At 49.9% G+C, this 72,089-nt stretch overlaps 1 protein-coding gene across 1 annotated transcript; it reads right to left on the bottom strand.

The window, feature by feature from the left end:
* Positions 1-16,624: 16,624 nt before the first annotated feature.
* On the bottom strand, positions 16,625-26,751 carry LOC132832734 (torsin-4A-like). Its single transcript, XM_060850855.1, has 2 exons — positions 26,345-26,751; positions 16,625-18,121 (listed from the first exon to the last, which is right to left on the bottom strand). The coding sequence occupies exon 2, from the start codon at positions 17,972-17,974 to the stop codon at positions 16,709-16,711; it is 1,266 nt and encodes a 421-aa protein (XP_060706838.1). The 5' UTR covers positions 17,975-18,121; positions 26,345-26,751; the 3' UTR covers positions 16,625-16,708.
* Between the last annotated feature and the right edge of the window lie 45,338 nt (positions 26,752-72,089).

The raw sequence follows: 72,089 nt of genomic DNA, 5'->3' as shown, positions 1-72,089 counted from the left end.
ACTGTAGAAGGGAATGGTTCTTGTGGAAGGCAGAGAGGGGGGGGGAGGTGGTGGGGTGTTGTTCTGGATGGTGGGGTATAGTTGGAGTTGGCAGATGTGTTTAAGGATGTGAAGATGGTGGGGTGGTCAGTCTCTGCACAAGAAGGAGCCTGTCATTATTGCGTTTATGGTGGGGGTGGGGGGGTGGGGGGGTTGAGCAGTGGAATGGGGAATGGAGGAGGTATGGTGAAGGGGTGTCTGGATGATAGAGGGGGAAAAGCACATTGCTCAAAATTGGTGGACATCTGGGATGCTTGAAAGTGGAATGTCTCCGCGTCCGATCAGATGCGGCAGAGGCGGAGGAATTGGGAGAATGGGATGGAGTTCTGGCAGGATACTGGGTGGGAGGAGGTGTAGTCCAGGTAGTTACAGGAGTCTGCGGGTTTGCAGTAAACATCCTTCTGGAGACTGTTACCAGAGACGGAAAGGGCGAGGTCAAGAAAGGGGAGGGAGGTGTCCGGAATGGACCAAGATAGATTGGCCATGCCTGAGTTGTCCCATAGTGCCCAGGGATGTACAAGCTAGGTGGGTTAGCCATGGGGAATGCAGGGCTATGGGGATAGGGTGGGATACTCCTCAGAGAGTTAGTGCAGACTGGATGGGGCCAAATGGCATCTGCTTGCACTGTGGGGATTGTATAGAAACAGTTCAGGACCATTTAACCAGCAAGCCTGCTCTACAATTCAATGAGATCATGGTTCATGTTTAATCAAAAGACTATTTATGGGATTTTACCCAATATCCTTAAATACCTGTGATCAACAAAAATTGCCACGTATCACAGTGGCTCAGTGGTTCACTCTGCTGCCTCACGGCACCAGGGACCCGGGTTTGAATCCCCCCCTCACCTTGGGCAACTGTCTGTGTGCAGTTTGCACATTCTCCCTGTGTCTGCATGGGTTTCCTCCCACAGTTGAAAGATGTGCAGGTCAGGGTGGATTGGCCACGGGAAATTGCCCATCGCGTCCTGGGATGTGCAGGCTAGATGGGTTAGCTGTGGGAAAGGCAGGGTTATAGGGATAGGTGGGTTGATGTAGCACAGTGGTTAGCACTGCTGCCTCACAGTGCCAGAGACCCGGGTTCAATTCCTGCCTCAGGCAACTGACTGTGTGGAGTTGCATGTTCTCCCTGTGTCTGCGTGCTCTGGTTTCCTCCCACAGTCACATAGATGTGTGGGTCAGGTGAACTGCCCGTAGTGTTAGGTAAGGGGTAAATGTAGTGGTATGGGTGGGTTGCGCTTTGGCAGGTCGGTGTGGACTTGTTGGGCCGAAGGGCCTGTTTCCACACAGTAAGTAATCTAATCTTCTAATAAATGTTGGGCTGGCTGGCCCATTTCCACATTATAGGGTTTCTATGAAATCTATTAACTTAACCACAGACTGTACAATTTGTTCATGTCATTTAACCATTGGGGTTGGGGGTGGGGGGGGGTGTTGAGGGACCACCCTGTAGTGGTCTTTAAGATAATGAAACTGGTTAGACATGGTTTCCATTTGCAGGTTGGTTCAGAATTTGGGGCCACAATTATAAGATAAACATTAATAGAAGGAGTGGGGACTGTGAAATGGAGGAGAGTTTCAAATCTCTCACCCATTATTGCATGAAGGAATCTTCCCCCACCCACCATTTTCACACTGAAAAGTCTGACCCTGGTCATTTGACCTTCACCCTCGACTCTCTCTGACAAGCAAGAACCATGTATCTTTTTCCCTTTCCACCCAATCTGCCCTCCTTTATTCATCTGAAAACTTTGATGACCTTAACCTTCCAGGGAGTTTGTGCAATCTCTCCTCCTTCATGATGCAAAGTTTCATTCGGGTGAACACGCACTGCACTCCCACTGGATGGAAATATTCCGAAGGTGCGGTGCATCTGGAATGGCTCTCAGTTCCCCAGGTTCGGCCCACGCAGGGCTGCCGTCTCTAAGGGAAGTCTTTAAAGGTATGCTGAGAGTAGGCTTTTGACTTTAACCCCTGCGGCACTTAGTGGGGGAAAGGGGTGGGGGGGAGTAGAGTGTGTGGAAACAACACCACCTCCAAATTCCCTACCGATTTGGAATTACGGTGCACCGACCACTCTCTCACTGTCACTGGGTCACAGTCCTGAACTCGCCCGTTTCCAGCCCCACACTGTGAGCGGGAGCACAGGAAGAATATCCAGTTTCTCATGGTGCAACTAAGGATGAGCAACAAACATTTCACCAAGTCATAGAGTCATACAGCACAGAGACAGACCCTTCGGTCCAAGTCGTCTGTGCTGACCAGATATCCCAACCTAATCTAGTCCCATTTGCCAGCACTTGGTCCATATCCCTCTAAACCCTTCCTATTCATATACACATCCAGATATCTGGTTGGCATGGATGGGTTGGACCATGCTGTACAACTCTATATCTCGAAATGCTGTAATTGTACCAGCCTCCACCACTTCCTCTGGCAGATCATTCCATACATGTACCACCCTCTGTGTGAAAAAGTTGCCCCTTTGGATCCTTTTATATCTTTCCCCTCTCACCCTAAACCTATGCTGTCTAGTTCTAGCCTGCACACCCCAGGACACTATGGGCAATTTAGCATGGCCAATCCACCCCAGGGATAAGACCTTGTCTATTTATCCTATCCATGCCCCTCATGATTTTATAAACCTCTATAAGGTCACCCCTCAGCCTCTGACACTCCAGGGAAAACAATCTCTCCCTTTGGCCTGCCCAATCTCAAGGATGAACCAAAGAAAAGTTAGAACTAAAACGCGGAACATGGTCAAATGCGCAAGGCCAAGGAGATACATTCCTGCTAATGAGGAAATGTAACAAGGGGCTATTTTACATAGGATACCGTTACAATATTGTAAAAAAAAATGCCGATTTTGGAAAGTCACTACAGTTCCCCTTCAGAGAGTTATAACTGGCAGCAATTGTAACTAAACAGGATCCTCAAAGCAACCGGACCCAGCGTGGGAACTGAACTCATGCTTTACAGTAACTCTCTTGATTGTCAACTGGTCACCCAGCCAACAGAGCTAACCAGCAAGTAGAGGAAAGGTGTAAGATTAACAAAGACAGCTGTAGAATGGAGAACTTACACCAAGCAGGAGACAGAGCTGTGTATTTTTGAACAATACCATTGAGTTGACACCGTGTAATGATCACCAGGCAGGAGTGTTCTTTCCCAGTCGGGGAACACTTCAGCGGTCCAGGACATTCGGCCTCGGATCTTCAGGTGACCATCCTCCAAGACAGACTTCGGGACTAGCAACAACGCCAAGTGGCCGAGTAGAGGCTGATAACCAAGTTCGGTACCCATGGGGACGGCCTCAACTGGGACCTTGGGTTTATGTCACACCACAGGTGACCCCACTACACTATACAGACACACACACAGACGCACACACATACACACACACACACACAGACACACACACACACACACACACACACACAGGCACAGACACACACACACACACACAAACACACACACACACACAGACACACACACACACACAGACACACACATACACACCCACACACAGACAGACACAGACACAGACACCCAAAGAGACACACATTCACACACAGATACTGATAGACAGACACGGACACACACACACAGACACTCACTGACAGACACACACACACACTCACATACACACACACACACACACACACACACACAGATAACACACACACACACAGACACACATACACATATACACCCCCACACACAGACACACAGACAGACACACACACACCCACACAGACACGCAGACACTGACAGACACAGACACACACTGACAGACAGACACACACACACACCCATGCAGACCCTCCCTCATACACTAGCTCTCTGTTATGCACACACATACACCCCGTACTCACACCGACTCACACAACCCTCTCACACACACTTAACCAAGCTTACACACCCACATATACATACACAGACTCTATCGCACACACACAGACACACATCCATGCAGACCCTCCCTCATACACAAGCTCTCTCTCATATGCACACATATACACCCCCCCATACTCACATCGACACACACACCCTCTCACATATACCCCATCACACTCTCGCACACACACTTAACAAGCTTACACACACACACACACACACACACACACACACACACACACACACACACACACTCTATCTGTCGTTCCCACACGCGCACACATAAGTTTCTGGAATGAATTTGTTTTTGTAGAATTACATTTTATTTTTGCTCAAAAGTGGCCTGAATCCATGTCAGCCTCTGTAAAACTACACATTGGGTTTGTCAGTCTGACATAACATTGGGACAGACTTCCCATTTACTGTTTAAAAAGCTGAGCTGTCTTGAGAATGTAATTTAAAGTAAGTTGTGGGATTTACATATCAAAGAACAGAAACCAGCAAATCCCATTCTAAAAGGTGAAGTTTTAATCTAGGATTGTTCACTGTGTCACATCTCCATGACACCTTTGGTTATAAGTTCCGTGATCTTGATCTTAACCCTCCACAACCACCTGATGAAGGGGCAGTGCTCTGAAAGCTAGTGCTTCCACATAAACCTGTTGGGACTGTAACCTGACGTTGTGTGATTTTTAACACTGAGTTTGAAGACCTGTATTGGCTTGGACTTGCAGCTTGCTTTTACTGTGGCCCATCTTTGTAAACTGAAATGAGAGGGTTTAACAATGGCCCAATAGAGCCAGGGAGACCTGGAGATGATTGCAGGTTGGTCCAGGTTTAAAGTGACACAAATTTAAGAAAGAACCAAATAAATCCAGCAGGGAATTCAGGAGAAACTGCGTCACGCAGAGAGTGGTGAGCAATGTGGAACTCATCACCACTAGGAGTGGAACCAGATAATCACAGAATCCCCACAATATAGATGCAGGCCATTCAGCCCACACTGACCCTCCTAAAAGCACCCCCACACCCCCACCTGGTTACATTGCATTGCCCCACAGCTAACCCACCTAGCCTGCATGCTACGTGCAATTGCCCGATCCACCCTAACCTGCATGTCCTTGGACTGTGAGAGGAGACCAGAGCAAACCCTCAAAAACACAGGGAGAATGTGCAAACTCCACACAAGGCAGGAATCGAACTTGGGTCGCTGGCGCTGTGAGGCAGCAGTGCTAACCAATGAGCCACCATGAGGAAGTGGACGTGTAGCAGAAACAGCCAGTAGGGCTGAATGGCCTGTTTTTGCTTTGCAAATACTTTGCGGGAACATATAATTAACTCTGAAGGCAGTGTCCTGTGACCTTGTGGGTGGCACGGTGGCCCAGTGGTTAGCACTGCTGCCTCACAGCGCCACAGACCCAGGTTCAATTCCCGCCTCAGGCGACTGTCTTTGTGGAGTTTGCATATTCTCCCTGTGGCTGCGTGGGTTTCCTCCCACAGTCCGAAGATGTGCGGGTCAGGGTGAATTGGTTATGCTAAAGTGTTAGGTGAAGGGCTAAATATAGGGGTATGGGTGGACTCGTTGGGCCGAAGGGCCTGTTTCCACACTATAAGTAACCTAGTCCCAGTGATTTCACTGGTCGGAACAAATATTGCCTCGGTTTTGTGACTTTCCTGTGTCAGCAGATTGGGTTAAACCTTGAACAAACAGTTGGCATGTTTGCGTGAGAGGCTGGTCAACATTCTTGGCTGCTTTTGTTTTGCCCCTGGGGCACTGCTGCTGAAAGTTTTTGCAGGGAGCTCCGATTATCCAGAGATAAACGCCGAAGGAGGCTCGGCAAATTCCAGCAGAAACCGGGAGAGCAGGAATGACAAGCAGCAGGTTTACCTGCATGCATCCACCTGCCCACTCACTGTCCCCTTCACCGATCCCGGAAAATGGCATCTGTTTTGGAGGGATAGGCTGCAGAAGTCGGGAATATTCTGCTCGGAGATAAGGCCATTCCAGCTTTTACAAAAACACGACGGAGCAGGGCAGTGTAGCTAAGGAGAGGCAGGACCTGAGAGGAACAAGATTCAGAGAATTCCTACAGTGTGGAAACAGGCCCTTCAGCCCAACAAGTCCACACTGACCCTCTGAAGAGTAACCCACCCAGGCGTATTCCCCTTACCATATTACTCTACATTACCCCCTGACTAATGGACTAGTGTGGAAGCAGGCCATTCAGCCCAACAGCAATACTCCTATCCCTCTATCCTCTCCCTGCAACCCTGCATTTCCCAAAGCTAACCCATCCACAAACTCCATGGGACAATTTAGCAGTCAATCCGCCCTAACCTGCACATCTTTGGACTGTGGGAGGAAACCGGAGCACCCGGAGGAAACCCACGCAGACACAGGGAGAATGTGCAAACTCCACACAGGCAGTCCCCCGAGGCTGGAATTGAACCTGGGTCCCTGGTGCTGTGAGGCAGCAGTGCTAACCACTGAGCCACCGTGCCACCCCTTGGGAGAGGGAGAGGGAGAGGGAGAGGGCTGAAATTTAAAACGAAGCAAGGGTAACGTATGAAAAGTCTCACACAGCAAGTAGTGCGGGTCTGGACTGTATTGCCTGGAAATATGGGGGAGGCAGGTTCAACTGAGGCATTCAAGAGGGGGAGGGTGGGGAGGGAGACGTCAGGTAAAGGACGGGTCACCGGACCCGAAACGTTAACTCCAATCTCTCTTCACAGATGCTGCCAGACTTGCTGAGCTTTTCCAGCATTCGCTGCTTTTGTTCCAGCATCCACAGCCCTCTCAGCTTGCACTGAATAATGACTCAGATAGAATTGGAGGGGCAGGGATATGCAGAAGACTGGCACTGGGGGACAGAACCATGATAGGCCGAGTGGCCTCCTTCTTCTCTCATGGCGTAATGCAGGGACATGACACCCTGGCTGGACTTCCCCACCAGTTAAGGGCTTGCCTTCTGTTTAACCAGTGCGCTGCTCTCAGTCAAGAGGAAAGGGGCTGAGGCTATGGACCAGTATGTCCCAATAACCCACACACCCCATCCCCATCATTCAATGTTCAAGGTGTGAGTGGCTCCATGGGAGTGGGACCGGCTCATGAGTGTGAGCGAGCAGGGCCTAGCGCATGATAGGCTGCATACTCAGCTTGTGCCTTATGCTATGACCTGCCATTGGACGAATCCACCATAAGACCCCTTGAGATGATATGAAGTTAGGTAGACAGGCAGGTAGTTCTGAGGTGGTGGGGAGGCTCAAGAAGTGGCTGATGAAACTCAACGTGAGCAAATGCGAGATCTTGCACTTTGGAAAAAAGGAATACAGGCATGGACTACTTTCTAAACGGTGAGAAAATTCAAAAAGCGAAAGTACAAAGGGTTCTGGGAGTGCTAGTCCAGGATCCTCTAAAGGTTAACTTGTAGTTTGAGTCCGTAGTTAAGAAAGTAAATTTAATGTTGTCATTTATCTCAAGAGTTTTGGAATGAATACTGTGTCCAATTTTGGGCCCCACACCTCAGGAAGGACATCCTGGCACTGGAGCGTGTCTAGCGGAGATTCACACAGATGATCCCTGGAATGGTAGGCCTAACATACGATGAACAGCTGAGCAGCCTGGGGTTGTATTTATTAGAGTTTACAAGGTTGAGGGGAGATCTAATAGAAACTTACAAGGGTGGACGCTGGGAATTTGTTTCCGTTGGGTGGGGAGGCTAGGAGCCGTGGACACAGCCTTAGAATTAGAGGGGGTCAATTTAGAACAGAAATGAGGAGACATTTATTCAACCAGAGAGTGGTGGGGCTGTGGGATTCATTGCCGCGGAGTGCAGTGGAGGCCAGGACGCTAAATGTCATCAAGGCAGAGATTGATAAATTCTTGATCTCGCAAGGAATTAAGGGATACAGGGGAGAGTGTGGGTAAATGACGTTGAAATGCCCTTCGGCCATGATTGACTGGCGGAGTGGACTCGATGGGCCGAATGGCCTTACTTCCACTCCAATGCCTTACGGTCTTACGGAGTGCTAAACAGCAGAAGCAGAATGGAAGAGACTCAGTGCAGCAGCCTCGCAAAACCACAGGTCAGACCGAGCTACTCCAGTGGATATAGACGGTGGACAACTCAATGAATAAGCACCAGCAGCCTGTTAAACCAGCTTCTTTAATGGGGGAGCTCAGTGCTGGGAGCAATTGAAGAGTTTGAAATTTTAAAACGCTTTTCAATTCAAATGTCTGCATTTATACTAGTGTGTTCTCCATTGAGCTGTGGCCTAATTGGGACGGGGGATGTTACAGATGCCCATACATCTGAGGCCCGTCAAAAATCTACTGTGACTTCCACCAGTCCCACTTTCCCACACTAGGCCCAGAGCTTTGAATGTTTGACATCTCAGGTGGTCATCCCAGTACTTCTCAACGGTTGTGAGGTTTCCCTCCCAGGCAGTGCGTTCCAGAGCCCGCCTAACCCCCCCACCGCACGTCCAACCAGCCTCTGGGTGAAACGATTTCTCCTCAAGTACCTGCAAAAACGTCCTGCCTTGAATTTTAAAATGATGACCCCACCTTGCTATTGATCCAGCTGCTTCCTTACCCAGCCCCCGACAATGGGCGGCATGGTGGCCCAGTGGTTAGCACTGCTGCCTCACAGCGCCAGAGACCCGGGTTCAATTCCCGCCTCAGGCAACTGTCTGTGTGGAGTTTGCACATTCTCCCCGTGTCTGTGTGGGTTTCCTCCGGGTGCTCCGATTTCCTCCCACAGTCCAAAGATGTGCGGGTCAGGTGAATTGGTCATGCAAAATTGCCCGTAGTGTTAGGTGAAGGGGTAAACGTAGGGGAATGGGTCTGGGTGGGTTGCGCTTTGGCCGGTCAGAGTGGACTTGTTGGGCCGAAGGGCCTGTTTCCACACTGTAAGTAATCTAATTTAATGCTCCTCTACCAGGCACCCCCCCACCCCCAACCCCCTCTGCTCCAAAGAAACAACCCTAATGTACCCTGCCTCCCGTCATCACTGAAATGCTCCAAACCAGGCAACGTCCTGGTGAATCCCCCCTGCACCCCCTCCAGTACAATCACCTCCTTCCTATCGGGTGGCGATCAGAACTGCACACAGCCCTCTAGCTGTGACCTGACCACAGTCCTGTACAGCTCCAACATAACCTCCCTGCTCCTCTAACCTGCACTACCACTAGTAAAGGCAAGACCAGTAAATACCTTCTTAACTCCCCTCTGAACCTGTCCTGTTGCCTTCAGGGATCTGTGGACAAGACCCCTCCCTCCCCCCCACCACGATCCCTCTGTTCCTCTGAGCTTCCTCGTGCCTGCCACTCGCCGAGTGCTCCCTTGTCTTGTTCCTTCTCCCAAAGTGCATCACCTCGCGTTTATCAGGGTTAAGTTCCAAGTGACACTGCTGTTCCCATCTGCCCAATCCTGGGGACCTGGATTCCAATCCCATCACACCGCATGGTGGAATTGGAATATTCAAGAAAAATCCGGAATTAAGTAAATCCATTGTCAATTGCTCAGGAAAACCCTATCAGGTTCATTGATATCCCTTCGGGAAGGAAGCTGCCATCGTTACCTGGTGTGGCCTAGAGCTGATTCCAGAGCCAAATAATTGTGGTTGACCCTTAACTGCCTGAAGGTCACTTCAGAATGGACAATGAATGTTGCCCCACGCAGTGACGCTGTCATCCCGTGAATGAACTAAGAAGGAAAATCCTCATGTAACCCCAACCCTTTCCCCCCCTCACTGTAAACCACCTGATTACCAAATCTTTGGGGGAGGTGGCACGGTGGCTCAGTGGTTAGCACTGCTGCCTCACAGCACCAGGGTCCTGAGTTCCAGTCCTGCCTCGGGCAACTGCCTGTCTGGAGTTTGCACGTTCTCCCCGTGTCTGCGTGCGTTTCCTCCCACAATCGAAAAGATGTGCAGGCCGGGTGAATTGGCCGTGCTACATTGTCCGTAGTGTTAGGTGCATTTGTAGGGGAATGGATCTGGGTGGGTTACTCCCCAGAGGGTCGGTGTGGACTTGTTGGGCTGAAGGGCCTGTTTCCACACTGTAGGGAATCTAATCTAATCTTCATGTCACCTGCAAGCTAACTTGTCACCCTACCCATATTCCCACCTGGGTCACTGAGAAACATCACCGACAATAAGGGGTCCAGCACTGTGACCCACCGGGCTCCAGTCACACTAACAATATTCATAGGTCAAGTAGAATTGACCAAGTGAAACGTTCAATTATATTTGACAGCTCACCACTCTCCCCGGGATGCTTAGGGAGGGTAATAAGTGCAGGCCTAGTCACATTCCAGCAATGAACAAAACTAATTGCCATGTAGGGTGAGACAAGGGACATTTGAGGCGACGTTACATTGTGAGCTAATGCACTGCCTTATATATACACTGGGACACAGACAACATTCCATCTCCCCTAACGAGTATTACCAGTAACTACAAATGCTTCAAGTAAAGCGATCGAATTCCGTCCTTTAGAAGTAAGGCATCCTTTTGTTATTGAAGTGGTTAGAAAAATGCATCAGCAAATCTAATTCAGAGACGGAAATATCGAGATAAAGAATGAACTGTTGACCAAACTTGTCTGTCCCTTCCATGCTGCTTGGAGAGGCTGTGAACTGTGTAGGGTGCAGTCATGACAAGCGTGGCTGTTTTGTGTCAGATAAACTAACGCCATTGATTATCAGATAAACTGGTCTCTCACAGGGACGGATGCTGTGACTATTCCTGCGCTGCCCAATCTCTCCGCCAGCAGACAAGAAAAATCGAACTGGATCGTTTGAAAAGACGGCTAAGGTAAAGCCCAAAGTTCAAACCGATGTAGAAGCCCACAAAGTGGTTCTATGATAAAAATCTTGATGTACATCCGTATCGTCATGGATACGTCCAGCCAGGAGTACCCAGTGGACAATTCACCTTGGCCTTCTCCTGGGCTCCCCAGCATTACAGAGGCTAGTCTCCAACCTAGTTGATCCACCCCACGTGAGATCAAGGAACACCATTGAGAGTGGCTCAGTGGTTAGCACTACTACCTCACAGCGCCAGGGATCCGGATTCGATCCCAGCCTCGGGCGACTGTCTGTGTGGAGTTTGCACATTCTCCCCCTGTCTGTATGGGTTTCCTCCCACAGTGCAGGTTAGGGTGGATTGACCCATGCGACATTGCCCGGTCGTGTTCAGGGGTGTATAGGTTAGGTGCCTGAATTAGGTGAAACCTAGAGTAATTGGTGTAGGAGAATGGGTCTGGATGGGATGCTCTTCAGCGGTAGAGACTTGTTGGGCCTAATGGCCTGTTTCCATATCGTCGGGATTCTAATCCTAACATCTTCAGCACAGCACTTATGACAGTATCCCAGCTGTCGAACTGAAGAAGTACATTGCAGAACTAGCCAAACTGTCCCAGTACATTTACATCTTTATGTGGAAAATTGACCAGAGATGTCTCTGTCCACAGAAAAACAGATCAAACCCAATCAGCTCCCATTGGCCTACAGTGTGGGACTAGCTGCAGGGAGCTGGCATGGACATAAGGCAGGATGTCCCTCATCTCTGGTAGCGTTCTTCCATAATTTGCCATCCAGGGTATTCCTGCAGGGTAGTGTTCCAGGCCCAAACATCTCCAATGTAAGGTGGGAAGAGGACACGTGGTGTTCAGGGCCATTCGCGACTCGTCGGATACTGAGGCCGTCCTGGTCAACATTCAGGAGTGGCACATCATGTACAAGAGTCAGGCGATGACCACCTCGAATGACGGAGAAACTGAGCTTTGACACTCAATGGCATGACCATGGCTGAATCCCCTACTACCAACACCCGAAACTGAATTAGTGGTGGCTGCAAAATCAGGTCAGAGGCTAGAAAGGTGTACCTCCTGACTCCGTAAACCCTCCAGTGTGATGGAATAATCCCCACCTGCCCGGCTGAGTGGGAGGAGATGAGGGAGAGAGTGGAGAAGAAACGTTTCCACCCACAGGAGTCCGGAACTCACTGCCTGAGAAGGTGATTGAGTCACAACCTTTCCGATATTTAGGCAGTGTCGGGATACTCAATTGCATTGCCACAGCCTCCCGGTCGAGAGCTGGTAAACGGGATTAGCATCGTCAGCCCTTTGTCGAGCAGTGGACACAATGGCCTCCCTCTGTACGTTAAATGTCTATGAATAAATTAACCAGCTTGGGTTTTAGAACATAGAACATAGAACATAGAAAAATACAGCGCAGTACACGCCCTTTGGCCCTCGATGTTGCGCCGATCCAAGCCCACCTAACCTATACTAGCCCACTATCCTCCATATGTCTATCCAATGCCCGTTTAAATGCCCATAAAGAGGGAGAGTCCACCACTGTTACTGGCAGGGCATTCCATGAACTCACGACTCGCTGAGTAAATAATCTACCCCTAACATCTGTCCTATACTTACCTCCCCTTAATTTAAAGCTATGCCCCCTCATAATAGCTGACTCCATACGTGGAAAAAGGTTCTCACTGTCAACCCTATCTAAACCCCTAATCATCTTGTACACCTCTATCAAATCTCCCCCAAACCTTCTTTTCTCCAATGAAAACAGCCCCAAGTGCCTCAGCCTTTCCTCATACGATCTTCCTACCATACCAGGCAACATCCTGGTAAACCTCCTCTGTACCCGTTCCAGTGCCTCCACATCCTTCCTATAGTACGGTGACCAAAACTGCACACAATACTCCAGATGCGGCCACACCAGCATCTTATACAACTGCAACATGACCTCAGGACTCCGGAACTCAATTCCTCTACCAATAAAAGCCAGTACGCCATATGCCTTCTTCACAGCACTATTTACCTGGGTGGCAACTTTCAGAGATCTGTGTACATGGACACCAAGATCCCTCTGCTCATCCACACTACCAAGTATCCGACCATTAGCCCTGTTCCCCATCTTCTTGTTACTCTTACCAAAGTGAATCACTTCACACTTAACTACATTGAACTCCATCTGCTACCTTTCTGCCCAGCTCTGCAGCTTATCTATATCCCGCTGTAACCTGCCACATCCTTCCTCACTGTCAACAACCCCACCGACTTTTGTATCATCCGCAAACTTGCTCACCCAATCTTCTAGCCCCTCCTTCAGGTCATTTATAAAAATGACAAACAGCAATGGTCCCAAAACGGATCCTTGCGGAACACCGCTAGTAACTGCACTCCAAGATGAACCTTTACCATCAACTACTACCCTCTGTCTTCTTCCAGCCAGCCAATTCCTAATCCAAACCTCCAACTCCCCCTCAATGCCATACCTCCGTATTTTTTGCAGTAGCCTACCCTGGGGAACCTTATCAAATGCCTTACTAAAATCCATATACACCACATCTATCGCTTTACCCTCGTTCACCTTCTCAAAGAATTCAATAAGGTTTGTGAGGCACGACCTGCCCTTCACAAAACCATGCTGACTATCCTTGATCACATTATTCCTATCCAGATGTTCATAATTCCTATCCCTTGCAATTCTCTCTAAGACTTTGCCCACAACAGAAGTGAGACTCACCGGCCTATAGTTACTAGGGTTATCCCTACTCCCCTTCTTGAACAAGGGAATCACATTTGCTATCCTCCAGTCTTCAGGCACTATTCCTGTAGACAACGAGGACATAAAAGTCAAGACCAATGGCTCTGTAATCTCCTCCCTTGCTTCCCAGAGAATCCTAGGATAAATGCCATCAGGCCCAGAGGACTTATCTATTCTCACCCTTTCCAGAATTTCCAACACCTCTTCCCAACATACCTCAAAGCCATCCATTCTAATTAATTGTGACTCAATAGTCACATCAGCAACAATGTCCTGTTCCTGAGTGAATACTGATGAAAAGTATTCATTCAGTCTCTCCCCAATCTCTTCAGCCTCCACGCGCAACTTCCCACTACTATCCTTGACTGGACCTATTTCTACCCTAGTCATTCTTTTATTCCTGACATACCTATAGAAAGCCTTTGGGGTTTCCCTAATCCTACCAACCAAGGTAGAAGGTTTTTAGAGGGTTCCTGAATGAGCCTTTGGTGGGGGGAGACCCGATGGCTCGGAACTGTTGCGCCCAGATTTGGAAAAGTCCTGGTTGATGGCACACATGTGAGATAGTTTCTCCAGAGGTAGGAGGTAGTTTAGAATTGGTAAGAAATCGGCTGCCTCACCATACTTTGTAAGTTCCAGATCAGAAGTGTATGGACAACCCTGAGCAGATTTTTGTTTCGAAACCGAGAAAGTCTAACCTGAAGTCTCAGGAAAAGGCTATCAGATTGTCAAGTGAAGCATCAGTTAAACTCTATAGATATGGCAGAGGAGGGAAGTCTATCTGGCTTTTCTGTCATGTATAAAGGTACTGTTAAGCTTAAGGGGAATGTGCTTTATCATGTAACCTTTAAACTTGTGTTATTTGTAAATAGTTTGGCTAATTGTATTTTTGTTTGAAATCTTCTATTGTTAAAACCAGACCTGTAGAATTTTGTGTTTCAGGGAAAGTTTACCTCATTAAAACAAGGGAAAGAAAACATGATCTATCAAGCCAGGCCTCAGACTGGGATTTGACTCGTCCAACAATAATATCCGCTGCAGTCACAACTGTTCTTAGCTTTAAGCTGTGTCCTCTGGTTTTAATCTTAAACCTCCACTCGGTATCCAGCCAAGCCAGTCCCCTCAAGATCTTGAATGTTTCAGGCAGATCATGGCTCAATCTTCTAAACCCCAGGGAGGGAGGCCCAACGTGTTCAGACTCTCTTCATGGTGTAAGTCCATTATTCAATTCAACTTTTATTGGTCATTTGGAAATTCAATGCGGACACATTTCCAGTTCAGTAAAAATCAAACATCACGAGAAAGAAAATTTATATCGTCACTCGTTTCACAATTATCTTCATATCAGTTACAGATATCACTATCTCACAGAAGAAATGTTAAAAGTGACTGAAACATTTAAAGGGAATTGAATTGAAACAATGAATAATGTAACATGGTGTGTCGCAAGGGCAAAGGGTTAGTTAATAGCTGCTGGTCTTGGCAGTGTCACTTCTCTGAAAGACAACAAAGTCCTAGAAATAGGGCAGTGGATCAAACAGTACATTTTCCTATCCACCCTCGGACAGGGTGGGGCAGTGGGTCAGACACTGTCCTTTCCCCCCTCCCTCTGGGGCTGGGTGGGACAGGGGGTCAGACACTGTCCTTTCCTCACCCCCTCCCTCTGGGACTGGGTGGGACAGGGGGGTCAAACACTGTCCTTTCCCCCCCTCACTCTTGGACTGGGTGGGACAGTGGGTCAGACACTGTCCTTTCCCCCCTCCCTCTGGGACTGGGTGGGACAGTGAGTCAGACACTGCCCTTTACCCCCCTCCCTCTGGGACTGGGTGGGACAGTGAGTCAGACACTGCCCTTTACCCCCCTCCCTCTGGGACTGGGTGGGACAGTGAGTCAGACACTGCCCTTTACCCCCCTCCCTCTGGGACTGGGTGGGACAGTGGGTCAGACCCTGTTCTTTCCCCCCTCCCCCAGGACTGGGTGGGAGAGTGGGTCAGACACTATCGTATGGGAGACAGTGAGTGTTTGTGAGCGCATTCACATGGGCGAAGACGTGTCTGTGTGTGCATGTATACATGTGTGCGCACACAGGTCTTTGATTCCATTTGAGGAAGTATGTGTATGAATGAGTGTGCGCATGTTCGTGTGTGCGCGTTCATGTGTGCAAGAGAGTGTGTGCAGAAGCGAGTGTGCGAGGGACTGTGTGCACGAGAGAGAGTGCATGCGAATGCAAGAGTGTGCGGGTGTGTGTGTGCGCGTGTTCCTATACGTGGGAGTGTGTGTTTGAGAGTGCGTGTATGTGAGAGTGTGCGCGCGCGAGTGCATGTGTGTGACAGTGCGTGTGAGTGTGAGAGTATGTGTGTGTGAGAGTGTGAGAGTGTGAGAGTACGTGAGTGTGAGAATGCATGAGAGTGTGAGACTGCATGTGTAAGAGTGTGTGTGCGTGCGGGTGCATGTGTGTAACAGTGCGTGTGAGTGTGAGAGCGTAAGTGTGAGGGCGCATGAGTGTGAAAGTGCGTGAGTGTGAGAGTTTATAAATGTGAGAGCATGAGAGTGTGTGCGTGCATGACAGCATGTGCATGTGTGTATGTGAGTGTGAGTGCGTGTGTGCGTGCTTGTATGGTGGGTGAGGGTACAGTTACAAGTTTTAGAAGAGATTTGGATAAGTACACGAAACAAAATGTTTGGAGGGAGATGGGCCAGGATCAGGCAGTTGGGACAAGTTTAGTTTGGGATTATGGTCAGCATGGACTGGTTGGACCGAAAGGTCTGTTTCTGTGAGCATCTGTGAGCGAGTGTGCGTGTCTTTGTGAGAGAGTGTGAGTGTGAGTTTGTCCGTGCATGAGAGTGTGTGTGTTCATACGTGAGAGAGTGTGTGTTAGTGTATGTGTGAGTGAATGCGCATGTGTGTACATGAGAGTGTGAGTGTGAATGTGTGTGAATGCGTGTGCGCGTGATTGTGCATACGTGTGTGTGTGAGTGTGTGAGAGAGTGAGTATGTGAGTGTGTGTGAGTGTGAGTGCGCGTGCACGCGGGTGTGTATGTGACAGTAGGGGGGAGGGGGGAGAGAGAGAGAGAGAGAGAGAGAGAGGGAAGGGAGAGCTGTGTTGGGTTGGAGAGATCTATTGATTGTCGGAAGCGCTGACCAGCTGGTGGGAGGAGTGAGGAGATGGGCAGAACAGCAGCGTGAATATCAGCCGTATCCTCAAGTGGCGGGGGCAGGATGGCTGGTGGGCACTGAGGAACGGTTGAGGGTGGGGAGTGGATCCGCCCCTTCGTGTGGTTGGTGCCAGGGGATGACTGCCTTCCCGAGACGCTCCGGCCTCCTCTCCTGGGCCAGCTGCCTGACCATGGCCAGGGACTGGCTGCAGCCCCGCAGGGCGTAGAGCCGCCGGCCAGCCCGATAGTAGGCCAGGCCGTCGGCCAGGGCCTTGGCCCGGTGTGGCTGCGGGTAGAGCCCCTCCCGGTCCATCAGCCGCTCGAAGCAGCTCGCCACGTGGGCCCGGTCCAGGGGCGCCAGGGGGATGACGTGGGGCGCCAGCCTCCACAACGGGTGCAGCCGGCCCATCAGCCCCTCCAGCTCCTTGCTGACCCTCTGCAGGCACCGGTGCCCGCCCCCTCCGGCCCGGGCCCGGAAGGACCGCACGATGCGCTCTTGCCCCAGGCGGCTGACGGCGATGTAGACGGCTCCGGCCGTGCGGTTGGAGGTCAGCAGGCCGCCCAGCAAGGTCAACAGGCCCGAGGGGGCCAACTCCAGCTCGTCGAAGAGCAGCACCGGGACCCGGTGGGCGACCCGCGCCCGGGACAGGATGTCCGAGACGTGGGCAGCTAGGCCGGAGTGCCCCCCGGGCGACTGCAGCTGCTGCTGGTACCTGACTGAATGCAGCAGCACTAGGCCGGGGCCTAGCTGGAAGCTGAAGTGCTTGGCCACCAGCCTGACCAGGTGGCTCTTGCCCACACCAGCCGGGCCATGGACGGAGAGGAAGAGGGGGCCCCGGTGGATGTATGTGGCCAGGTAGGCCCGCAGCAGCCCTGTCAGCCTGTTGACGGCCAGCGTCTGGCCCAGCAGCTCCCGGTGCAGCGTCTTCTCCAGCTCCTCCACGTCGTAGGCCAGGAGCTGGTCGTCCAGGTTCTCGTAGGCGTTGTAGGCCTGCAGCGCCACTGTCAGGCACAGCAGGTACAGCAGGTGGATCGCCCGGCTCTCGGCGTCCAGGCACGTCCACCACCGCCACAACCACCACCAGCCAGAGCAACGCCGGGCAGGCCTCCGGCCCTGGGCCTTACGCCCCGCCGCCCTCTTCCTGCCAGTGGGCTGGCGCTGCCCGCCGTCCGCCCGCACCCAGCCCAGCGTGCGGGAGGACGGCGCCCTCCGCAGGCCCTTGCCGCGCATCATCCGGTGGGCCAGCTGCACCTTGGCCGTCAGGTGCAAGAGCCGGCCCTCGGGGGCTTTCTCTGGCTGCCCGCTTTCCATCGCCTCCGCCCGGCCGACCTCCCCCGCACCGCGGGACGTGCCTTCGAGGAAGGGGAAGGGTCTGTACGGACCGCTGGCAGGCTGGAACTTTGCACCGCGAGTGGGCACGACGATAAATCAAGTGGAATCAGATGTCGGGTTACAGTCCTGAAGGCAAAACAAAAAAAAACGTTGGAGATCACAGTGGGTCAGACACCATCCGTGCAGAGAGAGCAAGCGAACATTGACTCTCGATGACTCTAAGCTACACTGGAGACTACAGTGGGTCAGACACCATCCGTGCAGAGAGAGCAAGCGAACATTGACTCTCAATGACTCTAAGTTACACTGGAGATTACAGTGGGTCAGACACCATCTGTGCAGAGAGAGCAAGCGAACACTGACTCTCAATGACTCTAAGCTACACTGGAGACTACAGTGGGTCAGACACCATCCGTGCAGAGAGAGCAAGCGAACATTGACTCTCAATGACTCTAAGTTACACTGGAGATTACAGTGGGTCAGACACCATCCATGCAGAGGGAGCAAGCGCACATTGACTCTCGATGAATCTAAGCCACATTGGAGACTACAGTGGGTCAGACACCATCCGTGCAGAGAGAGCAAGCGAACATTTCGAATCTTAACCGTCACCTAGACTGGAAACGTTAGCTTGCTCTCTCTATCTCTCCACAGACACTGCCTGACCAGCTGTGATCTCCACCATTTGTTGTTTTCAGTACAGGTTCCAGCACCTGCCGGATTTTGCAAGTTAGAGTCCGACAGGTTTGTTAAAAACTCGCACGCTCTCACCACGCCTTCACCTGACGAAGGAGTAGCGCTCCGAAAGCTTGCGATTTCAAATAAACCTGCCCGCCTATAACCCTGCGTTCTGACCTTGTCTGCCCCAGTCCAACACCGGCACCTCCATGTCACAGAATCAGACCCTTCGGCCCAACCAGTCCATGCTGACTACAATCCCAAACTAAACTGGCTCCACCTGCCTGCTCCAGAGATAGAAATGGGGATGGTTAAGGATCAAAGGCATGAAGAAAGATAATGAGGGGAACAAAAAAAGTAGACCGCGGGTACCGGAGATCTGAAACAAAGGGAGCAAAGGCTGGGGAAACACAGCAGGTCTGGTACCATCTGTTGGAGAGAGAAATCAAAGTATTGATTTGATTTATTATCGTCACGTGAGCATAATTACAGTGACAAGTTTTGTTTTTCATGAAGTAACATGCCGTAGAAAGATCGTTGGGCGATAGAACAGAGCAAGGAATACAAAGATCATGCACAAAAAGCAAGATTTGAAATTTGACAGTTCCATTCTGAAGTTTAACAACAGCGGGGAGGAAGCTGTTCTTGAATCTGTTGGTGCGTGTGTTTAAGCTTATTTTTTTCAAGCAGTGCCCTCCTTCTCCTGGTTATTTTTGTTTGAAGTGAAAAACAAGTGTGTACATCACCAGGAAGAAAGGAAACCCCCGAGTGGCCAGTGACGAGCAGTGCCCTTCACATCAAAAGGCAATGCTGTGTGATCAAACAGTGAAAGGGGAGGGCAGGGGTTAAATCAAAATAGAGTTGGAGGGGGAAGTAATATACTCCACTCCCTGCGGCGCCCACCTCTCCCTGAATCACTCCAGGGTGTCGGTGGACACCGCATGCTCCTTCTCCAGAGACACCCAGGCCCTAATGTAACCGCGGAAGAGGGGCAGGCAGTCGGCCCTAAGCTTCTGTATCTTCTTCCCAATGGAAGAGGTTGGGAGAGATTATAACCGGGGTGGGAGGGGTCTTTGATTATATTTGCTGCCTTTCTGCCAGTAATAGCATTTCAGATCCGGCAATAACATCTGCAGAAGAGTTTGTTCTGGAGAAGTCAAATCAGGCTCAAAAATGTTAAATCTATTTCTCTCTCTCTCTCTCTGCACAGTTGCAGCCAGACCTGCTGAGTTTCTCTAGTGTTCTCCGCGTATGTTGTAAGAGTTAACAACAAAGACTTCTCCAAGAGGACATTTCAGATAAGTTACAAGGGGCTTTCCATCGGCCCCAGATTCAGGTTCCTCCTACTCCAGAGGTGATTAGATTAGATTCCTTACAGTGTGGAAACAGGCCCTTTGGCCCAACAAGTCCTCACTAACCCGTCGAAATGCAACCCACCCAGACCCATTCCCTTACATTTACCCCTTCACCTAACACCACAGGCAATTTAGCGTGGGCCAATTCACCTAACCTGTACATTTTTGGATTGTGGGAGGAAACTGGAGCACATGGAGGAAACCCACGCAGACACGGGGAGAACGTGCAAACTCCACACAGAGAGTCACCTGAGGCGGGATTTGAACCCAGGTCTCTGGCACTGTGGGGCAGCAGTGCTAACCACTGGGCCACCGTGTAATAGCATCGCTGAACAAGTTGATCGGAAAATGCCTTTGACACATCAACATAAGTAGAAGCAAGAGAAGGACGTTCGGTCTCCTCACCTCAACCCCAATTGGCCGGCCTCCTATCCTGAGTTTATAACCCCTTGATCTTAATTCTCCAGGCGAGAGGGACTCCACTGTCCCAGCCCTTCTGAGAACTTCGACCATTTCAAAAACGGGTAGCTCAGTGGTTAGCGCTGCTCCCTCACAGCACCAGGGACCCACTTTCGATTCCCCACCTCGGGCAACTATTTGTGTGGAGTTCGCAATCTCTCCCCAGGTCTGCATGGGTTTTCTCTGAGTGCCTGGTTTCCTCCCACGGTCCAGGTTCGGGTGGAGTGCCCACACTGTCCTGGGATGTGTGGGCTATGTGGATTAGACATAGGAAATAGGGGGGAGAGGTCTGGGTGGGATGCTCTTTGGTAGGGCGGTGTAGACCCAATGGCCTGCTCCCACACTCGAGGGATTCTATGAGATCACCTCTCATTCTTATCAGCTCGAGAAAGCTTATTCCAAACAATTTATCTTTCCAGCAAAGCAGTTACTTCCTGGGATACGTTTGAAAGATCTTTTCTTGCACAGTGTCTAAGGTGAATGCATCCTCACTTAGGAGAGAAGATCAAACTGGGAGGTAATATTACGCAAAATCCTTCTTCAGCACGTTTGCCTTCCAAACTGCTCTGTTTTCTGGGTGAGAAGTTCCTCTCTGTCCCCCCGGGAGGGGCTGGGACATCAGGCATGGTCACTCCAACATTATTCTTCCCTCCCCGCCCCCTCCCCCCAACAAATCCTGCAAACGGGGCATTTGCATGAAGGATTCAGGCGCCCACTCCACCACATGGCAATCCTTGGGCATGGCTCCGAGTTGCAGAGGGCAAGAGGGAATTCTGCCAAAGAAATGCCCTGGTTCCTTCATTCCGACTAGAAACGGCAGGAATTCAGAAGCGACCTCTGTCAGGTCTTCATAAGCACACACAAACGGGTTAGCCAGGAGAAAGTGAGGAGTGCAGACGTTGGAGAGTCAGAGTCGCGAGTGTGGTGCTGGAAAAGCACAGCCGGTCAGGCAGCATTCGAGGAGCGGGAGAGTCCACGTTTCGGGCATAAGCCCTTTATCAGGAACCATTCCTGACGAAGGGCTTATGTCTGGAATACCGATTCTCCTGTGCTTTTCCAGCACCCACACTCTCGACCCACGAACGGGGTTAGCCACCTGTTTTGTGACTCCTGGCGCTAGGTGAAACCGGTGGGATTTGGGGCCGGCAACGTTGGTGAAGGATGCTCTCTGGTCTGCCCGACACTGGCAGGTCTTCTCGAATGAGGTGATGACCTCAGTCAAGTGTTGCAGACGGGCCTGTCCCATGGTCCAGGACTATGTGCTCAGGGATACCGTCAAGCTTGGGCCAGCCAAGCGCAGTAGAGAAAGCCCACTGTCTCAGGTCTGTCTGAAGTTAAACCGGAACTCTGTCCAGTTATCAGACTCTCCTGGCACCTTGACTACGTGTAAATATAACCTTGTACAAGAGGAGCCTTTGGATTGTCCATAGGATAGAGTCAGACAGATATGAGTCAAATCCTGGCACGGTAGCTCAGTGGTTAGCACTACTGGCTCACGGTGCCAGGGACCCGGGTTCGATTCCACCCTCGGTCGACTCTCTGTGGGAGTTTGCACATTCTCCCCATGCCGGTGTGGGTGTGCTCTGGTTTCCTCCCACAGTCCAAAGATGCCCAGGTTAGGGTGAATTGGCCATGCTAAACTGCCCAGTGCTCAGGGCTGTGTAGGGTTAGGGGCATTAGGCAGGGGTAAATGTAGAGGAATGGGGAACGGGTTTGGGTGGGATACTCGTCGGAAGGTTGGCGTGGACTTGTTGGGCCCAATGGCCTGTTTCCACACTGTAAGGATCCTAAGTTCTAAATGGGACTAGATTGGGTTGGGATATCTGGTCGGCACGGATGGGTTGGACTGAAGGGTCTGTTTCCGTGCTGCACATCTCTATGAATCAAACTCCAATGTTTGTTTGTTTCCTTGATATGCTATCGTACAGAACCGAACTGCGTTTCCGACAATGATATTTTTTATGAATAATGTATATTTTTGCAACAAAAGAAATTGTTGCACTTCTCCCTCTCTAACTTTGGAGCATTAGGAACGAAGAGGAGGATGCATTGCCTTCTGGGAAAACGTCACAGACAAGTCTCAGTTTGGATCCACTAGCATTTATGAGAGTAGGAGGTGACTTGATTAAAAGATTCGAGATCCCAAGAGGTCTTGGCAGGACAGATGGGGAAAGATGTTTACCTTGAGGGAGGACTTTGAACTGGGAGCCGCTGTTTCGAAATAAGGAGTGCCTCATTTAAAACAGAGGTAACTTTTTTTTCCCCTCCTCACAGAGGGTGGTGAGTCTTTGGACTGTGCTAGTTGAAAAGGCAGGGGGAAGCGGAGTCCTTGAGTGTTTCGAAGGCAGCGGTAGGTAGATTCTTGATCAGCAAAGAGGGCAAAAACTTATCAGGAATGGTCAGGTACGAGGGATAGTCAGATAAGCCATGGTCTGACTGATGTATAGAGCAGGCTGGAGGGAAATAATGATCGTTTCCTGCTCATAATCAGCCCATTCCTGACTTACACCATCAGCCGTCGATCAACCACCAATAGGTGGGAAAGCGGACTGTGATGAGGAGATAATAAAGAGTTTACGGATGGATGTTGATAAGTTAGGAGAATGTTCCGGAACCCGCCAGGTGGAAATGGTTTGGATGTGAACATAGGAGGTATAGTTCGTAAGTTTGCAGATGACACCAAAATTGGAGGTGTAGTGGACAGAGAAGAGGGTTACCTCAGATTACAACAGGATCTTGACCAGACGGGCCAATGGGCTGAGAAGTGGCAGATGGAGTTTAATTTAGATACATGTGAGGTGCTGCATTTTTGGAAAGCAAATCTTAGCAGGACTTATACACTTAATGGTAAGGTTCTAGGGAGTGTTGCTGAACAAAGAGGCCTTGGTGTGCAGGTTCATAGCTCTTGAAAGTAGAGTTGCAGGTAGGTAGGATAGTGAAGAAGGTGTTTGGTATGCTTTCCTTTATTGGTCAGAGTATTGACTACAGGAGTTGGGAGGTCATGTTGCAGCTGTACAGGACATTGGTTAGGCCACTTTTGGAATATTGCGTGCAATTCTGGTCTCCCTGCTATCGGGAGGATGTTGTGAAACTTGAAAGGGTTCAGAAACAATTCAAAAGGATGTTGTCAGGGTTGGAGGGTTTGTGCTACAGGGAGAGGCCAAACAGGCTGGGGTTGTTTTCCCTGGAGCGTCGGAGGCTGAGGGGTGACCTTATGAGGGTTATAACATCATGAGGGGCATGGATAGGATAAATAGGCAAAGTCTGTTCCCTGGGATTGGGGAGTCCAGAATTAGGGGGCAGAGGTTTAGGGTGAGAGGGGAAAGAATGAAAAGGGGCATAAGGGGCAACTTTTTCACACAGAGGGTGGTACGTGTATGGAATGAGCTGCCAGAGGAAGTGGTGGAGGCTGGTACAATTACAACATTTAAAAAGCATCGGGATGGGTGTATGAATAGGAAGGGTTTGGAGGGATATGGGCCATGTGCTGGCAAGTGGGACTAGATTGGGTTGGGATATCTGGTCGGCATGGACGGGTTTGACCAAAGGGTCTGTTTTTGTGCTGAAAATCTCTGTGTCTCTAAGTGCGAGATTATACACTGTGGCTGGCAAAATAAAAGGACAATTTATTGATGAAATGGGAAGCCTATTCAAAATATGTCAACGTAGAGGGTGTTCTCGTGCATGAATCTCAGAAAGTAGGTATGCAGGTGCATATAATCAGAAAGGCAAATAGAATGATCAGATTCCCTACAGTATGGAAACAGGCTCCTTGGCCAAGCAAGTCCACACCAACCCTGCGAACAGCAACCCACCCAGCCCCATGCCCCTAACCCACATTACCCCTGCCTAATGCACTTGACACAATTCGCCTGACCTGCACACCTTTGGACTATGGGAGGAAACCAGAGCACCCAGAGGAAACCCACGCAGACACAGAGAGAGAATGTGCAAACTCTACACAGGCAGTCGCCCAAGGCTGGGACTGAACCTGGGATCCTGGTGCTGTAAGGCAGCAGTGCTAACCACTGTGCCGCCCATAGAAAACTCTGTTCATGTCAACATACTAGACTACCATTGGGAACAAGGCTACTTCTGCTGAATCTTGGCTTGCATTGTACTCACATACTCAGAAGAATGAGGGGAGGTCTCACTGAGGTACAGAGTCTAAAATGCGAAAGGGGATCGATAAGGTTGAACTGATGTTCCTCCTTGTGGGACAGTCTTGAACAAGAGGACATAGATATAGGAAGAGAGAGGCAGTAAGATTCAAAACTGACTCTTACAGGGCTGGGAATCTGTGGAATGCACTGCCCCACACTGTGGTAGAGGCAGAATCATTCAAATAGATTCAAAAATGAAATAGGTATGTCTCTGATGAAAAGTGGGATACTGGCCCATGGGGAACAGGCTGAAAGTGCACTTGAGGTCAGAATAAAATCAGTCATGATCAGGCTAAAAAGCAGAACAGACTCAAAGGGCTGAATTTCTTACTCCCGTTCCCAATTCCTAAAAGGCCTAACTTTCTTGACTGCTCCCAACCCCACTGGGGGGAAGCAGGTTTCTCTGAAACTGGCCAATCAATTCCTTCCTTTCGGCCATCTGAATCAGAGCAGCCCCCAACCTGCCAGCCCGTCTTCAAACCACCAGTGAGTCCACGGACCCCTCAAGTGGAACACACTTCAGCCCAACAAGTCCACACTGACCCAATCCCCTACCCTACTTTTACCCCTAACTAATGCACCGAGCCTACACATCCCTAGATACTAGGGGCATTATAGCATAGCCAATCCACACATCTTTGGATTGATGGGAGGAAACTAGAGCAAACTCCACACAGACAGTCAACCAAGGCTAGGATTGAACCTAGGTCCCTGGCGCTGCAAGACAGCAGTGCTAACCGCTGAGCCACCACGACACTGGAGCACCAGGGTACATCTATTCCCCCACAAGCCCTTTCAATGTGCTCACGTCATCAAACTGAGAGGTTTAGGATCAAAGAATGGTGCGTGTATGGAATGAGCTGCCAGATGATGTGGTGGAGGCTGGTACAATTGCAATATTTAAGAGTCATTTGGATGGGTATATGAATAGGAAGGGTTTGGAGGGATATGGGCCGGGTGCTGCCAGGTGGGACTAGATTGGGTTGGGATATCTGGTCGGCATGGACAGGTTGGACCGAAGGGTCTGTTTCCGTGCTGTACATCTGTATGAGTGTAATCAGTTGGCCTTATTGCAACAGACAGGAGGTTGAGCAACAATATAACTGTAGTTGGGTTGGTGTCTCTCACGTTGTGGTCGAAGGTTCGGATCCCATATCCGCGTTTTTGGACTGAATTAAATATGGAACATCGAGCACACACATAAATAAATGTTGCACAGGATCCCTCACACTCCCAATGGTGGACTGGAGGGGGGGCGTACTATCTCGTCTGAGGTGCCATCTTTTGCCTGAGATATTCTGGACAGAGTCAAACTCCAAGGTTTTGTCTGTTTTCTTGAGACGGAACTGTGCAGAACCGAACTGCGTCCTGACTATGCATGCACACCAAAAGTTTTTGTTTTCAAATGAATAAAGTGTATTTTTGAAATATGGTTTATTTTAAAAATTAAACTCCCAAAACGTAGGAAGTAAGTAATTCCCACCCCCACCTGTGCGATGGCCTGGTCCAGCAATTGGACATTCCCCGGAAACCCCCGTGGGATCTTGCTGTGCGCCGTGTGAGCTGCAAGATCAACCCAAAACACACAAAAAAAGCACCCCCTCAGCTGGTTGCAAGCAACTCTTTTGCGAGTTCCTGAGACAGTGCAAGGCAAAGTATTGGCGAGAGTTTTCCCCTTTTTTTGCAAATCTCACCTGGTCCTTGGGTGGTCTCGAACTCTGCATCGCTCCCCACCTCTGTCTCTCCCCCTCACCCGCAGGGTGCCCCGGACTGCAGCCCCGCCTGCCCGCTGCAGCTGCTGAGATCCCGGTTGCAGACTCCTTGCTGCAACCCACCAATCGCCTCCAGCGTCTGGGAAGTATCAAAGACTTGTCTGAAGGCAGTCCCTCGATCTCCTCCTAGGGGCTGCTGGCGTGTGGTGCAGCCGCAGCTGGAGCTGACGTGACCCGGTCCTCTTGGCTACCCGAGAGTCAGAGAAACAGACCCTTCGGTCCAAGTCGACCACACACCCCAACCCAATGCGGTTCCACTTGGCCATAGCCAACTAAACCCTTCCTGTTCATGGACCCATCCTTCTAAATGTTGCAATTGTACCAGCCTCCACCACTTCCTCTTCCCACTGGAAAAAGTTGGTGCACCTCTCACAAATAGCTCCGAAATTTTCTGAGGCAGTGTGCTTTCCGGTAGATGGTTTAACGCCGCAGTGGCTGCAGCCTCTATTTTTTTTTGGGAAGTGGTTTTATCTTCCTCTGAACAACTTGTGCAATTTCCTCCTTTCCCTTCTCTCTCTCTCTCTGCACAGGCAGACTGGGATGCAGTCAGCTCTGAGTCTCCCTCTTGCTCTTCCCAGTGCCGGGGGGAGGGGGGGTCCTTGGTTGGAACCACCCCACTGCATGGCAGAGGGGTAGCTGAATGGGAGAGGGGGGAGTGTGAGGCATCAACAGAAGCTGCCAGAAGCCAGTATTCATGAGGGCCAAGTCAGCTGCGAGGTCAAAGGCCTGTTGCCAAGCGAGATGGACGGAGGGAATGTCAGAGTTTGGGGACCCACGTGGATAGAGGCAACAATGGCAGAGCTTGTCAAATCTGAACTAGCTCACGAACAGTTCAGGCAGTGCAGGGGTGACATCCCTTCCCTCTCTGACTCTGTTCCTGCTATTGAAACCCTTTGGTTTTAGCAGAGCCAATCTGTTCTTGCTCGCTCTCCAACCTGTTATCCCAGGAGGGATCGTTAGCCACCAATTCCCGCCACCATCGCGAGATGCCCACTGCCAGACACACTTCCCCCTCCCTCGCCACCTTCCCCAGGGACGGTTCCCTCGGGGACGCTCTTGCTTCACTCATAACACACGCCCCCTCCTCCTGGAACCCCAAGGCATCTTCCCCTGTCACCGCTGAAAGTGTGAAGCCCTGCCCATTTCCTTCCTCCCACCTCAAGGGCCCAAACGTACCTGGGAGAGTGTGAGGGGTGGAGATCGTGAGTGTGTCGAGAGCATGCACTGCAGGTCAGGCAGCATCCGAGGAGCAGGAGAATCCACGTTTCAGGTGTAAGCCCTTCATCAGGCGCTTCCTGCTCCTCGGATGCTGCCTGACCTGCTGTGCTTTTCCAGCGCCACACTCTCGGCCCGAGCATTCCTTTCGGGTGAAGCAGTGACTTACCTGCACTGCTCACTACCTAGTCTACCGCATTCACTGCCCACGCTGTGGTCTCCTCACCGGGGAAGTGAACTGGGCGACTGCTTCTCAGAACAACGACATCCTGCCCACAAAAAAAGGCCCTGAGCTTTCCTGTCCCTGTCAACACCCCACCCTGTTCCCTGGCCAGTATCTCTGCCTTGGGCTTGCTGCAGGCTCCTGGACTCAATATCGAGTTCAATAACTTGGGCTCTCCCATGTCCTTAGTCACACCCAAACACCCCCACCACCAACCCCCCAACCCCACACGCACACCAGACCTTGTTCTGAGAAAGGGTCACCGCACCTGAAACCTTAACACTGGTTTCTCTTCAGTGATGCTGCCAAACTGTGTAATTTCCAGCAATTTCTGCTTTTGTTTCTTCATACCACAGGCTAGCATTACGCACGACCAATTGTTAGCCACATGTGGTCTCTGTTAATGGGGTGGCACGCTGGCTCAGTGGTTAGCACTGCTGCCTCACAGCACCCAGGACCTGGGTTTGATTCCCACCATGGGTGACCATCTGTGTGGAGTTTGTGCATTCTCTCTGTGTCTGCGCGGGTTTCCTCCCACAATTCCCAAGGTGTCCCGGCCAGGTGAATTGGTCATGCTAAGTTGCTCATGGTGTTAGGAGTAAATATAGGATAGGGGAGTGGGTTTGGGTGGGTTACTTTTCAGGAGGGGTTGGTGTGGACTTGTTGGGCCAAAGGGCCTCTCTCAATACTGTAAGGGGTCTAATCTTAACAGCTATTTACCGTCCCAGCCAGATTGTTGTCAATTCCTTTGTCTGTCCAACTGTTTTTCTCTGTCTTTAGGCTCTATCCCCACTTATAGTTGATTCCTTACACCCCTGCTCCCCAACCTAGCATCTGCCTAGAAACCGACATACTCCTCGGTTCTGAGGAAGGGTCACTCGGCCTGAAACATTAACTCTGATTTCTCTCCACAAGACGCAGCCAGACCTGCTGTACTTTTCCAGCATTTTCTGTTTTTTAATCGCAGTACATAGAGATGTGCAGCACGGAAACAGTCCCTTCAGTCCAACCCGTCCATGCCGACCAGATATCCCAACCCAATCTAGTTCCATTTGCCAGCACTTGACCCATATCCCTCTAAACCCTTCCTATTCACGTACCCATCAGATGCCTTTTAAATGCCGTAATTGTACCAGCCTGCACCACTTCCTCTGACAGCTCATTCCATACACGCACCACCCTCCGTGTGAAAAAGTTGTCCCTTAGGTCTCTTTTATATCTTTCCCCCCTCACCCTAAATCTATGCCCCCTAATTCTGGACTCCCCCACCCCAGGGAAAAGACCTTGTCTATTTATCCTATCCACGCCCCTCATGATTTTATAAACCTCTATAAGGTCACCCCTCAGCCTCCGACACTCCAGGGAAAACAGTCCCAGCCTATTCAGCCTCTCCCTGTAGTTCAAACCCTCCAACCCTGGCCACATCCTTGTAAATCTTTTATTCAGCACATTGTCTCTTACTCTCAGCTTCCATTCATTCAACTTCTCTTCTGTCTTGAACTGACATTCATAATCCTCTTGTTTACTTACCTACATTTTCATCTTTCTCTCTCTCTCTCTCTTTCTCTCTCTCTGGGCCCCGACTCCTCTAATCCGCTCCCCTCTTCCTCCACCACAACATCCTGTTAAACAGAAATACTTGTTTATTTTTCTCTGGCTGCTATCAGTTCTGATAAAGGTGTATGGCCTGACCCATATGTTTTTTCAATGTTCCCTGAACACCCGGTGACTCATAAAAAGTGTGGGCAAAAATAATGTTCAACCAGGCAGGGAAGGTTAAAGTGGGAGTTCACGTGATGAAACCTCCAGGAATCTAACCACACGTAACTTGAACATGTTCAATACTCGAAATTTAAGAGAATCTGAAATAGCGGATATGAGAAAATGCAGGGTGACAGAGACAGGGACGAGGGATGGGTCTGGATGGGATACTCTTCAGAGGGTCGGTGTGGACTCGATGGACCGAATGGCCTGCTTCCACACTGTAGAAATGCTGTGATTCTATTGAAATGTTAACTTCAATAGGATTGATAGGGTTGTTAAGAAGGCATGCGGTAAGTTATGCAGTACCCTTCATTGTTCAGTATTTCCCCGGAGCTGAAAAACTACGCCATGTTCTTCGTGACCTGCAACACATTATCAATGAGGATGAGCACCTCACCAAGGCTATCCCACAGCTCCACTGCTCGCCTTTAAACAACCGCCAAATCTCATTGTTCGTAGCAAACTGCCCGGCTCTCAGGACAACTCCATACAACCCTGTCACGGTAGGCGCTGCAAGACGGGTCAGAGTGTGGACATAGATACCACCATTATGCATGGGGACACCTCCCACCTTATACATGACAGGTACTCATGTGACTCAGCCAACGGTGTCTATCTTATACGTTGCAGGCAAGGATGCCCGGAGGCATGGTACATTGGGGAACCTGAGTAAAGGCTACGACAACGGATGAATGGGCACCGCACAATAATCAACAGACAGGAGGGTTCCCTCCCAGTTGGGGAACACTTCAGTGGTCCAGGACATTCAACCTCGGACCTTCGGGTGACCATCCTCCAAGGTGGACTTCGGGACAGGCAGCAGAGAAAGGTGGCCAAGCAGAGGCTGATAGCTAAGTTCGGTACCCATAGGGAGGGCCTCAACCGGGACCTTGGGTTCATATCACATTACAGGTGACCACCATTGCACTATACACACACATAGACACTCCTACACACACACACACACACACATACAGGCTCTCTTATACACACATACACATGGACACACATATACACAGACGTGCACACAGACACCCACACACACCCTTACAGACACACACACTACTACACTCACACATGCACCCCCTCACAGACCTAAGACACTCTACACACACTACACACACACATACACTTTCTCAGACTCACAACCCCCAACCCAGACAGACAGACACACACACACACACACACAGACAAAAACCCACATGCACACATATATTCTGTGGGGTGAATTTATACTTGCAGGGTTACATTGTATTTTGCTCAAAAACTGCATGAATTCATGTAAAACTCTGTTATCTCACTTCTTAGATTAGAATCAATCTAAACATCATGGCATAGACAGAGAACACAGGGGGCTAACACCTTCAACATATTGTCTAGCTATCACCCATTGTTAACAGCTAACCCGAGAATGTAACTTTTTAAAAAAAGGTTTTGTGATTTACACGAGAAAAATGAAATTATCATGGTATTCAAACAGATGAAAGGATTAACAGACAATCAGTTTTTCAATGTACAATTTCAGTTACGTCACACTATAAATCTTTGCTATAAATTCTGTGTGTTAGGATTGAGCCCTCCACTATCAGCTGATGAAGGAGCGTCGCTCCGAAAGCTGTTGGACGATAACCGGGTGTTGTGTGATTTTTAACTTTGTACACCCCAGTCCAACACCGGCATCTCCAAATCATGCGGTAAGTTAGCTTTTATTGGGAGAGGGATCGAGTTTCGGAGCCACGAGGTCATGTTGCTGCTGTACAAAACCCTGGTGCAGCCGCACTTGCGGACAGTTCTGGTCACCGCACTATCGGAAGGACGTGGAAGGTTTGGAACACATTGGCAACATGTCAGTACACCAATGGCCGGACGCTGGAGCAGGAGGCATTCATGGGCTGCAGATCAGATCAGCAGAAACTGGTGCTTTGACCAGGGACCATTGGTTTAGGGCGGCAGGGGTGGGGGCTAAAATGAGGTGGGCGAGGAAAGCTCTTCACACTGAAGGTGGGAGGTGCCTGGAGCGTGATGCTCGGGTAGATGGTAGAGGCAGATATGAGAGCAGGGAAGAGAGGGATACAGACCAGCTGTGGGCAGATGGGATTAGTTTAGAGTGGCATCAGGGTTGGCACAGCCTTGGTGGGTCGAAGGGCCTGTTCCTGTGCTGTAAGGTTGTATGTTCTTTCCACGCAACAGCGCTGTAATAAAAGAACCTGTGGACGCAGCATTTCAAGATGGCTGGGTTTGTGGGACAGTCAGGGAGGATCAGAGCGGTGCTGCCGATGTGAGGTCAATGCCCTTCCTGACTGCGATGGAGAATCAGGCGCTGTTGGTTTGGATTCGGCCTGTGGATCAGGCCTGCAGTCCGATTGGCAACAGCGTGGGGAAGAAGCTGAGTGAAGAATTTGAAGCACAGCATTATACTGGGTGTCCGAACATCCTCTGTCCTACCCCCTACCCAGAGGGAGGAGGGAAGGACAGCCTCTGTCCCACTGTGTCCCACTCTGTCCCAGAGTAGCGGCGGGCAGACTCATTAAACGGCCGGTGTGTGTGAATGGCACTGATGTTACAGTGTCCCTGAGGATCGAGGGCCGAAATACCGACGCTGTAAACACCTCCAACCCACTGCCCTGGTGCGGGGCTCGATCTAAGGGTGCAGTCAGATTGCTGGATTTAACGACCATGACTTGGCGGAGATGGTGTCAGACTGGGGTGGACAAAGTAAAAAATCACACAACACCAGATGAGAGCCGAAAGGATTATTTGGAAGCACAAGCTTTCGGAGCGCTGCTCCTTTGTCAGGGAGTTGTCACAGGTGACTCTCTCTGGTTCCTACACACCAGCCTATCACTGTGACACATTCAGGTTACTACACACCAGCCTATCCCTGTAACACCCTCAGGTTCCTACACACCAGCCTACCTCTGTGACTCCCTCAGGTTCTAACAAACCAGCCTATCACTGTGACCCCCTCAGGTTCCTACACACGAGCCAATCTCTGTGACTCCCTCAGGTTCCTACACACCAAGCTATCTCTGTAACCCCCTCAGGTTCCCACACACCAGGCTATTTCTGTGACTCCCTCAGGTTCCTATACACCAGCCTATCCCTGTGATGTTCTCAGGTTCCCACACACCAGGCTATTCCTCTGACCCCCTCAGGTTCCTACACAGCAGCCTATCTCTGTGACCCCCTCAGGTTCCTACACACCAGGCTATCTCTGTGACCCCCTCAGGTTCCCACACACCAGCCTATTCCTGTGACCCCCTCAGGTTCCTGCACACCAGCCTATCTCTGTGACCCCCTCAGGTTCCCACACACCAGCCTATTCCTGTGACTCCCTCAGGTTCCCACACACCAGCCTATTCCTGTGACTCCCTCAGGTTCCCACACACCAGCCTATCTCTGTGACTCCCTCAGGTTCCCACACACCAGCCTATCCCTGTGACTCCCTCAGGTTCCCACACACCAGCCTATCTCTGTGACCCCCTCAGGTTCCTACACAACAGCATATCTCTGAGAACCCATCTGTTTCATTCACACCAGTCCATCACTGTCACTCTATCAGGTTCATATTCACCAGCCTATCTCTGTTAATCCCTCAGGTTCCTACACACCAGCCCATCTTTGTGACTCCCTTGTGTTCCTACACACCAGCCTATCTCTCTGATTCCCTCAGTTTCCTATGCACCAGAGTATCTCTGTGATTCACTCAGTTTCCCACACACCAGGCTATTCCTGTGACCCTCTGTGGTTCCTACACACCAGCCTATCTCTGTGACTCTGTCCACTTCCCACACACTAGCCTATCTCTATGACTTCTTCAAATTCCTACACGCCAGCCTATCCCTGTGACCCCCTCAGTTTCCTACACACCAGCCTATCTCTGTGATCCCTTCAGGTTCCTATACACCAGCCTATCTCTGTGACTCCCTCTGGCTTCTACACTCCAGCCTATCTCTGTGACTCCCTCAGGTTCCCACACACCAGCCTATCTCTGTGACTCCCTCTGGCTTCTACACTCCAGCCTATCTCTGTGACCCCCTCAGGTTCCCACACAGCAGCCTATCTCTGTGACCCCCTCAGGTTCCCACACACCAGCCTATCTCTGTGACTCCCTCAGGTTCCTACACACCAGCCTATTCCTGTGACTCCCTCAGGTTCTTGTACACCAGTCTATCTCTCTGACCCCCTCAGGTTCCTACACACCAGTCTATCCCTGTGATCTCCTCTTGTTCCTATACACCAACCTCTCCCTGTGACATCCTCAGGTTCCTACACAACAGCCTATCCCTGTGACTCCCTCAGGTTCCTACACACCAACCTATCTCTCTGATCCCCTCAGGTTCCTACACATCAGCCTATCTCTGTGACCCCCTCAGGTTCCTACACACCTGTCTATACCTGTAACTCCCCCAGATTCCCACACACCAGCCTATCTCTGTGACTCCCTCAGGTTCCTACACACCAGCCTATCCCTGTGACCCCCTCAGGTTCCGACACAGCAGCCTATCCCTGTGACCCCCTCAGGTTCCTACACACCAGTCTATCTCTGTGACCCCCTCAGGTTCCTACACACCAGCCTATCTCTGTGAGCCCTCAGGTTCCGACACACCAGCCTATCCCTGTGAACCCCTCAGGTTCCCACACACCAGCTTATCCCTGTGGCTCCCTCAGGTTCCTACACAACAGCCTATCCCTGTGACTCCCTCAGGTTCCTAAACACCAACCTATCTCTCTGATCCCCTCAGGTTCCTATACACCAGCCTATCCCTGTGAATCCCTCAGGTTCCTACACAGCAGCCTAGATCTGTGTCCCCCTCAGGTTCCCACACACCAGCCTATCTCTGTGAGTCCCTCAGGTTCCCACACACCAGCCTATCTCTGTGAGTCCCTCAGGTTCCTACACACCAGCCTATCTCTGTGACCCCCTCAGGTTCCGACACAGCAGCCTATCCCTGTGACCCCCTCAGGTTCCTACACACCAGTCTATCTCTGTGACCCCCTCAGGTTCCTACACACCAGCCTATCTCTGTGAGCCCTCAGGTTCCGACACACCAGCCTATCCCTGTGAACCCCTCAGGTTCCCACACACCAGCTTATCCCTGTGGCTCCCTCAGGTTCCTACACAACAGCCTATCTCTGTGACCCCCTCAGATTCCTACACACCTGTCTATGCCTGTAACTCCCCCAGATTCCCACACACCAGCCTATCTCTGTGATTCCTTCAGGTTCCTGTACACCAGCCTATCTCTCTGACTCCCTCAGGTTCCCACACACCAGCCTATTCCTGTGACTCCCTCAGGTTCTTGTACACCAGCCTATCCCTGTGACTCCCTCAGGTTCTTGTACACCAGTCTATCTCTCTGACCCCCCTCAGGTTCCTACACACCAGTCTTTCCCTGTGATCTCCTCTGGTTCCTATACACCAACCTCTCCCTGTGACGTCCTCAGGTTCCTACACAACAGCCTATCCCTGTGACTCCCTCAGGTTCCTACACACCAACCTATCTCTCTGATCCCCTCAGGTTCCTACACATCAGCCTATCTCTGTGACCCCCTCAGGTTCCTACACACCAGCCTATCTCTGTGACCCCCTCAGGTTTCTACACACCAGGCTATCTCTGTGACCCCCTCAGGTTCCTACACACCTGTCTATACCTGTAACTCCCCCAGATTCCCACACACCAGCCTATCTCTGTGACCCCCTCAGGTTCCTACACACCAGCCTATTCCTGTGAGCCCTCAGGTTCTTGTACACCAGCCTATTCCTGTGACTCCCTCAGGTTCTTGTACACCAGTCTATCTCTCTGACCCCCCTCAGGTTCCTACACACCAGTCTTTCCCTGTGATCTCCTCTTGTTCCTATACACCAACCTCTCCCTGTGACATCCTCAGGTTCCTACACAACAGCCTATCCCTGTGACTCCCTCAGGTTCCTACACACCAACCTATCTCTCTGATCCCCTCAGGTTCCTACACATCAGCCTATCTCTGTGACCCCCTCAGGTTCCTACACACCTGTCTATACCTGTAACTCCCCCAGATTCCCACACACCAGCCTATCCCTGTGACCCCCTCAGGTTCCTACACACCAGTCTATCTCTGTGACCCCCTCAGGTTCCTATACACCAGCCTATCTCTGTGAGCCCTCAGGTTCCGACACACCAGCCTATCCCTGTGAACCCCTCAGGTTCCCACACACCAGCTTATCCCTGTGTCTCACTCAGGTTCCTACACACCAGCCTATCTCTCTGACTCCCTCAGGTTCCCACACACCAGCCTATTCCTGTGACTCCCTCAGGTTCTTGTACACCAGCCTATCCCTGTGACTCCCTCAGGTTCTTGTACACCAGTCTATCTCTCTGACCCCCCTCAGGTTCCTACACACCAGTCTATCCCTGTGATCTCCTCTGGTTCCTATACACCAACCTCTCCCTGTGACGTCCTCAGGTTCCTACACAACAGCCTATCCCTGTGAATCCCTCAGGTTCCTACACACCAGGCTATCTCTGTGACCCCCTCAGGTTCCTACACACCTGTCTATCTCTGTGAGTCCCTCAGGTTCCTACACAGCAGCCTAGATCTGTGTCCCCCTCAGGTTCCCACACACCAGCCTATCTCTGTGAGTCCCTCAGGTTCCTACACACCAGCCTATCTCTGTGACCCCCTCAGATTCCTACACACCTGTCTATGCCTGTAACTCCCCCAGATTCCCACACACCAGCCTATCTCTGTGATTCCTTCAGGTTCCTGTACACCAGCCTATCTCTGTGACCCCCTCAGTTTCCTACACACCAGCCTATCCCTGTAACTCCCTCAGGTTCCTACACACCAGCCTATCTCTCTGACCCCCTCAGGTTTGTACACACCAGTCTACCTCTGTGATTGTCTCAGGTTCCTACACAGCAGCCTATCTTTGTGACTCACCACCCCACCCCCCACCCAAAACCACCTGAAGAAGGAGCTCGTGCTTCGAAATACGTCTGTTGGTCTTTCATCTGGTGCTTTGTGATTTTTAGCTTTAACGACCATGTCTTAGAAAACAGTGAAACATGCTTGTGTGTGTGTATGTAGAGGAACCAGTTTGGTCAGTTGCCTGAAGGTTTAAATGATTAATTGCCTGTTGGAGGAGGTGCAGTAATTGGGATTTGTTTACACATTACAGGATTGTTCATGGCACCGGCTGAAGCCAAACAAAGCTAAATCTGGGAGATTTTAGCAATCTGTAACTTTATCAAATTTCCTTCTCAAAAACATGCTCCTAATCTCTCTTAAAGCATGTCACAAATCCGACAGTGGGTGTCCTCAACGTGCAGCAAGGTGTGTTAGTCTGTTCCAAAAATATCTTTTATTTCTAAACATCGTAAAGGTTCAATGCATTGTTTTGCAGACTGGCACATTCCAGGGTCCAGGAACACGTGCTGAAGGAAATACTGCTATCAAGGCACAGTCCACCGTATGAGGTCTTCTTGCTGAAGATAAATTGGGGTCCGTTTAGTTATCGGACCCTCCTGGTGCCTCAGATATTTGTAAATGTTAGTATTTTATGTATTAGAAAAGTCTTTGTTTTCCTTGAATAGTATGAATAGGCCAATGTTTGTTTATTCTCCTGATATGCTCCTGTACAGAACCCAACTGCGTTTGTAACTATGTGCCCATACTCATGGATATTTTTTGTGAATAAAGCACATTTTTGAAATTTGTAAAAACCAGAATGATTTCAATTGGCGTTACTCAGGGAAGAATTCAACGTCCCCAATCCTGAGGCGAGTCTTGGTCTGAGCTTTTCGGGGTCGATATGGAGAGAGTGTTTCTGTGAGTGGGTGGGGGGGTTAGTCTCGAAGGGGACAGGGTCACGGCATAAAAGGGCACTCATTTTCAACCGATTGTGAGAGGGAATCTCTCCTCCTGGGGAGGGGGTAGAGAGGGCCTGGAATTCTCCCCCTCAGTCAATGAGGTGAAGTATTACAAAGGGATGTGGGTAGATTGTTGAGATAACGGAGAGTTGGGGGCTTTGCGAGTCTGCACAAAAGAGTTAAGGCCCACGCAGATCGACAATGTTCTTATTGAATGGCAGTACAGGTTCGAGGGGCTGAACGGCTGACTCATAGAGTCACAGACATGTACAGCGCAGAAACAGACCCTTCGACCCAACCTGTCCATGTCGACCAGACATTTTAACTTAATCTAGTCCCACCTGCCAGCACCCAACCCATATCCCTCCAAACCCTTCCTATTCATATACCCAACCAAATGCCTTTTAAATGTTGTAATTGTACCAGCCTCCACCACTCCCTCTGGCAACTCATTCCAAACACGTACCACCCTCTGTGTGAAATAGTTGCCCCTTAGGTCCCTTTATCTTCCCCCTCTCACCCTAAACCTATGCCTTCTAGTTCTGGACTCCCCCACCTCAGGGAAAAGACCTTGTCTATTTATCCTATCTGCTCCTGCTCCTATTTCTAACAGCTGGGCCACACATAATGGAGAGAGAGGGTGTTCGGTATCGACCCTTGTGTCTTGCTACCTCTAAGCACTTTAGTCCATGACAGATTAACCACCTGCTGGGATGGATCTGGGAGAGGTTGGCACGTGTTGCAGGAGCCTTGATGTAGAGTCAACTCTTCTTTTCAATTCACTCAGGGGATGTGGGCATCACTGGCTGGGCCTATTATTTATTGCCCTGTCCCTAGTTACCCCTTGTGAAAGCAGTAGTGAGCTACCTTCTTGAACCGCTGCCGTCCACTTGGTGGAGGTGGACCCACACTGCCATTAGGGAAAGATTTCCAGGATTTTGACCCAGCGACGCTGAAGGAATAGCCTTACGGAGAGAGGTTGTGTGAACTCGGGCTTTTCACCCTGCAGAGAAAAAGGAAAAGAAGTGACTTGATAGAGGTGGGAGAGGCAGAGAGAGAGTGGATAGCCAGAGACTTTTCCCCAGGGCAGAAATGGCTGTCACAAGGGGGCATAATTTTAAGGTGATTGGAGGGAGGTGATAGGGGAGAAGTCAGGGGTAGATTCTTTACACAGAGAGTGGTGGGTACTTGGAATGCACTGCCAGCAGTGGGAGAAGTCAGGGACATTAGGGCCACTGCTGGGCAAGCATATGGACAGCAGTAAGTTGAAGGGAACACCTCCGGGCCGCCCGAACCAACCAACCCAATCACCCCGTGGCTCAACACTTTAACTCTCCCTCCCACTCCACCGAGGACATGCAGGTCCTTGGACTCCTCCACCGGCAGAACATAACAACACGACGGCTGGAGGAGGAGCGCCTCATCTTCCGCCTGGGAACCCTCCAACCACAAGGGATGAATTCAGATTTCTCCAGTTTCCTCATTTCCCCTCCCCCCACCTTGTCTCAGTCGGTTCCCTCAACTCAGCACCGCCCTCCTAACCTGCAATCTTCTTCCTGACCTCTCCGCCCCCACCCCACTCCAGCCTATCACCCTCACCTTGACCTCCTTCCACCTATCCCACCTCCATCGCCCCTCCCCCTAGTCCCTCCTCCCTACCTTTTATCTTAGCCTGCTTGGCTACTCTCTCTCATTCCTGATGAAGGGCTTATGCTCGAAACGTCGAATTCTCTATTCCTGAGATGCTGCCTGGCCTGCTGTGCTTTGACCAGCAACACATTTGCAGGTGTGTAGGTTAGGTTGCTCTTAGATTAAGATAAATGCTTGGCACGACATCGTGGGCCGAAGGGCCTGGACTGTGCTGATCCATCTATAAATGTCCAAATCAGGATGAGAAATGACTTGGAAGGGGACTTGGAACTGATGGTGTTCCCATATATCTGCTGCCTTTGTCCTTGGAGGTGGTAGTGGTCATGGGTTTAGAAGGTGCGGTTTAAGGAATCCTCACGCAATGCGTCTTGTAGGTGGTACACACTGCTGCTACTGAGCGTTGGCGGTGGAGGGAGTGAATGTGGTGCCAACCAAGCGGGGGCTGCTTTGTCCTGGATGGTGTCGAGCTTCTTGAGTGTTGTTGGAGTTGCACTCGGGAGAAGGTGAGCACTGCAGATGCCGGAGATCAGAGTCGAGAGCGTGGTGCTGGAAAAGCCCAGCAGGTCAGGCAGCATCCGAGGGGCAGGAGAATCGGCGTTTTGGGCAAAAGCCCTTCATCAGGAATGAGGCTTGTGAGCCAGGGGTTTAGAGAGATAAATGGGAAGGGGGTTAGGCTGGGGAGAAGGTAGCTGGGGATTTAATAGGTCGATGAAGACCTTATGCCCGAAACATTGATTTTCCTGCTCCTTGGAGCTACGCTCATCCAGGCGGGGTGGGGGGGTGGGTGGGGGGGGAGCGGGGGGGATTCCATCTCACTCTTGATTTGTGCCTGGTAGATGGTGGACAGGCGTTGGGGAGTCAGGAGGTGAGTTACTCGCTGTAGAATACCTGGCCTCTGACCTGCTCTTGTAACCATTGTGTTTATATGACAAGTCCAGTTTAATTTCTGGTCAATGGTTAAGCCCCCAGGATGTTGATAGCATGGGACTTAGTGATGGTGATACCACTCAGTGTCAAAGGGTGACAGAAAGAACAAACTCCAACTCCTTGTTGGAGATGGTCATTTGTGTGAATGTGACTTACCATTTATCAGGTAAAAAGTGAGGTCTGCAGATGCTGGAGATCAGAGCTGAAAATGTGTTGCTGGTTAAAGCACAGCAGGTCAGGCAGCATCCAAGGAACAGGAAATTCGACGTTTCGGGCATAAGCCCTTCATCAGGAATGAGGAGAGGGTGCCAGGCAGGCTAAGATAAAAGGTAGGGAGGAGGGACTTGGGGGAGGGGCGATGGAGATGTGATAGGTGGAAGGAGGTCAAGGTGAGGGTGATAGACCGGAGTGGGGTGGGGTGCGGAGAGGTCAGGAAGAAGATTGCAGGTTAGGAGGGCGGTGCTGAGTTGAGGGAACCGACTGAGACAAGGTGGGGGGAGGGGAAATGAGGAAACTGGAGAAATCTGAGTTCATCCCTTGTGGTTGGAGGGTTCCCAGGTGGAAGATGAGGCGCTCCTCCTCCAGCCGTCGTGTTGTCATGTTCTGCCGGTGGAGGAGTCCAAGGACCTGCATGTCCTCGGTGGAGTGGGAGGGAGAGTTAAAGTGTTGAGCCACAGGGTGGTTGGGTTGGTTGGTCCGGGTGTCCCAGAGGTGTTCTCTGAAGCGTTCTGCAAGTAAGTGGCCTGTCTCCCCAATATAGAGGAGGCCACATCGGGTGCAGCGGATGCAGTAGAGGTCCTTTGCAGGTATTTATCAGCCCAAGCCTGGATATTGAGAAATCCCTTGGATAGACCAAAGAGCATCTTTGACCAGGTTACTGGTCCTGCAGGTTCATTTAGTGTTCCCTCCCCCCACCCCCCTCCACTCGAAGCAGAGCGCAGAGTTCTAAACTACAAAGCTGCTCGAGACAATCCCTGACAGAAACAATTGCATCTTGCCCCAGGTTTTGTATACAGTGAGCTGGAGCGGTTTGAGAAGAGATTCACTTGGAGAAAGTGAGGACTGCAGATGCTTCCCCTGCCACCGCAGGAAGTGCAAAACCTGCGCCCACACCTCCCCCCACCCCCACCCCTCCCCCCCCCATCCCCCCACCTCCGTCCCAGGACCCAAAGGATCCTTCTGCAGCCGTCGGAAATGTTCCTGTACCTCCACCAATGCCACCTACTGCCTCCGTCGCACCCAATGTGGTCTCCTCACACCGGGGAGGCAGGATGCCTCCTTGCGGATCGTTTCAGGGAACATCTGTGGGACACCCACACCCACCAGCCCCACCGCCCCACGGCCGAACACTTCAACTCCCCCCGTCCACTCCACCAAGGACATGCAGGTCCGGGGCCTCCTCCATCGTCAAGCCCTAACCACCAGGAGGAAGGACGCCTCAGCTTCTATCTCGGAGCCCTCCAACCCCAGGGCATCAATGTGGACTTCGAGGAGAAAGTGAGGTCTGCAGATGCTGGAGATCAGAGCTGAAAATGTGTTGCTGGAAAAGACCACTCCCTTCGTGACTCCCTCGTCAGGTCCACACCCCCCACCAACCCAACCTCCACTCCCAGCACCTTCCCCTGAAACCGCAAGAAATGCAAAACTTGCGCCCGCACCTCCTCCCTTACTTCTCTCCAAGGCCCCGAGGGATCCTTCCATATCCGCCACAAATTCACCTGCACCTCCACACATATCATTTACTGCATCCGCTGCACCCAATGTGGCCTCCTCTATATTGGGGAGACGGGCCGCCTACTTGCGGAACGTTTCAGAGAACACCTCTGGGACACCCGGACCAACCAACCCAACCATCCCGTGGCTCAACACTTTAACTCCCCCTCCCACTCCACCAAGGACATGCGGGTCCTTGGACTCCTCCATCGCTAGACCATAACAACACGATGGTTGGAGGAAGAGTGCCTCATCTTCCCCCTGGGAACCCTCCAACTGCAAGGGATGAACGCAGATTTCTCCAGTTTCCTCATTTCCCCTCCCCCCACCTTGTCTCAGTCATATCCCTCGAACTCAGCACCGCCCTCCTAACCTGCAATCTTCTTCCTGACCTCTCCGCTCCCACCCCACTCCGGCCTATCACCCTCACCTTGACTTCCTTCCACCTATCACATCTCCATCGCCCCTCCCCCAAGTCCCTCCTCCCTACCTTTTATCTTAGCCTGCTGGACACACTTTCCTCATTCCTGATGAAGGGTTTATGCCCGAAACGTCGAATTTCCTATTCCTTGGATGCTGCCTGACCTGCTGCGCTTTTCCAGCAACACATTTTCAGCATCAATGTGGACTTCACCAGTTTCCCATTTCCCCACCCTCCACCTTATCCCAGTCCCAGGCCTCCAACCCGGCATCATCCTCTTGACCTGTCCATCACCTTTCCCACTGATCCGCTCCACCCTCCTCTCCCTCATCTCCGTCTACCTGTCACAGTCTCAGCTCCCATCCCCGAAGCCCCAGCCCCCTCCCATTTATCTCTCAGCAACCCCCAAGCCAACAAGCCTCATTCCTGATGAAGAGACTATGCCCGAAACGTCAATTCTCCAGCTCCTCGGATGCTGCCTGACCTGCTGTGCTTTTCCAGAGCCACGCTCTCGACTCTGAAGAGATTTACCAGGATGTTGCCATCTGTGGAAGGTTTGAGTGATAAAAAAACGCAGGGTAAGCCGGGACTTCGTTTACTGGAGCGTAGGAGGTGACCTTATAGAGGTTTGTAAAATAACGAGGGACATAGATGGGGTTAATGGTAGCTGTCCTTTCCCTCGGGTGGGTGATTTCAAGACTAATGAGGGTGCGTTTTTGAGGTGAGAGATGAGAGATTTTAAAAAGGCAAAGTTTTTGACACAAAGAGTGTTTCGCGTATGGAATGAGCTTCCAGAGGAAGTGATGGATGCAGGCCCAGTTACAACACGTAAATGGCACTGAGAGAAGTACATGAATGGGAAAGACTTGGAGAGATATAGGCCAGGAGCAGGCCGGTGGGACTAGTTTAACTTGGGATTATGGTCGGCACGGGCTGGTTGGACCAAAGGGTCCGTGTCACATGACCCTGTGACACTGGCCCCTTCCTTGCTGACCCCAGCCATCCTGAGAGCCTCGGGGGGAGGGTTCGAGCCTCCAGGCATGTAGGAAGGATGAGACTGGAAAAGCCATCCCCTCGTGTTGGTTCCAGAGTAGAAAGGTAGGGAAGCGTTGCTACAAGAAGAGGGCATTTGTGCAACCGCACTTCGAAGGCTTTGCGCAGTTTTAGTCTTCTTCCATTGGAGGTAGGTCAGAAAGCATTTACCAGGAAGACTGGGGGATGATGGTGTTGTTTTTTGAAGAAAAGTTTGTGGTTTGGGAGCAGTGGCCTTACTTAAATCAAATAAGAACATCAGGGGCCTTGAGAGTGTCAGTGCTGAGGGGGTATGTTTCCAGGGAGATGGGGAGGAGGAGTCTAGAACTGGGGGGTGTGGTGGGGCACCATACAGATAGTGAAGATCCTCTCATTTAAACAGCAAATGAGGAGGATTTTCTTCTTGCTGGAGATTATTAATCTTCATATCTCTCCCTTGCCCCACCACCCGGTGAATGGAATATATTCAGAGGCCGACTTCGACAGATGGTCGACTCTCCAGGGAGTTGAGGGTTGTAGGAGCAGGCAAGGGAGGGGGAGTTAGGGCTCGCCAACGCATCAGCCGAGGTTTAGTCACATGGGCTGCACAGAGAGGCCGAACGGCCCATGTTCCAGGTCTTTCTCTTCACTTCGGTCAATGGGGTTTTGGAACACACGCGGCGTAGACAGTTGGTCACAGATCCGGCCGAGAGGAACTTACTCTCCCCTGTCCCTACACGGACCGCGGGGCAAGCGCCACAGTGAAAAATCACAGCAGGCACACGCCAGCCACGGAAGGGGTCAGAGGTCATAGTGGGTCGTCCCTATCAGAGAATGGAGGACGACTTGGGCTAGTCTTACCCAAGGGGGAGACGCAGAACCTGCGATAGCGGGAAGAAGGTTGTGGTGGGGAGCATAAACAACATGGAGCAGCCAAAAGCACACGTGTGGACATCTGTCGGAGCCTCCTGAGGCAATATGGCTCCTGGTGATGAAACAGGGGGAGACCATCCATGACATGAGCGCCGCAAGGTCTCAACCTCCTGCATTTAAAAATGGCCGACCTCAGTGAGATTTGTAAGCAGCCACCAGCCATGAATAGAATGTCACCTTTAAGAAAATTGTAGGACTTACGCTTGGGCGAAAACCATGTGCTTTGTTTTTACATCTTCCACTGCACTGTTAGCCACACAAGACTTCGCTAAGGGAACTTCCAGCTCTTGAGATAACAATCTGCCCTCAGACAAATTCGCCAGAAGAAATTCGCCCCACTAGTACCTGACGAAAGCTTGCACTTCCAAATAAACCTGTTGGACTATAACCTGGTGTTGGGTGATGTTTAACTTTGCACACCCCAGTCCAACACCGGCTCCTCTATTGCCAGGAGACGGCAACCTCCAGTCAGCGTTGGGCCTCGGGTGTCTATCAATATTAATATGCAAGTTCCCCTCCAAGCCACTTACCATCCTCACTCTGAAACCCATCACCATTCCTTCAGTGTCCCCCCCCCCCCCACCGCACCTTCTCAAAGGGGCAGCTAGGGACAGGCAATAAATGCTGGGCCCAGCCAGAAATGTCGGCATCCCACTAGGGAATAAAAAAAATAAGGAGCATGAGCAGACCCTTCTGAGGATGTGGACGTGAAACGTTAACAGTGCTTTTCTCTCCATAGATGCTGCCAGACCTGCTGAGTTTCTCCAGCAAATTCTGCTTTTGTTTCTGATTTCCAGCGTCTGCAGTTGTCTTGGCTTCTCGTCCAGGTAACGACGTGCCTTTTCTACGGCAACGTCTCCACCAATTGAAGTCGTCTTGCCAACCAGTCGGCGTCCTCTCCTCTCGCGTTGGGTTTTTCTCTCTTGGATTGGTGTTATGGTGATTTGCCCTGCTGAACAACACTAAATGGGACCAACTTGGGGCGGGGAGGGGAGGTCCATCCAGTTCCCATAATGCATCTGGTTAATTGGAGATAGTGACTGCACTCAACGGAGAAAACAACAACAAATCTGCACGTGTCCTGTCTGCGGATTGTGGACTGAAGGGTGTGCTCCCTCTGCTGGGCAGTTGACAGGTTGACAATGTCCTAAACCCCTCACTGAACTCATTTTCATAGTTTCAAAACTTTGTCCGAACACGCAAACTAGCCAGTTTATCTATACTGCAATTATATTCCATGCTCGGCTCCCACACTCTTCACATAACACGAGTTTGACTCCTTACTCCCTCTTGTTTTTAATCGAGCTTCCCCTTATCTATACTGTTCACCTCAATCCCTCCCATATTCTTACCAGGCTAAGGCTTGCGAAGTTCCTGCAGAATTTCCCATTGATTCCAGTGTGTAGTATACTTTATAGTCATGGCTCCTCATTTCGGTCTCAAGTTTATTTAGATTAGCGCCCCAGGGCACAGTCTGTGGGCCTAGAGCAGGGATAGTTGTTAGCTGGGCCTAGAACAAAGTTGGTTGGGAACCAGTAGAGGTTGCTCAGATCAAGTGGAAGCCCTTATAGGGGGGCCGTGATGTCTTTTTTGTTTAGTTTTAAATCTTCTAATTTACATTTTATATATCTGTAATGCTTTTTCTTTACTTTCATTAGATTAGATTACTTACAGTGTGGAAACAGAGCAACCCACCCAGACCCATTCCCCTACATTTACCCCTTCACCTAACACTACAGGCAATTTAGCACGGCCAATTCACCTGGCCTGCACATGCAGATACAGGGAGAATGTGCAAACTCCACACAGACAGTTACCTGAGGCAGGAATTGAACCCAGGTCTCTGGCGCTGTGAGGCAGCAGTGCTAACTGCTGTGCCACCATGCCACCCACATTTTATGTATCTAAGAGTGGTACTTGATATCCAAAATGGTGGCATGTGTTGGCAATATTGTGCTCCTTTCACTGTACTCCTGTTCTTTTGTAACCTGTGTAGATGTGACAATAACATTTATTGGTCAGACTATTGAGTGCAAGAGTTGGGAGGTCATGTTGTGGCTGTACAGGACATTGGTTAGGCCACTGTTGGAATTTTGCATGCAATTCTGGTCTCCTTCCTATCAGAAAAATGTTGTGAAACTTGAAAGGGTTCAGAAAAGATTTACAAGGATGTTGGCAGGGTTGGAGGATTTGAGCTACAGGGAGAGGCTGAACAGGCTGGGGCTGTTTTCCCTGGATAGTGGGAGGTTGAGGGGTAACCTTTTAGAGGTTTATAAAATCATGAGGTGCACGGACAGGATAAATAGACAAAGTCTTTTTCCTGGGGTGGGGAAGTCCAGAGCCAGGTGGTATGGGAGAGGTTGGGATATCTGGCCAAGTTGGACCGAAGGGTCAGTTTCCATGCTGCACATCTCTGTGACCCTACGAGTCTAACTCTAATAAACCTAATTCGAATCAGCTTTAGGTTTATTGTCACCTGTATATAAAACACAGTGAAAAACGCTTTCTTGTGTGCAAAATGCAAATAGTCACCATGCTCTGGTGCCATCTTGAAACACCAAATTTGATGTAAGATTTTACTGCCATAGAGTTAATCTTTTCCCTCTTCCTCATGTTGTCCTCCACCGCGCCATTCACCGCTTGACATCGGCTTGGGTGCGCCCTAGGGTCACTCCTGCAAAGTCTGTGTCTGATTTGGAGCCACGGGCCTTGTCTGACACCTCCCCCCCAGCTCCACCCCCCCACCCCCCGGCCGACGCTTCTCCACCACCGGCCGTTGGTTGCTGGGGTCCTAGATCCAGGTCACCTCTCCACCTCCGATGCTGAAGCCTCTGTGACATCAGCGGGCACAGCCAGACCAGGCCACGGATTCAGGGCTGAGCAGGGAGGGGGCGCTCCAACCAACCCTCCTGCTGAAAGAAAATGGCGAAAAGACAAGGCAGTTACCACGGCAACGAGTGATGGGAATGGTGCGGATGCATCAGGAGCCAAGTACTGCCCCACCCCCGTTGCCACCATCTTGAAGAACATTTTTCAACACCTCTTTCGCAAATTCCTTCAGATTTGTAATGGTCACCTTTCTTTCCCGTTTTTAGAGAGAGAAGCCCAGCCTGTTTGGCCTTCCCTGATAAAATAGAACCTCTCTAGATCCTAAATTATCCTTCCACGTCTATCTTTACATCTTCTGCGTCCTTTGTAATATGGCGAGCAGAACTGGGCCCAGTGCTCCATGCGTAGTTTCACCAAGGTTCAACGTAATCATGCCTTTGACAAAATAAAACATCTGCAGATTGAGTGTTAGAGTCATGGAGATGCACAGCATGGAAGCAGAAACTTCGGTCCAACTTGACCAGATATCCTAACCTAATCTAGTCCCGTTTGCCAGCACTTGGCCCATATCCCTCTAAACCCTTCCTATCCATGTACCCATCCAAATGCTTTTTAAATGCTGTAACTGTACCAGCCCCCACCACTTCCTCTGGCAGCTCATTCCATACACGCACTGTCGTCTATGTGAAACAGTTACCCCTTAGGTCCCTTTTATATCTTTCCCCTCTCACCCTATGTTCTCCAGTTCTGGACTCCACCTTAATGACCAGAGAATAATTAACACTGAAGCACTGAATTAAGGGGAGGTGATGGACTAGTGGTGTTATCACTGGAGTGTTCATCCAGGGTAATGTTCAAGGGACCTAGTTTCAATCCTAGCAAGAAAACATCTCTTCAATTAAATGTCTAACCATGAATGCATTCTCAGGAAAACACCCATCTGGTTCACGAATGCCCTTTAGTGAAGGAAACTGTCATCCTTACCTGGTCTGGCCTACACGTGACTCCAGACCCACAACGATGTGGTTGACTCTAATTGCCCTCTGGGCATGGGCAATAAATGCTGGTCCAGCCAGCGATGCCCTCGCCCCATGAATGACCAATCAGGAAATAGAATGTCCTGTGGTGCAGTGGTGTGTCCCTATCTGTGGGTTGGAAGGTTTGAGTTCACACCACACTCTAATAGAGTGCAGGCTGTAACATATCACAGAATCCCCACAGTGTAGAAACAGGCCATTCAGCCCAAGTCCACCCTGACCCCACCAAAGAGTAACCCACTCCCCTCCCCTAATATCTTACATTTATGCCTGACTAATGCTTCGACCCTACACATCCCTGAACATTATGGACAACTTAGCACATCCAATTCACCCTAACCTGCACATAGAGTCTTGGAGATGTACAGCATGGAGGTGGGCGGCACGGTGGCTTAGTGGTTAGCACTTCTGCCTCAAAGCACCAGGGTCCCAGGTTTGATTCCTACCTTGGGCAACTGTCTGTGTGGTGTTTGCACATTCACCCCATGTCTGCGTGGGTTTCCTCCCACAGTCACATAGTGTTAGATGCATTAGTCAGAGGAAAATGGGTCTGGGTGGGTTACTCTTCAGAGGGTCGGTGTGGATTGGTTGGGCTGAAGGGCCTGTTTCCACACTGTAGGGAATCTAATCCAAAACAGTATGGAAATGGTCCAAATTGTTCATCACGACCAGATATCCCAACTTAATCTTGTCCCATTTGCTCATAAACCTCTAAACCCTTCCTATTCATATACCCATCCAGATGCCTTTTAAATGCTGTAATTGTACCAGAACTCCCCCACCCCAGGGGAAAGACCTATTTACCTTATCCATGCCCCTCATGATTTTATAAACTCTTTGGACCATGGGAAGAAACCCACGCAGACACGGGGAGAGTGTGAAAGCTCCACACAGCCAGTCACCTGAGGCTGCAATGCTAACCACTGAGCCACTGTGCCACCCCTAAGAGCAACCAAACTAATTGGTTGTCAATCTATAAATTGTTCCGCTGCACTAAGAATGGGAGAGTTCCCTGGTCGTGCCAGAGCAGTGAGGTACCTGGTGCACTATGTCCTCCCTGAGGTAAAGGAGACCATGAGCAAGTGTCATCCTCGTTCCAAGAGTCTACCAAACAGCTCTGGAGCTGGGTGATCAGAAATGTGCCAGCGGGTTGGGTGGAAAGGAGCAGTTGACTGGGGAAGGCTGTGAGCTGCACGCGTTAATGGAGGAAATTCCAAATGCCAGCTCCCCAAGCAACCATAAGACATAGGAATGGAAGTAAGGCCATTCAGCCCATCGAGTCCACTCCGCCATTCAATCATGGCTGATGGGTATTTCAACTCCACTTACCCACATTCTCCCCGTAGCCCTTAGTTCCTTGTGACATCAAGAATTTATCAATCTCTGCCTTGAAGACATTTAGCGTCCCGGCCTCCACTGCACTCTGCGGCAATGAATACCACAGGCCCTTCACTCTCTGGCTGAAGAAATGTCTCCGCATTTCTGTTCTGAATTGACCCCCTCTAATTCTAAGGCTGTGCCCACGGGTCCTAGTCTCCTTGTCTCACGGAAACAATTTCCTAGCGTCCACCCTTTCCAAGTCATACACCATCTTGTAAGTTTCTATTAGATCTCCCCTTAATCTTCTAAACTCCAATGACTACAATCCCAGGATCCTCAGCCGTTCCTCGTATATTAGACCTACCATTCCAGGGATCATCCAAAGGCATGGTGACCCAAGGAAAGGCTGACTGAAGGGGTGGTGAAGGGCTTTTACCTAAAACGTTGATTCTCCTGCTCCTCGGATGCTGCCTGACCGGCTGTGCTTTTCCAGCACCACTCTCTCAACTCTGATCTCCAGCATCTGCAGTCCTCACGTTGGCCTGATTGTGGGTTGGAACTGACTGGGAGCTTTATATGAGCAATCACCATTAGAGGGGTATGGGCTACTGAGACAGTATCAGCGTGGAATGAGCTATAGATTTAGGAAGGCCATTCGTTCCATTGTACACGTGCCATCTCCTTGAAGAGGCCACCCATCCAAGTGGTCTCACAGCTCCTGCCCTTGACCTGCAGCCTTTTGCTGTACTACTTGCATTTCCATTTGAAGACAGTTATCGCGGTTGCTATCGCTGACCTGCATTGGGACACAAGTCACAACTGCAAACACCCGAGCAGCAACTCTTGGCCTAGGTATCAAGTATTTTTATTTGCCTTGAGAGGAAAGGTTGGCTGAAATGCCTGACAAATGGAGATCCGCTTGCTCAGAGATCACGGTGAACTGTGGTGTCAGCATAAAGGTTCATCCTTCACCAATGAATTTTTAACCTCCGCTCTCGTGGTTGCGATTTTAAAATGGGGCGAGACTCAATAGACGAGTATAGAAGCTGGGAGGTCGTGTTGCAGCTGAACAGGACGTTGGTTAGGCCACTTTTGGAACACTGCGTTCAGTTCTGGTCTCCCTGCTGTTGTGAAACTTGAAAGGGTTCAGAAAGGATTTACAAGGATGTTGCCAGGGTTGGAGGGTTTGAGCTACAGGGAGAGGCTGAACAGGCTGGGGCTGTTTTCCCTGGGGCCGTCGGAGGCTGAGGGGTGACCTTGTAGAGATAAAATCATGAGGGCCATGGATAGGGTAAATAGGTCTTTTCCCTGGGGTGGGGGAGTCCAGAACTAGATGTCAGAGGTTTAGGGTGAGAGGGGAAAGATATAAAAGGGATCTAAATGACAACTTTTCACGCAGAGGTTGGTGCGTGTATGGAATGAGCTGCCAGAGGAAGTGGTGGGAGCTGGTATGATTACAACATTTAAAAGGCATCTGGATGGGTATATGAATAGGAAGGGTTTAGAGGGATATGGGCCAAGTGCTGGCAAATGGGACTGGATTAAATTTGGCTATCTGGTCGGCATGGACAAGCTGAATTGAAGGGTCTGTTTCTGTGCTGTACATCTCTATGGCTCTATAATGCTTAACTATCGTTCTCTTACTCCCTTGTAGCTTGGTATTTTGTACCTGATTACCTAAGATGGCACCTTGTGTGGTGACATTATACACTTTTCACTGTACTCCTGTACTTCAGGACATGTGACAATAAAAAAGGTCCCAACCTAAAGTGAGTCTGAGCTGAAAGCAATGACTGAGGAATGAAATGTGGGGGTGGAAATTAATGTTTTTCCAAATAACTCATTACATGCCAGGAGTGATGACAATAGTCACGACGGTGAACCAGTTGGAAAATTAGGATTCAGTTGGAAAGAGAGCAGCAGGGCCTCTTTAATGTGGACATACGCGGAAGGGAATGAGTTAAACAAAAAAAAATGAATTGCGGACACTGGGAATCTGAAGCCAAAACAGAAACTGCTGGAGAAACTCAGCTGGGTCTGGCAGCTTCTGTAGGGAGAAAGCAGAGTCAATGTTTCAGGTCCAGAGACCCTTCTCCAGAACAGAAGGTGCCAAAGGAGCCTTGGTGAATTTCTGTAGTACGTCCTGTGTTTTTGGTATACACCTGTTGCGACTGTCCACCAGTTGTGAAGGGGGGAGATTGTGAAGGTGACGGATGAGACACGACTCAATGTTGCCCATCAATCCTAACCAGCTGCTTGGGCTTTACTCTGGGTGACAGTGCTGACAGAGAGCCAAGAAGCTGAGAGAAAGTGAGAGACTCTTTTCAGAGTTTGGGATCCCCAGGCACGGTAACCTTCACCCTGACTGAGAAATGGACTGAAGGACTATCTGCCTACGACAGTAACACGCACGGGCACCCTCTCCAACCCTTCACAGACTGAGCAAGGACTTTTATTCCGAACTCAGCCGCTTGAGAGTTTGACAACTTGAAAGTTTGGAGCGTTTTGGTGTTTTATTTCTCTCGCCCTTGACAGTCCACTGGCAATATATTTCCGGTACGTTGTCCTGTTCTGTCAGATTCTGAGTCTTAAACTTGTTCTTCCTGTCGAGACTTGACGCTGGGAAAATTGAGGAGAAAGTGAGGTCTGCAGATGCTGGAGATCAGAGCTGAAAATGTGTTGCTGGAAAAGCGCAGCAGGTCAGGCAGCATCCAAGGAGCAGGAGAATCGACGTTTCGGGCATAAGCCCTTCATCAGGAATGAGGAAAGTGTGTTTCCGGGTGTAAGCCCTTCATCAGGAATGAGGAAAGTATTCGCGACCCCCGCGGCTATCGGGAATAACTGGGAAAATTGGGTAAACACGCTTAAAGGAAAGGTTTGTGAATTCCGCTGTGAGAGAATAAGGTGGGTACCAGCCAGTGCGGACTGAATGACATTCTCACAGAATTGTGCAGTGCAGACAAGGCCCTTTGGCCCATCGAGCCTGAACCGCCAAAAAATAGATGACTACTTACACCAGTCCTGCTTTCCCTCACTGGGCCCACAGCCTTGAATGTTATGACACTTCTTAAGTATTTTCCTTAAAGCTTGTGAGGTTTCCCTCCCAGGCTGTGCATCCCAGACTCCCCCAACACCCTCTGGGTGAAACATTTCCTCAAATCCCCTCTGAACCTCCCATCTTTCAATTTAACTTGTGCCCCCGACAATTCTTTCCTATGTCTATATACATATGCAAGCCTACAACCATCTGCCAATCTTCTAATGCCACCCTACTCTTGTTTGTTTCACTATTGGTTGCTGTACCATCTGCTGTTCGGGTGCTAAACTCTGGCATTCCCTACCTAAGCTTCTTGACCCTTCTCATTTGTTCCAAAATACCCCTTTAAACCAGCTTCTTTAACTAAGCTTTTAGTCAGCTGTCTGAGTATCTCTTCACGGGACTCTCCTTGGGATGTTTCGTCACCTTGAAAACACCATTCTCCCTTTTGTCAGGTACCAGACACAACGAGGACTTCAAAGACTTCAATGGTGCGGCTGTTCATTGTTCTAGTTTTCTAAAATTCCTGAGAATCTGGAATGGTTTCATCAACGTGGAAGGTAGCAAACATCTGTTCAAGAAGGCAAGGGGGGGGAAGGAAACAGGAAATTGCAGAGGTGGCATAATGATACTGTCATAGAGTCAGACAGCACGGAAACAAACCCTTCAGCCCAGCCAGTTCATGCTGTTCATAATGGAGGAAAAAGCAGATGTTGGAGGTCAGAGTCGAGAGTGCGGTGCTGGAAAAGCACAGCAGGTCAGGCAGCATCCGAGGAAGCAGGAGAATCGACGTTTCAGGCATGAGCCCGTCATCAGGAGTGTGCTTTTCCAGCAACATGCTGCACATAATCCCAAACTAAACTGGTCCCACCTGCCAGCTCCTGGCCCATATCCCTTTCCTAGTCATGTATCTGTCCAAATGTCGTTTAAATATTGTATTTGTACCCCATCCACCACTTCCTCAGAAAGTTCATTCCACATGTGAAATTCCACTCTGTGTAAAAATTTGCCCCTCATGTCTTTTTAAAATCTCTCTCTCCTTAAAAATGTGCCCCTCAGTCTCGAAATCCTACATCCCAGAGAAAAGACAACTGTCATTAACTCCGCCTCTCAACCTCCTACGCTCCAGTGATAAAAGTCCCGGCCTGTAACTCAAACCTTCCATTTCCGGCAGCCTCCCTGAACTCTCAGCTTGATAATATCCTTCCGATAACCGGGTGACCAGAACTGGACACGGTATTCCAGAAAAGGCCTCAGACATTGGAGTATAAGTAGGCATTTCAGCCCATCCATTCTGGTCCAAGTTAGTTACCCATCAGATTTCCAGGCAATGTGCTCCATACTCTAATTACTCACCCCCTGCGTGAATCACTCACTTTATTTTCTCACAACACTTTAAATCTCTTGCCCTTCTTCCTTTTACGGATGTAAGAATTTGGGACAGGAGTCGGCCATTTGGCCCTTCGAGGCTGCTCCTGGCTTTGTTAGGATCGTGGATGATCCGGCATTCCACATGCCCACTTTCCTGTCCTTTCCCCGACTGATCAAGAATCTACGTCTCAGCCAGGCGGCTCAGTGGTTAGTGTCGCTGCCTCATGGCGTCAGGGACCTGGGTTCGATCCCACCCTTGGCTGACTGTCTGCGTGGAATTTGCACATTCTCTCCCCCTGTGTCCTGTGAGGGTTTCCTCTGGGTGCTCCAGTTTCCAGGAGTGCAGGTTGGAGTAGATTGGCCGTGCTAAGTTGCCCCATGGTGTCCAGGGATATGCAGGTTGGGTGAGGTAGCCATGGGAAATGCAGGGGGTGGGGTATTGGGATGCACTTGGAGGGGCAGTGTGGACTCAGTGGGCCGAATGGCGTGCTTCCACACTGTAGGAATTCTATCTCAGCCTTAAACATACATAAGACTCCACCCCCTCACAGGAGTCTATGGCAAGGGATTTCAAAGTCTCAGCACTCAGAGAACAGTTTCCTCCTCATCACAGTCTAAAATTGACCTCCCTTTACTCTGAGACTATGGTCCTGGGCTCTCCCATGAGGAGAAACATCCTCTCAGCATTGACCCTTGAAGAATTTCTAAGCAGGAACAGCTCGTTGTACTCTATGCTACTCTCTCCCCACCCCCACCCTCCCCTAGCTTATCTCTCCACCCTTCAGGCTCACTGCCTTTATTCCTGATGAAGGGCTTTTGCCCGAAATGTCGATTTCGCTGTTCGTTGGATGCTGCCTGAACTGCTGTGCTCTTCCAGCATCACTGATCCAGAAGCTGGTTTCCAGCATCTGCAGGCATTGTTTTTACCTCTTTTATCCCATTTATCTAATTCCATCCAGCCCATTCGTGATTTTAAAGACCGCTATTAAACCTCCCCTCAGCAGGCTTTTCTCCAAGGAGAATAGTCCCAACCTATCCAATCTATCCGTCATAACTTAAGTTTCTCATTGCTGGAACCATTCTTGTCAATCATTTCAGCACTCTCTCCAATACATTCCTACCTTTACTGTAATGTGATGCTCACATAAGTATATATAAGACTCCAGCTGAGTTCTAACAGTGTCTTGTGCGAGTTCAAGATCATGTCCTTGTGCCTGAACTCCGTGTCCCTATATGCAGAGGGCACTGTGTGCTTTATGAACTACTCTCTCTGTGAAAACATGTAGGGTGGAGACTGCTGTTGTGTGTCTCACGCGTAAACCAAGAGCCAGCCATTTTGGGGAAGTAAAATTTAGTGGAACACACAACGGTTTGATTCCCTCCAGGCTAATTTCTACCTCAAAGCATGTCCACTTGAGTTAATCATTGTTCCAAAGATCAAAGTACAACGAAAATTACAGCACAGGAACAAGCCTTTCGACCCTCCAAGCCAGCGCTGATCCAGATCCTTTATCCTAAACCTGTCTTCCAAGAATCATTATTCCCTCTGCTCCCTGCCCATTCATGCATCCATCTTAAATGATTCTATTGTTTCTGCCTCTACCACCTCCACTGGTAACATGTTCCAGGCACCCACCACCATCTGCATAAAGAACTTTCCATACATATCTCCCTTAAACTTCCCCCTCTCACCTTGAATTTGTGACCTCTAGTAATAAGAGTCCCCGACTCTGGGAGAAAGCTTCTTGCTAACCACCCTGTCTATACCTCTCATGATCTGGCAAACCTCAATCAGATCCCCCCCTCAACTTCCACCTTTCTAATGAGACTAATCTTAATCTACTCAACCTCGCTTCCTAGCTAGCGCTGTCCAGACCTGGCAGCACCCTGGTGAACTTGCTGATGTGGTGTCTAGAACTGTACGCAGTTCCAATCACACCAGAGAGAGAGAAAGCGTGGTGTGTGATATTTACACTTACTAAAGGGAGCGATATGTAACCAGTTTCAGTCACTTGCCGAGGGAGCGATGGGGAGAAGGTGAGTTGCTGGATCATGTATTTCTCAGCCGCCTATCTTGAAGCTGGGGCAGGTTGGTAAATACGGGTCACTCAGTCTGACCTCTCTCCCATTTCACAGGGAGGGCGTGGGTCGCAGGTTGGTGGAGAGGGGGGTCAGGCTGCCGACTCAAGCTGAGGCTGGGGGCAATTTGTGGCAAATGGCCAAGCCTGTGACCTCCCTCTGTCACTCTTTGACCCACCGCTGCGTGGGGGTAGCCTGGCAAGTTTTACTGAGCAAGCTCCTGTGTTGGGAGCAGCAGGCAATGAGAGCAAGGGAGAGATTGAGTTTGATGGAAGGGATTAGATTACTTACAGTGTGGAAACAGGCCCTTCGGCCCAACAAGTCCACACCGACCCGCCGAAGCGCAACCCATCCATCCCCCTAACCTAACACTACGGGCAATTTAGCATGGCCAATTCACCTGACTGTGGGATGAAACCGGAGCACCCGGAGGAAACCCACGCAGACACGGGGAGAACGTGCAAACTCCACACAGTCAGTTGCCTGAGGCAGGAATTGAACCCGGGTCTCTGGCGCTGTGAGGCAGCAGTGCTAGCCACTCTGTCACCCACTAAAGATCACAATTGTGGGGGAGTTTAATGTTCAAATAGAACAGGATAATCAAGTTGTGAAGAGTACTTTTTTTTTAGATTAGATTACTTACAGTATGGAAACAGGCCCTTTGGCCCAACAAGTCCACACCGACCCGCCGAAGCGCAACCCACCCATACCCCTAACCTAACACTACGGGCAATTTAGCATGGCCAATTCACCTGACTGTGGGAGGAAACCGGAGCACCCGGAGGAAACCCACGCAGACACGGGGAGAATGTGCAAACTCCACACAGTCAGTCGCCTGAGGCAGGAATTGAACCCAGGAATCTGGAGCTGTGAGGCTGCCGTGCTAACCACTGTGCCACCGTGCCGCCCTAGTGGGTGAAGGTGCAGTGAGTTGTGATAACAGGAGCAGGAATGCAACATACTCAATGAGCATGTAGGAAGGCCTGAGGCTCCTGTTCTGGAGCAGACCAGACCTCCTCAAAATATTGTAAGGAGGTAGCCTTGACCGTAACTTTATTTACTATTAAAGCAAATGTAAATTGCCTGTTCCTGGGGCAATGCAACTGGTCAAATTACTCGATGTGAAGCAAAACACAATTTATTTACACACTGTAGATGAGATACAACCAACAACAGAGGCGTTTAGGATAACTAAAGGGAGGCGGCACAGTGGCTCAGTGGTTAGCACTGCTGCCTCACAGCGTCAGGGACCAGGGTCCAATTCCAGCCTCGGGTGACTGTCTGTGTGGAGTTTGCACATTCTCCCTGTGTCTCTGTGGGTTTCCTTCGGGTGCTCCGGTTTCCTCCCACAGTCCAAAGGTGTGCAGGTTAGGTGAATTGGCCATACTAAATTGCCCATAGTGTTAGGTGCATTAGTCAGAGGGAAATGGGCCATGGGTGGGTTACTCTTCAGAGGGTCGGTATGGACTTGTTGGGCCGAAGGGCCTGTTTCACACTGTAGGGAACCTAATCTAATCAACTGCATTGAAAAACCTAACAGAGTAGTAGACTTAGTAGTAGACACAGTCCCCCTTACTAATTAACTGTTCCAGGACAGTAACATTCCATAAACACACCCCTTCTCAAAGAAAGGACACAGATTCTCACATGCAGTTCTCTAATCCAGGAGGAAATATTGTGAAGAGAAGATTGAGAGAGAACAGCAGCCAGGAGACATTGACTGAGGCTTCCAACTCTGTTGAGCCCCCAAAAGCTATTGTAAAAACTAAAACACACAGATCCTAAACTGAGAGAGCTGGCCACAGCCATTCAGGCTGTTTAACAAGAACCCAAGGCCCCCAGGCTGTTTACTCCAGGGATCTTAACTAGCCAGCTCGGTACTTCTGCCTTACAACCACTCTTTTAAAAATAAATACAGGACCAAACAAGCTGTTAAAGTGACAGCATTGTCTCAGTAGGAAGGATTACTGGTTGGGAGGATGAAAAGGCTATGAAATGTTGAGTGGACATGATGAATGGAATAATGGGATTCATCGATCATGAGACTGAGGCAGATGAGGGTGTAGTGTCAGTGCTAGGGTTAGTGGTGGTTCTGTGAATGTGGGGTAGCAGACGCACGGAGTTTCTAGCACTTACCCTTGCCCAGTTCAGACTGTCCATCACCTTTCTCTGTTACAAATTGTTTTACACGTCACCCATAACACTGCATTGGCCTGGGTTGCTAACTCTGTCTTTTTTATTCCAAAATTATACTTTATTCAATTAAAAAATTGTATATATACACATTGTCACAAATTCAGATCAGTTCTGTATAGTTGCTTATCAAATTAGCAAAATAAAATCATTGGACCATGACTCTAGCCAACTCTCTTATACATACAATACCAATATGTTAAGAGGATGTGGGTGTACTGTACCTTTAAGAGAAAGCTAGCAGAACTACCTGACACAGCACCAAGTGTTCTGAACAAGATATAATGTAACATTTGCTTGAACAACTTGATTAGCTGGTTGCCTGGAAACGCCAAAATATAATTTGAATTTGGCCAATCAGTTTAAATTATACCCTGAAAAATGTCATACACCAATCCAGTTTGAATTTCACATATTGACAATCTAAAAAACCAATGGCACAATCCGGTGCTCTGGGGGGTATAATACCATGGAAAATTGAACAATTGGGAGGAGAACTGCCAAGACACCTGCATCTGCAGACTGACTGGAGAATATCTCTCTTAAAGGTACCTTTATTGATCTGTGACCCATGACCCTAAGAAGAAGAAGAAGACAGAGGAAAATCCAAATAGAATCCAATAGATCCAAATAGCTCGTTGGTTTTGAGAATTTAATTTTTTCAGGAAATCTTAATCGGGCGGTTTTATCGGACTAGTATTATAGAAGGGAAAGTAGCAGATAGGTTAGAGAAAGGAGCTGTAAATAACTATTCTCTGTTATACATTAAGAAATAAAATTGTTAATTTGTACTTTAACTAGTTCTTGACCTCTCGAATTTTCACAGATTACTGCGTAGGATAAAGTTTTTCTGTGTTGCTGGTTTAAATTAAGCAGGAGGGTTTACCTCGAGTCGTAACAAATATTTTCATGTATTTGAGGCAACAGGAGACTCCAATAGCTGAACAGACCCCCACTTACCTTCACCAGGAAGACCCAGACGGTGGTCTTTCCCCACTGGCCCTTGGCAGCAGCTGCCCCAAGCTTCAGCGAGTCCCTCAGCACATAGTCCTGGACCTTGCGATGTGCCAGTCTGCAACACTCGGTCAGGGTCAACTCCTTGCTGAAGGTCCTCCAGGCACAGTCGACGTTTGTCTCGGTGTGTGTCCCAGGGAACAGCCTGGAGGGCATGGAGTCACGGAGTTGCTCAGGACGAACCTCAACCCAAACCACTGCATCTCCCTCCAGGCTCCCTTCGCTAAATCCAAGCTGATGGTGCAACCTCTTTTTCCAGTCAGTGAGATGGCACTTTCCACCTCCCTATCCACACCAGCACCTGCAGGTGAAGCTGGGGGTGAATGGAACAACTCATTTTCCATTCCTGGTCACATCCTTGATGATAAAAGGCGCCAGAACACAGCCAGAAGGGCAGTTCCCGGCTTCGCAACATCTGCTGTGGAGCTGAGAGGGGTTCAACGTGGCATGGCTGGTGTGAACCTCACAAAGCCCTGGCAACAGCGGGCACTTCCACCTGACCTGTTACACCATCCCATGAGATGTCACCGTGGGCTATGCCGAAGTGGAACCTCAAAAGACAAACACTTGCCTAACGAAACTGGGAAGGCCTTGGATCCTGCAGAAGTTCCCTGAAACGTCCGTAGATGGTGTCAATGCAAGGGACCCATCTCCTTCCTGGATGAGGTGGGATAAGTAAATGATACAACGCAGAAGAAGTCTATTCAGCCCATCGAGGCAAGCTCTTTGAAAGAATGAGGAGAAAGTGAGGTCTGCAGATGCTGGAGTATCAGAGTTGAAAATGTGTTGCTGGAAAAGCGCAGCAGGTCAGGCAGCATCCAAGGAACAGGAAATTCGACGTTTCGGGCATAAGCCCTTCATCAGGAATCCTGCGCTTTTCCAGCAACACATTTTCAGCTTTGAAAGAATGAGCCCATTGACCCCACTTCCACTGCAGCTTATTTCTCTATCCCTGCAACATTTTCCTTATCACGTATATTTCCAGTTTCTTTTTGGAAGATACTTCTTGATGATGTGAAACTTGAAAGGGTTCAGGAAAGATTTACAAGGATGTTGCCAGGGTTGGAGGGTTTGAGCTAAGGGGAGAGGCTGAATAGGCTGGAGCTGTTTTCCCTGGAGTATCAGAGGCTGAGGGGCGACCTTATAGAGGTTTATAAAGTCATGAGGGGCACGGATTGGGTGAATAGACAAAGTCTTCTCCTCAGGATGGGGGAGTCCAGAACTAGAGGGCAGAGGTTTAGGGTGAGAGGGGAAAGATGTAAAAGAGACCTAAGGGGAAACATTTTCACACAGAGGGTGGTACATGTATGGAATGAGCTGTCAGAGGCAGTGGTGGAGGCTGGTACAATTGCAACATTTAAGAGGCATTGGATGGGCACATGAAAAGGGAGGGTTTACAGGGATATGGACCAAGCGTTGGCTAGTGGGAACCAGATTAGGTTAGGATAAGTGGTCAGCGTGGTCAAAGGGCCTGTTTCTGTGCTGTACATTTCAATGACTCTACGACTCTAACTTCGAGCACTGGTCTTAATAAACACATATCAGGGAAGGAGTACACATTTGCGAGGCCTGATTCCAGGCCACAAGTCTTACTTCCCCAAAAGCTGTAGTTCTCTCTGGGTTTTTCCACACAGCCGGTTGCTAACCCCATTGTGCATGCAGTCTGAATTTTCTTTTTAGGAAGTGACTTTGTCAGCGATGACTTCACTCTTCCAGCGTGGACCAGAGCAGGTGGGAGTCTGTATTTAAACAGAGCCACTTACCCACAGGAGTGACTGGGCGGGCACAGAACAATGACCCGGCCAGAATGAGCTGCGGCATTGAGAGAGCTTTGTTCATCAACAGGTTCAGAAATGTTATAATACACTTCTACAGCAGGTGGGCCTGGTATCCAGGCTTTCTGGTGCGAAGGAGAAGGTGAGGTCTGCAGATGCTGGAGTATCAGAGCTGAAAATGTGTTGCTGGAAAAGCGCAGCAGGTCAGGCAGCATCCAAGGAACAGGAAATTCGACGTTTCGGGCATAAGACCTTCCATTCCTGATGAAGGGCTTATGCCCGAAATGTCGAATTTCATTTCTGGTGCTGAGGGATGGAAACTAACACTGGCACCACAAGAGGTGATGATTTTCCTTGAGATACCCTTCAGTGTTAATACCATAAGATTTAGGCCATTCAGCCCATTGAGTCTGCTCCGCCATTCGATCATGGCTGATCTGATTCTCAACCCACTGTCCTGCCTTCTCCCCGTAACCCTTGATCCCCTTACTAGTCAAGAACCTATCTAACTCTGCCTCAAATGCATTCAACGAGTTGGCCTCCACAGCCTTCAATTCTCCTGCTCCTCAGATGCTGCCTGACCTGCTGTGCTTTTCCAGCACCGCGCTGTCGACTTTTGATCTCCAGCATCCACAGACCTCACCTTCTCCTTGTCCGGCCTCAGCAGGACATCCCCGGCTCTTATATTCCGACCCTCTCAAAACGAACGCCGACATTGCATTTGCCTTCCTAACCACCAAATGAATCTGCAGGTTAACCTCAAGACAAGTCTCCTGAGGCCTCAGATTTTCGAAAGTTTCCCCCTTTAGAAATTAGTCTGCACCTTTATTTTCCCGACCAAAGTGGATCACCTCGCACTTTCCTACACTGTATTCCATCTGTGCCGTAGATCTGCCCGTTAATCTTCAGCACATTGTGTGCTTTCTGTTCCCCCTCTTCCCCTTGTGAGGCATGGTTGACTTGTCCTTCCCTCACTATGATTCTTCTTCCTTGGGCTGAATCCCTGTTGTTCCTCCTAAATTACTCCCAGAAATCCTGACCATCCCTAATTGACCTGTTGGGCTCCCCTCCAATTCACTCTGGCCAGTTCCTCCCTCACATCTTTGTAGTGACCTTTACTCAATTGTGATACCGTCATGTCTGATTGGCGCACCACCCTCAGACTCCAGGGAGAATTCTATTCTATTAGGATAGAATCCCCACAGTGTGGAAACAGGCCGGTCGGCCCAACACGTCCACACTGACCCTCTGGACAACATCCCATCCAGATTCACCTCACCCCCCACCATTCCATAACTCTACCTTTCCCATGGCTAACCCATCTAGTCCGCACATCCTCGGACAATTTAGCACGGCCAATCCACCCTAACCTGCACATCTTTGGAACTGTGGGAGGAAACCGGAGCACCCGGAGGAAATCCATACAGACACGGGGAGCATGTGACAGACAATCACCCAAGGGTGGAATCAAACCCAGGTCCCTGACGCTAACCACTGAGCCACTGTGCCGCCCTATGGGTTCCTTCACCTTAAGCTCCCTAATCAACTCTGCCTCAATGCACATCCTCACACCTAGAGTTGCCTGTTCCCTAATGGACTCTACCACAAGCTGCTCCAAAAAGCTTTCTTGTAGACATTCCACATATCCCTTTTTTGAGTCTCACAGCACCGAAACAGACCCTTTGGACCAACCAGTCTATCCCGACCATAATCCCAAATTAAACTAGTCTTACCTGCCTGCACTTGGCCCACAACTCTCCAAACATTTCTTATTCACTACTTATCCAAGTGGTTGGCAACTGTACCTGCATCCACCACTTCCTTTCAAAGCTCAGTCCACACACGAACCACTCTGTGTCAAAAATATCTTGGTTTTCCCAGTCGGTCTGCAAGCTGAAGTCCATCATGATGATTGTCATAATGCCTTTCTTACTTGGGTGGCACAGTGGTTAGCACTGCTGCCTCACAGCGCCAGAGATCCGGGTTCAGTTCCCGCCTCAGGCGACTGACTGTGTGGAGTTTGCACATTCTCCCTGTATCTGCGTGGGTTTCCTCCGGGTGCTCCGGTTTCCTCCCACAGTCCCAAAGATGTGTGGGTCAGGTGAATTGGCCATGCTAAATTGCCCGTAGTGTTAGGTAAGGGGGTAAATGTAGGGGTATGGGTGGGTTGCAGGTTGGTGTGGACTTGTTGGGCCCAAGGGCCTGTTTCCACACTGTAATGTAATCTAATCTAAAGCATGCCTTTTCTATCTCCTAATTTATTTTCTGCCCCACATCCTGACTGTTGCTAGATGGCCTGTACATAACCCTAATGAGGTCTTTTCTCCATGTAGTTCCTCAACCCTACCCACACCGATTCCACACTTTCTGACCCTAGGAAGGAGAAGGTATATTTGCTAATTAACCTGTTCAGATACTTCAACGTTCAAGTGACTGTTTCGAGATTTCCCTCTCTGCCAGTGCTCTGGGTGGACTGACGTTGCATTGGATTGTATCAGTTTCCCTTCTCCAAGAGCAATTCAGCAACACAAAAGAAAAACAAAATCAAGGAAGCTCTGATCCAAAACAAAACGGCCATGATTTTTGGATATATTTGAAATGATGTGGTTGTGTTCGCCGAGCTGGGAATTTGTGTTGCAGACGTTTCGTCCCCTGTCTAGGTAACACCCTCAGTGCTTGGGAGCCTCCTGTGAAGCGCTTCACAAAAGTGCTTCACAGGAGGCACTGAGGATGTCACCTAGACAGGGGACGAAACGTCTGCAACACAAATTCCCAGCTCGGCGAACAGAACCACAACAACGATCACCCGAGCTACAAATCTTCTCCCAAACTTTGAATTTGAAATGAAAGACGGAAAATGCGATAACACTGAACAGGTCAGGCAGTGTCAATGGAGAGGAACAGATTGGAACTGGAATAACTCTTCGGAAACAGATGCTCTGGTCCAACCTGCCCATGCCGACCAGGTATCGTAAACAGATCGAGTCCTATTTGGCAGCACCCGGCCCATATCCACCCAAACCCTTCCTATTCAAGCACCCATCCAGATGCCTTTAAATGTTGTAGTTGTACCAGCCTCTACCACTTCCTCTGGCAGCTCATTCCATACACGTACCACCCTCTGCATGAAAAAGTTGCCCCGTAGATCCCTTTTATATCTTTCTCCTCTCATCCTAAACCTACGCCCTTTAGTTCTGGACTCTCCCACCCCAAGGAAAAGACCTTGTCTATTAACCCTACCCACACCCGTCATGATTTTACAAACCTCTATAAGGTCACCCCTCAGCCTCTGACATTCCAGGGAAAACAGCCCCAGCCTATTCAGCCTCTCCCTTTAGCTCAAACCCTCCAACCCTGGCAACATCCTTGTAAATCTTTTCTGAACCCTTTCAAGTTTCACAACATCCTTCCTGTAGCAGTTAGACCAGAATTGAATGCAGTATTCCAAAAGTAGCCTAACCAATATCCTGTATATCCGCAACATGACCTCCAAGCCCTCACACACAATGGACTGACCAATAAAGGTAAGCATATGTTAGAGAGAAGAAGGTTGAGAGGTGACTTAATAGGCATATAAGATAATCAGAGGGTTAGATAGGGTGGACCGTGAGAGCCCTTTTCCTCGGATGGTGATGGCTAGCATGAGGGGATGTAACTTTAAATTGAGGGGAGATAGATATAGGACAGATATCAGGGTAGTTTCTCTACTCAGAGAATAGTAGGGGCGTAGAGTGGCTTATCTGCAACAGTAGTAAATTCATCAACTTTCGGTGCATTGAAATGGTCAATGGATAGATGTATGGATGAGAATGGAATAGTGTAGTTTAGATGGGCTTCAGATTGGTTCCACAGGTCAGCTCAGCATCGAGGTACGAGGGGCCTGTACTGCGCTGGAATGTTCGATGTTCTACACCAAAACTCCTTCTTATTGTCAGGTCAGTTGTGTACAGCCCGGACATTCTATTCTGATAATTTATGAGCCACGGGCTGACCTTAACAGCAGTTGAAGCAAGTGGATTTTTAATCGTTACAATCACCAGCAGAGAGAGCAGCTTCCTCAGTGTTTATTTCCTCAGCCATTGTGGCTGATTGTAAACCTCACTCTATGTCTAACGCAGTGCTTCAGCTGCCCTGGGAGACTTTAATTTGCATCTAAACCTGGGCTGTCCCTGTCCTAAGTGAGTATTTATTTTTATGAATTTAAGAAATTTTAATTTCACTAGCAGGTATAGAGTTATTGCTTTTCCATCATTGCCCATGAAAAGACGGTGGAGAGCTGCCTTCTTGAAACATTGCAGTTCAGGCGTTCCGGGTAGACCCACAATGTCCCGAGGGAGAGAGTTCCAGGACTTTAATCCAGCTGAAGAAATGGCAATTTGTTTCCAAGTCAGGATGGTGAGTGGTTTCAAGGGAAGCTTGCAGTTGACAGTGTTCCCATGTGTCTGCTGCCCTTCTAGATGGAAGTGGTTGGCAGGAAGGCGCTGTCTAGGGCTCTTTTGCTGAGTTGCTGTAGTGCATCTTGTAGCTAGTACACGCTGCGGTGGAGGGAGTGGATGCTTGCGGATGTGGTGCCAATCAAGTGCTTTGTCCTGGGGGGTGTCAAACTTCTCGGGCGTTGTTTGAACGACACTCATCCAGAGAGATTATTCCATCACACTCCTGACTTGTGCCTTGTAGATGGTGGGCAGGCTTTGGGGAGTCAGGAGGTGAGTTACTCGCTGTAGAATTCCCAGCCTCTGACCTGCTTTCCTAGCCACTGCATGAAAATGGTTGGTCCAGTTCAGTTTCTAGTCAATGGCAGCACCCAATGAAGGCCCGCTGATGGTAGCATCATCCAATATCAAGAAGCAATTCACTCCTGTTGGAGACTGTCAATGCTTTGCATTTCTGTGCTACTTGTTAGCATTTGGACATAGACAGCTCAGTATGTAGGGGTATGGGTTGGTTGCGCTTCGGCGGGTCGGTGTGGACTTGTTGGGCCGAAGGGCCTGTTTCCACACTGTAAGTAATCTAATCTAAAAAAAAGTATCTGAGGCGTTGCGAATAGTGCTTGAACTTTCATCAGAGGACATCCCCACTTCCAATCTCGTGATGGATGGAAGGCCATTGACGAAGCAGCTGAGGATGGTTGGGCCTGGGACACTCCCCCTGAGGAACTCCTGCAGAGATGTCCTGGAGCTGAGATGACTGACCTCCAACAAGTGGGAGAGTCTTCCCCTGCTTCCCATGGATTGCAGATTTTCCAAAGGCTCCTTGATGCCGCACTCAGTCAAATGTGTCCGAGCTGTCTGTCTCAATTCAAGTTTGGAAATTTGCTCTCTTGTCCATGTTTGAACCAAGGCTGTAATGAGATCAACAGTTGAGTGGCCCTGGCAGAACCTAAACTGGGCATCACCGAGCAAGTTACTGCTGAACTTGAAATGACACCTTCCACCATTTTATGATGACGAAGTGTAGACTGATGCTGTGGTAATTGGCAGGGTGGGATTTGTCCTGCACTTTCTTTTTGTGTACAGAACATTCCTGACTGTTCTAGATTATTCTCTGCCTTTCCAAACCAAAAGGAAAATCGAGTCGAGAGTGTGGCGCTGGAAACGCCCAGCAGGTCAGGCAGCATCCGAGGAGCAGGCGAATCAACGTTTCAGGCAAAAGCCCATCATCGGGAATGAAGAGCTCGGAACATCGACTCTCCTGCTCCTCGGATTGCTGCCTGGCCCGCTGTGCTTTTCCAGCCACATTCTCGGCTCTAACCTCCAGCATCTGCAGTCCTCACTTTTGCCGAAAGAAAAATAAGCCTGGCATCTCAGGTCTCAATCCTTTCACCACAAATGCTCAACATAAGGAAGCGCTTTCATAATATTTCTGATTTTCAGGTTGAGCTATTTCAGAATAATGGTCGTCATCGTCGGCGGTCCCTCACAGGCGGGACGGACCCTCTCCCACTCTCAGGGGGAGGCTGTCGGTGGCTGTACAGACCGATGGGCCTACCGCGGGCTCTGTTACACTGGGGGCAGAAGGTGGTCATGGGAAGGGGTAGATGGTGGGTGTGGGCGTGGGTGTGGCAGCCCGCTCCTTCCCCTGTCTGCTCCCCAGCTTCCGCGTTTTCCCGACGGCAAGTCTCGAGATTCTCCACGCTATCCAGGACGCTCCTCCCCCACTCTGGGACGGTCTCGGCCCAGTGATTCCCAGGTGCCTGTGGGAATGCCCACACTTCCGCAGTGAGGCCTTGAGGGTATCCCTGAAGGGCTTCCTCTGCCCCACCTGGGGCTTGCCTGCCCTTTCGGAGCAGGGAGTGGAGCACCTGTCCTGGGTGGGGGCGGGGTCTTGTTGTGGATGGCGTGCCCAGCCCCTCACACCCAATCGGGGGAGGATGTCAGTGCCCCGAAGCTGGGGATGTTGGCCTGGTCAATGACGTTGCTGTTGGTGCGTCTGTCTTCCAAATGGATTGGCATGATCTTGCCCAGGCAGGGTTGGTGGTCCCATTCCAGGGCGTTGAGGTGCCCACTGTAGACAGGCCGTGTCTCAGAGCAGTATCGGAGGGCAGGGAGCCCCCCACAGCTCTGGAACCCGTGAGCTTGGCGTCAGATCTGAGGTTGCTGTCCTTGAGCACTCTTTACCTCAGGTGGCCAAAGGCTGTGTAAGCACACTGGAGGCAGTGCTGAATCTTCACCAGCCAGGCCGCTGCTGAGCCATTGGAAGTGGTTATAGTGCAATGACAGTGAAACCCCTGTGGTGAATGGAGTGGCTGAGGGAGATAAATCCCAAGCATTGGCAGCAGATGGCAGTGTCGTGAATTGTGGAGTGATATACTCCACTGCAGACAGCGTTTTAAGATTAGATTACTTACAGTGTGGAAACAGGCCCTTCGGCCCAACAAGTCCACACTGACCCGCCGAAGCGTAACCCATCCATACCCCTACATTTACCCCTTACCTAACACTACGGGCAATTTAGCACGGCCAATTCACCTGACCCGCACATCTTTGGACTGTGGGAGGAAACCGGAGCACCCGGAGGAAACCCACGCAGACACGGGGAGAACGTGCGAACTCCACACAGTCAGTCGCCTGAGTCGGGAATTGAACCCGGGTCTCAGGCACTGTGAGGCAGCAGTGTTAACCACTGTGCCACCGGGAAACTTTTATTGATGCTGCTGCTTATATCTTGCAGTGTACTACTGAATGATCCACCACTGAGAATTTTTATTAGTTCCAGTAGTCTGGAGGCTGGGTGCTGGCACGGACTTGGGTAAAAAGGTAGCTTAAGTCCATTTTAAAACTTATTATTAAGCTGGACTTTTGTTTATTATTCTTCCAATGTTGTACCAAATACTTGAGAATCTGTAGCTAGGTATCTGTCCCTAAGATGATACCGTAAGCAGCGATAGTATAAACTTAACGCTCATTCGAGAGCATGTGACAATAAAGCTAATTCGCGTTCTCATTCCAATGTCAGTGCAACCAACCTCCAGGTTCAGCTTTCTCTGTTTGAACAGGACAGAACCACCAGACGGCGCTCCAAGTACAGTGAGAGCGAAACAGCGAGAGTGAACACGACCCGAACAAAAGGGCAAGGTGAAGATTGTCCATCGATATGCTGAGCAAATCCGAGGAAGTGGTGGGGCACCATGCACTTCTCACACACACAGCTATAGAGTCAAAGAGATGAACAACAACTGAGAGATCAAACAGTCATAGAGTCATAGAGATATACAACACAGACTCTTCAGTCCAACCCGTCCATGCTGACCAGCTATCCCAACTCAATCTAGTCCCACCTGCCAGCACCCGGCCCATATCCCTCCAAATCCTTCCCATATACCCATCCAGATGCCTCTTAAATGTTGCATTTGTACCAGCCTCCACCACTTTCTCTGGCAGCTCATTCCATACACGCACCACCCTCTGGGTGAAAAAGTTGCCACATAGGTCTCTTTTATATCTTTCCCCTCTCACCCTAAACCTATGCCCTCTAGTTCTGGAACCGCCGACCCCAGGGAAAAGACTTTGTCTATTTATCCTATCCATGCTCCTCATGATTTTGTAAACCTCTATAAGGTCACCCCTCAGCCTCCGACGCTCCAGGGAAAACAGCCCCAGCCTGTTCAGCCTCCCCCTGTAGCTCTAATCCTCCAACCCTGGCAACATCCTTGCAAATCTTTTCTGAATCCTTTCAAGTTTCACAACATCTTTCCGATAGGAAGGAAACAAGATTGCACACAATATTTCAACAGTGGCCTAACCAATGTCCTGTACAGCCGCAACATGACCTCCCAACCCCTGTACTCAATACTCTGACCAATAAAGGAAAGCATACCAAACGCCTTCTTCACTATCCTATCTACCTGCGACTCGACCTTCTACCAAGCTATGAACCTGCACTCCAAGGTCTCTTTGTTCAGCAACACTCCCCAGGACCTTACCATTAAATGTATATGTACTGCTCTGATTTGCTTTCCCAAAATGCAGCACCTCACATTTCTCTAAATTAAACACTATGTGCCGCTACTCAGCCCATTGGCCCATCTGATCAAGATCCTGCTATTATTCTTCTGGCAGACCCTTCCATCCACATGCCACCCTCTGCGTGAAAAGGTTAGCCCTTAGATCCCTTTTATATCTTTCCCCTCTCACCTTAAATCTATGCCCTCTACTTCTGGACTCCCCCACCCCAGGGGAACAGACCTTGTCTATTTCCCCTGTCTATGACCCTCGTGCTTCTATGAACCTCTACAAGTTCACTCCTCAGCCTCCGACGCTCCAGGGAAAACAGCCCCAGCCTGTTCAGCCTCTCCCTGTAGCTCAAACCCTCCAACCCTGGCAACATCCTTGTGAATCTTTTCTGAACCCTTGTCGAACAGACTTCCTAGCAACAGGCTGGAAGCACGAAGAGGGGAGGCAGAATATCTCCACAGGGAAGTGGAAAAAATCCAAACAGGTCCGTTGTGCCACAGCAGTTTTTCCCCAGAGACGTTGCAAATCTGGGAGGTCAGCTGTTGCGAGTGGACTCTCAGAGATTGGAAAAATGGCAACGCTACAAAAGATTGTTTCTGACTGGGCAACAGGGAAAATATGCTCAGACTTTCAATTTTAAAGAAATGAACCCGAGTAATCTGGTACTGAGTCAGTATCCTTACTTTGGAACTGTTCTGGGAGAGGTTTGCTTTTTATATTTGATGGTTTGGGTGAATTAAAGGGCAGCATTGATTTTGCTGACAATTATGTCATGGATTCCCTATAGTGTAGAAACAGGATATTCGGCCCAACAACTCTACACCGACCCTCTGAAGGGTATCCCACCCAGACCCATTCCCCTACCTTTACCCCTGACTAATGCCCCTAACCTAAACACACCCCTGAACACGATGGACAATTTAGCATGGCCGATTCACCTAACTTGAACAGCTTTGAACTCTGGGAGGAAACCGGAGCACCCGGAGGAAACCCACGCAGACACTGGGGAGAATGTGGAAACTTCTACACAGACAGTGGGAGGGAATCGAACCTGGGTCCCTGGCGATGTGAGGCAGCAGTCCAATCACTGAGTCACCGTGCCGCCATTAGAGAAATATGGACCCTCAGACCATATGTGCATGTACTGTTTAATCCAGCTTAATCTGCTCCCAGGATTAGTCACCAGTTTTGCCACCGAGTTGGAAAAGGTTGATATCAGCATCAGGGCTGAAATCCTGGGAGCTGTTTCCGGTTTTGCCCGGAAGGAATATTTCCACAAGTTTCTTGAAGATCAGACAGTGTTTTCAAACACTGGAGGGGAAGGTGATGCTGTACAGTGTATGCTGCAACCCTCAGTGCTGCTGGAGCCCTGGTCTGTCACTGGGTCCTTTCTGCACACAATGTGACAGAGCAATGAGTGCTCCAGACCATAACCCAACTCTACTCCTACTGCGTTCAGAAAATCCACGGCCAACACATTGGAAACCTGTGGGATGCATTGTTGAGATGGCCTTTGCAGGAGTCTCTGAGGATCAGATTGTGTTCCTCATTTTTTTTTTATTCATGGGATGAGGCCATCATTGGCTGGGCCAGCATTTATTGTCCATCCCTAATTACCCAGAATACAGTAAAGGGTCAACCACACCGCTGTGGTTCTGGAGGATATGTAGGCAGTTTCTTCCCTAAAGGGCATTCGTGAACCAGATGGGTTTTCCCAACAATTGGCAATGGATCTATGGCAGATTTTTATTGAAGTCAAGATTTTTACATATCCTACAGTATGGAAACAGTCCCTTCGGCCCACACCGACTCTCTGAAAAGCAACCCACCCAGACCCATTCCCCCACCTTATATTTATTCCTGACTAATACACCTAACACTAGCACACACAATTTAGCACAGCCAATTCACCCAACCTGCACACCTTTGGACTGTAGGAGGAAACCGGAGCACCCGGAGGAAACCCACACAGACACGGGGAGAATGTGCAAACTCCACACAGGGTAAAAACAATGACTGCAGATGCTGGAAACCAGATTCTGGTGTAGAGTGGTGCTGGAAGAGCACAGCAGTTCAGGCGGCATCCAAGGAATCAGTAAAATCGACGTTTCGGGCAAGAGCCCTTCATCAGGAATAAAGGCAGAGAGCCTGAAGGGTGGAGAGATAAGCTGGAGGAGGGTGGGAGTGGGGAGAAAGTAGCATAGAGTACAATAGGTGAGTGGGGGAGGGGATGAAGATGATCAGTCAGGGAGGAGGGCGGAATGGATAGGTGGAAAAGAAGATAGGCAGGTAGGACAGGTTATGGGGACAGTGCTGAGCTGGAAGTTTGGAACTAGGGTGAGGTGGGGGAAGGGGAAAACTCCACACAGTGAGTTGCCCAAGGTAGGAACTGAACCGGGGTCCCGGGTACTATGAGGCATCAGTGCTAACCGCTGAGACACCTACAAATTCCATCATCTGCTGTAGTAATACTTGGATTTCTAGATTAAAATGCAACGACAATACCACTAGGCCATTGCCTCCCCCTGCAACTAGAAAAGGAGATTTGTTTCAGTACAGTCGGCATTTTTCCCAGTTCCTGCTGGGGTTCCTGATAGAACCTGATAACAGACAGATGATTCCTCCCGGAGTGAGGTCCGCATGTTCCCACACCCTTCACTGTCCGAGTGTTTACAGCTGCATTTGCACAACTCCTGACTCCAGATCCTGGGAACACCCAGCACCTCCTCAGCGAAACCCTTTGCCGAACGGAGTGAGATGTTTCTCTGTTTAGCTGTCGGTCTGTCCACCCCGTCCACCTCCTCCCCTCCCTCCAACCCCTGGTATCCCAGCACCAGGAAGCGTTCCTG

Source organism: Hemiscyllium ocellatum, chromosome 35, assembly GCF_020745735.1.
Source record: "Hemiscyllium ocellatum isolate sHemOce1 chromosome 35, sHemOce1.pat.X.cur, whole genome shotgun sequence".
Classification (NCBI taxonomy): domain Eukaryota; kingdom Metazoa; phylum Chordata; class Chondrichthyes; order Orectolobiformes; family Hemiscylliidae; genus Hemiscyllium; species Hemiscyllium ocellatum.
Note: the sequence above shows the minus strand (reverse complement) of the source record. Positions and strands in the feature narration are given on the sequence as shown.

Excerpts from the sequence above, each read along its gene's own strand:
- LOC132832734 (XM_060850855.1), bottom strand. The coding sequence starts at position 17,974 with ATGGAAAGCGGGCAGCCAGAGAAAGCCCCCGAGGGCCGGCTCTTGCAC.